Genomic DNA, 72,089 nt, shown 5'->3' on the forward strand with positions numbered 1-72,089 from the left:
ATTATTAGCAAACTTCAAATTTTATATAGGCACACCTATAAACCCCATCGATTCCGCCTTGATTGCAATCGCAAGTTGCATTGGCTATGGGTCAAACATCAATACACAGGGAAATACAAAGAAATCCGCAAAAACTAGACTTAAAATATATTTAAATCCAACCTATAATTCTTATTGGGTCGGGGTCTATCGCATGTTACATATTGCGGGTCTTTGTATTGTTTCCAGTCCACTCGCCGATCGTCGATCGCCAATATCGGCGTATCGCATATCGACCCTTCACAATGCCATGGCCCATGGTCCATTCCCATATATTGTTGCGATGTGATATTACGATGCAATCTCCCCCATTGATCTGCGATCTTCAATCCAATGAAAGACAGTCATTTCGGATGGTCCACTTGCACAGATATTACCTGCCCAAAAAAGCGATTTTCTCTCTCCTGCAGCGTGCTATGTGTCGGCTAGTTTATGGAATCGGGTAGAGCCTCCGCAATACTGCTTACCACTTGAATCCTACCCGAAATACCACTTACCATGGAACTCAAACCCTATATTGTTTTATTTCATAACTCCTTCGGGTCCACCTGTGTTAAGTCTCCTCCCTTTGGTTCCACGCGATGCGATATTGGTAGTTGATCTGGATCGTTGATCTACACGCTCAATCAATGGTTCACGTTGTTTTTCTTGTATCGCTATCACATTTCTCTTAAGGCTAAGGCCCATTAACACTGCTTGCTTTCTCCCCATGCGATTTCAATCTCGTGCGTTGACCCCGTAGATCCAACCGCTCTAGGGCATTAAGACCGTGCTTCTCCATTTTCATTTTAACTTGGGTTTTCCGCCATTGTTTCACTATTTCTCCACCATATTCTATTTTATAACTCCGTCGGGTCTTTCCTTTGTTAACATATTTTAATACTTAGACTTAGAGGTTTTATTCAAGATCCATTTTGGATCATTTAGGTTTTTTGGGTCTTCTGAATCCAATGGAGAAGGTTACAAAGCCATTGGAGCACTACAAGTGCATGTAATCAGAGAATTGACCATTAATCCAAAGAGGGCCTAGCCATTGAAGTAGGTCCAAGGAGATGTAGCCCAGGAGAGCTGAACTCCTTTATCAACTTTGTGTTATGATTTGTTTTATTTTACTTCTCCGCAATTTACTTACTATATATGTGTTTTAAACAACTAATTAACCTCATAATTTTCTCATAAAAGACACTCAACACTTGACACATAATTTCTCACATTTTGGTTAATTTGAGATAATCCTAAACACATTTTTGTTAATACTGATGAGGGAGCTTTCATAGCATTAAAATTTTTTCCCAAAATTCAGATCAACCACTAAGTGTCCTAAGAGGAAGGAGTCTGGTAAGAATCATGTAACTGCATTAGCAGAGGTAGATGCATTTTCTTCCTAGTTCAAAAAGGGTTTATCACTAATTTCTTGCATGGAAAGTTCAACAAATAGTGGTGTATGGTATAATTTGATTCAGGAGCATCCTTCAACCTCAGCAGAAATAAGAAGAATGTCATCCACTATAATGAGAAGGAAATGCAATTTTATATTGAGCTAAGAGATGATGGTCAATATGTAGCTAGTGGAGTTGGCAATATCCGTTTTCAGAGGAAATCGGGTAAGTCTCTTCATCACAGAGATGTCCTCTATGTCCCAGGCTTAAAGAAGAATATTGTTTTGATATCAAGGGTTATGATGCCATCTTTAGCAAAAGTAAGGTTTACCTGTAGCACTCAGATTTTGGATGTAATAAGCAGATAGGTGTGAGGATGAAGAATCTCTACAAGTTGCAGGTAGAGACGAGCTCAACCTTGAGCAACAAGGCAAAAAGTTATCAGAAGAGAGAAGTGATAGTTGAGCGAGAGCAGGAAAAAGATATCAAGATGGAGCCTCAGCCAGTATCTCAGTTTAAGTCTAAGCTAGTTAGCTATTGGGTTGACTAGAAGGATACTGTGGAGCATAGCCTAGGGTGAGTTGAGGTAGCCACTCAGTCAAAGACTCCCAATATAGGAAGAGTTCGAACCAAGTGGGCATAAGATTTTTTTAAGGGAAATCATGAGAGATTTCGATCTTCCAGTATCACCTTTAGTGAAAGAAAGAAGTCACAAATGTACATAGGGTATATGGCACTTATGACTGAAGTTATAGACTTGTAGAGCATGGAGGGAAAGAGCAGGTCTTCGAATCAAGTTCCATAGAAGAAAGAAGGGTAGTCTTCTAGTTTAGAGGGAGTGGCTACAACAGTGGGGAATGTGTTAGAGATAGATGAAAGTGGACGAGGTTCTTTCAGAAGAACCTTCCTCACTAAGAGGGAGTGTTGAAAATAATATCAAGTAAGGTATTACTTGACTTATTATTTAGTTAAAGAGATCACAAGAAATCCTTTAGGATGCACAAGTTCCTTTAAGCTAGGATGAATTACTAAAAGTTAGGATGAGTTCGTGAAGCAGTTTAATTCATGCGAATAGTTGGAGGCTTATTTTTTTGTCTCCTTTTCCAAGTTATAAGTCTCAATGGTTATTTGTGTCTAGGACAAGTTACATGAGTTAGTTAGACTTAGTTAACTAGTTAATCACAAGATTGGTTCCAAAAATAAACTTACTAGATTTAGATGGGTCGAATTTCTTATAAGGAGGTCAAAAGGCACAATTTTAATCATTGTTTTGTGTGAGCACAAGGTTGTGAGACAAGACAATAGTGAGCACAAGTTTTGTGTGTGAGCTAGAAGAGCGTGAAGGATTTTCCTACACGTATTGTTTTGGCAGAGGAAATTCTTGATGGTATGGGCTAAGAAATAGGAGGAAATTTCCAGGGTCAACATAATGATTTAGAAGCTAAGGAAAGGGTTCTTGCAATATTGTTTGAAGCTAATTACTAGCAAGGAGAACAAGTTTGTTCTCTAGAGAAACAATTTGCCTTCTAATAGTTCTATTTTGCTCAAACTTTGTCAATAAAATTTCTATAGCTAGCAGAGGGTTTTTCCAGTTGGGTTCCCTAGAAAATTTTGTGTTTTTGCTATTGTGTGACTATTTTATTTTTGTTCTATTCTGCTAAAAATTGGTAGAGAAATTTTGTGTCTTGGTGCAACGATTAGTTTCAGATTTGTTCGCTACATCAGTTGCAAAATTTTCAAGGAAATCCTACACTCTCCGATAATGTCACTATTACAACCTACTGCTCTATATCTTGACTCTCTCTAATGCTTTGTTTTCTACAACAAAATTCTCTTTGATGTCCTGACTAAAATTTGAATTTTATGTTTTGGCTCATGATTCATTTGCACAATTCAGGAGTTGTTCACCATCTTCATAAGTGATTTGTAATAGCCCTGGTGAAAATTCCATGTAAAAATATATAAATACCACGAATGATGGGTCACATATTCCAAGCTGAATGGTGGGAAATACATCCTAGGAGGTGTTCATTTGGTTGTTTATGGCTAAGGAAATTGGCAAAGGCAATGGCTAAGGCTTTGAAAAGGCATGAGGCAGTAATTGGCATTTTATTTATGAAAATAATGGAAATTAGGAGAAAAGGAAGGTGAAAGGTCATAGGTTGCATGTGAAGACGAAATTGAAGGAAAATAATGGAAAATGAAGAAAATAGAGGCCTCATTAATAAAAAGGCTTATGAGGATCAGTGGGCAAGACTTGGTCAGTTTAGGTTTGGAGATCTCTCATTATTCTCTCTCCCTCTCTCATACTCTTGGTTACTTAGAGTTTCCTTGGAGCACTCTTGGAGGGTGTGGCATACTTGGATTCTTGGAGCAAGAAGGCAAAGGAAGAACAGGAAGTTCAAGAAGGCATTGGCATCAGCAGCTACATCAAATTTTCTTGCAGGTACCGAGTTGTGTGTATGATTTATTCACTAGTTTTGGCATGCATGGCACATGCATGTGGTTTCTTGGTTATGATCTATCATTGGCATGGAGGATGGCCATGATTGACAGTGGATTTCCTAGCCTTTTCATTTCTTGGAGAGCCATGGTGATTGTGGGTTTACTTTCATTGTTTTGTTTTGGTTGGTTCTCATTTTTCCATAGCTTGTGTTGAGTTACTAGTCTTGGAAGCCCTGGTTGAACAAATGCTCTAGAAGCCCTGTAATATCTTGGGTTGAGTTACTAGTCCTAGAAGCCCTGGTTGGACAAACGCTCTGAAAGGCCTTGGCAGGTTGAGTTATTAGTCTTAGAAGCCTTGGTTGGACAAATGCTCTGGAAGCCCTGTATAAGCTGTGGGTTGAGTTACCCAAACAAAGTGGTATGGCCATACAGACATAAACAAACACAAAGTGGTATGGCCATACACTAGACATAAACAAAGCCACAAATCAAGCTCAACAATTCATAAAAGATGAAAAGCACAAGCTCATGAGGAGTCTCACCATACCAGGGCTCATGAGGAGTTTATGTGCTTCAATTGAAAGTGCGTGAACTTTTCTCTACATGAAAGTGCATGAAAGGAGAGATTTGTGGTACCCAACCAATGATCTAAGACCTAGATGAAGCTTTGTGCATGAGTAAGCACATCAGAAGGTAAGACTATGGCAATTGGTTGGACTGGTTGGGTCCATTATGCTAAATGGACAGTAGCAGCGTGAACACAAGAAATGTAACCAGAAAAGGTAAAGTAAATGGATCAAAGGTGCCATATGCTTTGGATATGTTGGGAACTATTTCTCTCAATGCTTGTGCATAAATAAGGAAGTTCTCTTAACCTAGACCTTATGTTTTCTGGTAATTATTTTCGATCATGATTATGTAGAAGTTTACATATATGTGTACATGTATGTATGTATGTCATTGTCTGGCAGGATCATGATTGTTTTATGCTAATGTTTATATATGTATGTATGTATCCATGTATCTATGTTACTATCTAATAGGGTTGTCAGGGATCATTCTTGTGGAGGAATGATTGCTTATGCAGGAGAAGAACATGAAGAGGTTCCTGGTCTTACGAGGAAACAATTGGGAATAATAGTCATGCCAAATATACAAGGTCAGTATCATGTGGATATGATTTGATATTGTATACTTGTATTATGCCTATGTCTATGTTATAACAGGTAATGTTGAAGGATACATCAACAAAGAGAATGCAGTGTGGTTTGTGGCATGTTAGGATAAGCATGGATGAGATACCAAAAGCAAGGTTTCTTGGTAAGGACAGTGTGGTTTTGGATGTGTGGTATTATTGTTGAGCATATGTTGTATATGTTGTACATGTTGCATCTATGATGTGTGCACTTGTGGTGTTATGTATACATATCATGTGTACATGTTATTTATGCAATGTTATGTATAGGATGGTACAAATAGGGTTGTGCGAATATTGTATTTGGGGTGTTGTATACATATTGTACCGCCTTCATGATGTATATGCGGTGTGTGTGCATATGGTGATCTGTGCATGTTGGATATGCAAGGCTGTGGATGGGTGATGTTATGTACATTCTAGATATGCAGTGATATGTACACTTGGTGTTGTGTGCATGTTGTACATATGGTGTTGTGTGCATGTTGTACATATGGTGTTGTGTGCATGATTATACAAGTGGTGTTGTGAGCATGTGGTGTTGTGTACATGTTGTACATAGGGTGCTATGAGCATGCGGTGTTGTGTACATGTAGTGCATGTGATTCTATGTACATATGGTGTTGTGTACACATCGTGCATGTGGTATTGTGTACATGTTGTACAGTGGTGTAGTGTACATGTGGCATTGTGTACACGTTGTGCAGGTGGCACCATGTACATGTGATGTTGTGCAGGTGGTGCAGTGTATAGTTGGTACTGTGTACCTGTTGTACATATGGTACTGGTGTACGTGTGTTATTGTGTGTGTGTCATCTATGTTGTGTTATGGGCATGCGGTATTATGTATATGCATCATGTAGTCATGGTATTGCGGCATGCGTACTCATTGTGTAGTACCCTGTGTAGATACATGTATTGGGTGGTATTTCACATCGGGTATAGATGGATTCATTGTATTGTATACACTAGGTGTAGGTGTATGTGTTGTAGGTGAGGTGTAGATGCATGTATTGCATGGCGTGGTATGCCATATGGTTGTATGTGTGTGATGCACACTATGTGTCTATGCACATGGTTGAGGAGAAGGCTTGGGTGTTTGTCGAGTGTAGCAACCGATCCAGAGTGCGTATGGAATAAAGACAAAGCTAGAAGCTAAGGATCAATGAAAGGATAAGTATCAGCATTTTATTTCAGTTTTATTATGCATGTGATTTATGACTATGGTAAATGATGATTATATGGGATCTATGATTTTGGTTTATGATGGTTAGATGTGATTTATTATTTTAATCTATGATGGTTGTGTTTAAGCTAACCTGATGTGATATCTTTTTATATGTTGATTCGGTCAAGTATGCTAGTTTGAATTGTTGTGACAAGAAGCGAACAAGATTGAAAATGTACCTTATTGACAAGCTACCAATGAGGTATGATGTGAATTTATTTCAATTTATTTTAAATCTAATGGAAGTTATGTGCTTGGTACAGGAATGCATGAAATGCTTGATTGGGTGGTTGAAATTGACTGCAAGTATTAGCAACAGTAGCAATGGAATTGAAACATGTTACGGTATGTTGGTAAAGAACTTTAGGAGTAGGGCCATTGTGGGACACTAGTACCCAATATTGTCCATTGATTTCCATGAGCATGCTATGTCTGGTATGATGTGTTGAGGCAGTTATATGCCTTGGTTTTTGGATCTTTTGATGCGACGAAGCCTTGCCAAGGAATTGACTGCCCAAGATGGGGGTGCTAGTGGAACTTGGAAGGTGAGTGACTACATAGAAGGGGTGAATGGATTCCCAAGGGACTGTGTAGAAAAGAAGGGAAGGTCACAGATGGATTTGTTTTGGTCATTAGAATTGCCATATGGAATCAAATCCACATTGGGAGTGTGCCCTGGAACAATGAGCTGGTAATTGTTTGTTGAGAGGACAAGTGGCATGGGATTATAGCGCTGGACATTGGATGCAGATTTGAATTTGTAGTAGATCCTGAACTTCCTGGGAATGAGGTGGATCCTAGTATTATTTTGATAGTGGAGGTGTGAGTCTCTAGATTCCCTTGTTGTGGATTCATATTATTTTATTTGTTGTTTGAGAAAATGTACATATGTGTATATGTATATGTGGTTATTGTAAATACCGTAATGAGATATGTTATAAAGCTCAAAAATGCGGTATGTTGTCCTGATGTTTTGATTTTGAGTAGATCTATCTCTGAAATACTGCAACGATATGTGTTATAAAGATCCATGGGAAGTGTGTTTTGTTTTCAGTGGCCATGTTAGTTATAGGTGTCATTGAACACCAAGGATAGTGTTCCCCCAAGTGGGAGGGTTCTGTAACAGCCCTGGTGAAAATTCCATGTAAAAATATACAAATACAATAGATGACGGGACACGTAATCCAAGCTAAATGGTGGGAAACACATTCTGGGAGGTGTTCATTTGGTTGTTTATGGCTAAGGAAATTGGCAGAGACAATGGCTAAGGCTTTGAAAAGGCATGAGGCATTAATTGGAATTTTATTTATGAAAATAATGGAAATTAGGAGAAAAGGAAGGTGAAAGGCCGTAGGTTGCATGTGAGGAGTAAATTGAAGGAAAATAATGGAAAATGAAGAAAATATAGGCCTCATTAATAAAAAGGCTTATGAGGATCAGTGGGCAAGACCTGGTCAATTTAGTTTTGGACCTCTCTCATACTCTTGGTTACTTAGAGTTTTCTTGGAGCACTCTTGGAGGGTGTGGCATACTTGGATTCTTGAAGCAAGAAGGCAAAGGAAGAGCAAGATAGCACAGGAAGGCATTGACATTAGGAGCTACATCAGATTTTCTTGCAGGTACCAAGTTGCATGTATGATTTCTTCACTGGTTTTGGCATGCATGGCACATGCATGTGGTTCCTTGGTTATGATCTGTCATTGGCATGGAGGATGGCTAGTATTGACAGTGGATTTCCTAGCCTTGCCATTTCTTGGATAGCCATTGTGATTGTGGGTTTACTTTCATTGTTTTGTTTTGCTTGGTTCTCATTTTCCCATAGCTTGTGTTGAGTTACAAGTCTTGGAATCCTTGTAGCAACTTGGGTTGAATTACTAGTCCTAGAAGCCCTAGTTGGACAAACGCTCTGGAAGCCCTTTACAGGTTGAGTTACTAGTCCTGGAAGCCTTAGTTGGACAAACACTCTGGAAGCCCTGTATAAGTTGTGGGTTGAGTTACTAGTTCTGGAAGCCTTGGTTGGACAAACACTCTGGAAGCCCTAGAAGGCTTGGATGGAGACCAATCTGATGATGGTTTTTGGTGATGTCCGACCGTGAGGTGGAATCACTATTTGATGGGTTGAGGTGGGTGGCCTCTGGAAGCCCTGGATGAGTTTTGATTGATGTGTTCTCTAAGATCCCACATTCATATTTGGAATATGGCACGGGGGTGATTGGCTGAAGAGAGACTTGGCTCAGCCAATCTATGGTTGGGTGGAATGTGGTAGTCCCATCTCCAGTTGGTTCATTGCATTTATTAATGAAAAAATTCATTCCCTTGATTTTCATGTGCAAATGTACTGATGTATATATGGATTTTGATGATTAGTATGTTTATTGTATTTCTGTTCCTGTTATTCTTTTTATATGCACATTTACCCTGAAGATTATTACATGATTAACCTTGTATTCCATCCAAGGCCTCTATATCTTCTTCCTTCCATTATATTGTTCTAAAAGTGTTGGTGTTGTTGTTACTTGACAAGCCACATAAACCTTCACTTGGATTATTATTATTCTTTAAATAATTCTCCAATCCTTTTTTCACACACTCACTTTAACATATGATAATTTTTTATCACCAATATTTTTCTTTTGTCAAACAATTTTCCTCTTATTCTCACATATACTTCTCATCAATTAAATATTTTGGTTTTTTCCATTGGTATTTTTGACATATCAACTTCACAACCATATTCCTCATAAGTAAATATTCCCCCATACAATTATCTGATTGATTTCCATTAAAAATTATTAATAGAAAAACTTCAAAGCCTGAAATAGGGCCCTCACCCACTCCGGAAACCCTACATTTCCAACATCCTTCGTTTCCCCTTTTTGTTACTTCACAAGGAAGTGCACCTGTGAGCTCAGTCTTCACCCTACTTCACATCCAGATAATTATCTACCATTCTTACCTTATAAAACAAATGATGAAAAACCTAGAAATGGCTACAAAAACTTTAGTTATAGGGTAGATCATCAAACCGGAGCTCTAGTATAGAAATCCTTACCCATATCATTCATTTTTACTGTGATAAAAAAAATTGACAAAGAAATCATTTTATTTTTCGTAGTACCTGAAGAAGAACAAGACCTACCTGTGAACAAAGTGTGCCCAAGAGTCGATCCACCATTTCTCCACCTGCTTCACCTCATTCATGTGGAATGCATTCCTCCTCAAAAAATTATCAAATACAAAAATCTTATCTCATCTTAAATTTGTTAATAATAATAATAATAATTTTTAATGTAGCCACTTGGCAGCTTCTGAAATAGTGAAATTTTCCAGGCTTCTGGAGGCATTTTTTCTTTGATAGTGGTTGAAAGTGGCATACCTATAGAACCCACCTTAGGATTAAACCCATGTTAATAAAAGTCATCCTTGAAAAAGTTTTCTAGATTTTGGATTTCATATGGTACATTTGTTAATTATCCATTTCCATTGGTAAATCCATCCCATAAAGATCCTTTTATGTATACACGAGTTCCATCAAGGTATCGGATAGGATCTTCAGAATATTCGGGCCATGTATGTGAATTCATTAAATTTGTTCTAATCTCAAGGGACTTGAAAGAAGGATAAAGATGCAAGTCATTCTTTAGAGCTGCATTGACATTATTTGGTGGGCGTTTCTCATTACCTCCAACCAATAGTGCCAAACTTGCATGGTTGCGTAAAATTTCGACTGTGTCCCTTGCACATATAAGAAAACTTATTATGATCTAATGGACTATTTTGGTTTGAAACAAGAATACCACACCCATCAACATCTCCAGTGATACATAACTATTTCCTGACTAACAAGCCATATAGATCTCAATAGTACATAATTTTGTCTGCTCTGTTAAACCCCCACCCCACCAATGAATCTTATTAAAATTCATATCAAAATGGAAATTGATATCTACTTTGTAATGCTTTTATGAAAGGCACAACAAACCATCAGCCACTATCCAGTCCCATCCATGAATGAAAACAGGTTCCCCATTCACTTGGAGTAATCTTCCACAAGTTGTAGGGTCTATGTAACTCTTAATTTTCTTAAATCCAAGTGGATGGCTCCAAGAATCTGACTCTCCATAATCTCTTACATCCATAGTGATATCCACTTTGTATAGTTTGTTTTCCCATTCCATTTGGCCACCATAAAATTTGTATTGATAACTCCTTTGTCTCCATTTTCTCTATCAAACACACCCCATCATCCAGTTCAAGAGCCACCTACACCCTTAGGTGGCATTTTGCAGCTAACAGGTCGACATTGGTAAATTTTTTGTTGTCGTAGACAAGTATACGCTCTTTAAATCATCAAAGAATGATGAAACTATATGTGGATCAGATATTTTCACTAGCATAGAAAATGTAAGTTGGTAGTAGTGTTATCACGCATTTTCTTTGTCTATGCATTGACTCATTTTCATTTTCATATTTAAACCAGTGGTGCGCAAATATGAAAATATTTTATCCTCTAAAAAATATTTTAAAATGTGAAATCAATGGAATATATTAAATATCTATAAAATTGTAATTGAAAATATGCATTATATAGCAATATTTTATATGTACATTAAAAAATATAGAGTCATAAAGGTGGGGAGTTTGGATCTCAAACACATTATAATAGTTAAAATTGGGAATATTTTTTTCTATACTAGATTAGATCCTTCTTAACTCAAGATCTACCAAGTGTTAAAAAGGATCAAATTTCTTGAGGTGCAAACTTTGTTTAGAGTGAAAAGAGATTTGAACCCTCTAGATACTTGGTAAATCCAGAGTTAAAATGGATCTAGGCTAGTTTAATATATATATATATCAAAACCTGGATCCCCAATGATAATTTGACTATTTTACCTCAATTTTATTTTAACTATTTATTTTATTTTATTTTTCTTACAAAATATTTTCCATGCTAAGTTGGAGAGCCTCCTCTCGGCACAACAATCTAGAATTATCTAGTAATGTATAAAGTTTCGAGTAACTTGTTAACAAAAAGAAAATTTACATTCGGGTACTAGATTAAATTTTTTATTTTGTCGTTGATAAGTCATTGTCCTCTCATCCTCTATTCACATGTTGAGGTATGTTATGATAGAGGAACCTCCATGTGTCCAACCCACATTTCTCATAAAGACCTCTTCTGCTTTTGGGCATGATGATGTTCTTTAAGTAATCAAACATATTTTTTTTTTTTTTGTGACTAGGTGAAGCTTAGGCCGGGGCCAACCTTCTTATTCTATTATGAAAGTACTACAAATTTTCAAATGATACCACACCTTTCGGCATGAGGTTTCCTTCAGTTTTTATAGCTGCATCTTCGAATGCCTTCTCATGCTTGTCTTCATTGATCGCTGCATCTTTGAATACATCGACGTTTTCCATAAAATGCAGTATCTATTGGTCATCATTGAAAACACGTAAATTATTAATATTATCAGGGACAAGTGACTTTTAAATAATCTCTATGGAAAAAACATCCCTAAGTAGTGATAACCAAGTGGCAGAATTTTCCAATTCATCCGCAGTTATGTTATGCAGTTTAGGAACAAAAAATAATATTAAAATCTTGGAAATGTGAAACCAAATGCCATAACTCTTGTTGGTAACTTTTGAGATGAGGTGACACACAGTGTATGGTATCACGTACTTTTTGCACAATAATTTATGAGTCACATATTGCTTTGAGAACCATAATGTTGAGGTCGACAACTCTCTGCAAACCCAATATGAGTGCTTCTTATTCTTAAGTGTTGTCCATGCACATGAATTCCAAGCAGCTAAAGATCATATGTTTTCTCTCTCGCATGTCTATTAAAACAAAACCATCTCTAGTGCCCTCCTATGTTTTGGAACAATCAAAATACAAATTCCACATATCATATCTATAAGGGCTACATACTACACTATTACTATAAATATTATTACTACTCATTGTACAACTATGATTTTCACCAGTTGGACAGTGGACTAGGAAGGAGCTTCAAATGTGTATCTGGTGGGACCAGGGATGTTTGAGCAATATAACACTCAATTTCCAAAAATCAGTTTCCAAACACAAGGTCGTGAAAGCCATTGGCTCATTCTCTCCCTTTAAGGGAGTTACCGTGTGATTCATAAATCACTCTGAGTTCACCTAGATCTAGTTGTTTCTGAACTTATATGGAAGCCACAAATGTGACCAGTTTGTTGTGAAGTACCCTTGTAACTTGTTGGACCAGTCCCTACTTAATAATACACCATATGCTTAAGGAATTTCCTTAATTACTATGTTTATACATTGGTGAACTCGATGATCATATGATAAATGAATAAGCACATTTTTGAGTTCAACAATTTCATGGACAAGAGTCTTGTTGAGCTAATTGATTTGTGCATCTGTTTTATCCCATTTTGCATTGATTTTCTTTGCATCAAATAGGGACATCACGTTTTTCGATGCACCAGAATCAACTAAGAAATTGTGTACATTATAATTGAAAATTTCAAATGTTAACAGAAACGAAGGGAAGAGTGTATTTACATCAAATGTTAGAGCATTAAGTACACACTCCAAGGAACTAGAGGACATACGAGATTCAACTCCCTTTTTTGACGAAGAATTGTTATCTGAGACAGACTGTCCAAGTGCATGTAGGAGCATGTCCCACTGGCTCATGATCTTTGTTAGTTCAAACAATGAGATATTCATGTGAACCTTCTTCATTTCATCGACTATGTTGTAATCTAGTGCAACAGAGAATTCTAAGGTGTCTGGCAAAGTTGGCTTGTCCGATACTTCTTGAGTGATGAGCTTACTATTGCTTCTTGTAGAATTACTTTTCACTGTGACTTCATTTCCAGACTTGTTCTGAGTATTCTGCATTAAGTTGACGGGCAGACTAATCTTTCTTAACAAATGTTCCTTTAACTTCTACTTCGTCAACTCTTGTGTAGGAACCGACCCTTGGCTCCTTAAGTTATATCAAGTGGTGTGCTTCTGGGTTGGGTCATTACTCAGTGCTTTTTTTCAGTATTGCTCTTTCCAGCTAGGAGTACGTAACTGAATGTGTTCACCGCATGTCTCGTGCTTAGGGTCTCTTGAGCTATAAATTTTTCTTCCTTTTGTTCTACATGCTCAGTTTTCTCCTTAGTAAGCACTATCTTAATAAAATGCACACCCAAAGCGTTCATGTTATGGTTCTGCTATGGGCATGTTTTCTCTGAATGGTATTTTTGATGAAATGAACAGTATTGATCCATGCCCATACTTTCAATATTCAGCACAACGTTTGAGCTTTGCACAAACTTGGATCACTGATTTTTGTTGGCTTGAGGGGGCTTGGACCCAGGGTTAGAGTTAGCTGCGCTAACCAACAAAACCCTACACTACTGACCCTTTTGGCAACAACCCACTTAGCGCAGGCTATAGTCTCACCCAAGGCAGTATTTGGGGATGCTAGAACCAGGTTTCTGCATCCATAAGGCTATGTGATGTGTTGGTAAGGCATTCTTCAGTTTGAGGCTTCATCTAACTTTTGTGAACCCTTTATCCTCAAACTCCCCAAAATTAAAGAAAAGTTCAATTAAACAGGGTTATGAGCTTCGCCTAAGGGTCTAGTCATGCATAACATAACATGTAACAATAGATCTAGATCTTCGCAGTGTAATTAAGACAATCTTATGGTAGATGGCATTCAACTAAGCATAAATAGAGAAAACACATAAGTATACAGTTTAGGCACATAATTGATTCAAATACTCATTATTATTCCTAATCTCCAATACATATCCTTTTCTGACCCTGTGAACATAGCTATAGGGCCCCGCGCACTTAGTTGCGGACTTACCAAGGTCTCAACGAACACAACAGAACGAACCTTCCCCTTTGCTTGAATACAAAAAAGAACAATTCAAACTCTAAGAATCAATGATAACATTCAACAAGCTTCACCTCTTAATGACTTCCTTTTATAGTGTTTACATTACATTACCATGGTCTGCGAACCATGGGCAGAGCTTAATACAAGTCATCCCTTTACAAAATAAGGGGATTTGACTTGCTTAAAAGCCCCTTTGACTCTTAACAACCTACGCTAGATGAACTCCGCTCCTCAAAATGCAGATACTTTACAATATCTAATCAAAATTTGACTTAAGGTTTAGAAAAACTGAACCCTGGGGGACCCTGTCCCAACAGGCACCCAACACAAAGATGTGACTCATCCCAAGTCACTAAGATAGTATGTCCTTAACGTGTGCTTTGAGGTCATTGACTTCTGACTTCAAGGCTTGAAGTTCTGTTATAAACTACACGGTGGCTTGCCAAACCTCTTCAACCAACTTCCTGTAAGTTGACCCTACGACTCCTAAGCCCATAGTCATGTATGTCTGCTGAAGGGCTTTCAATTTTCTCTTGACATTTTGTGATAGTTGGCTTGATTCGTCGACCCACAGATCCATGCTTACTAAAATGATAGAGGACTTTCAACGCATCTCATCGATTTGAGTCTATATGGTTTTGCCTTCTTGGAGTCTGATGAGCCTCTGCACAAGTGCTAAGGTCCATGCTGTCACCCTGATTTCATCAAAATGCAGTCACTTTTCATGGATGTCAACTTCAATTTTCTATAGATTTGGGTCCTCCTATAGCGAGGCCAACATTTCCAACGTACTCTCGAAATTTTTGCTGGACAAGAATTTCCATATTGGCTTTGATAGCAGCCTCATGTTGCTCTCAAACTTCTGGAGGGGTAATAAGTTCCAGCTTCATCTGAAGCTCTAAAATCTACAATTGCAACTCAAACCGCACCTTTCCCATCTCGACCTTAGATTATTTAACTGTGGCTACGAGCTTTTGTAATTTCATAGCCGAAGCTGCCTTTACTGGAATCTGGAGCTATGGAATCTCATTGCATACCTACGCTATCACTGCTTCCAGCTGCTGACTACACGTAATGACCTCTTCTCGTTCTTTTAGTGCATGCAACTTTTCCTCGAACATTTTTTGGTTGTTACTCTTAACTTTAGTAATAACCAGTAATGTCAGCTATTCCGAGACCCAGAGCTCATCTGATACTCCTTGATGCAGCTCATGCAAGGACTGAATGGGGAGCACCGCAAGGTTAAGGCTCAAGTTCTTCATATGCAATAGGCATGCCCTGTCCTATGAAGTTTCAACGTGCAATGATCCCTCTGGCAAATGCATTATGCGGAGGTCTATGGTAAGCCCTATGGTTGAGGCTGTCTCTTTCACTTTCTTCAGGCTCACGTGACCCGCACTCCCTCGACCCACACTCACTTGTAGAATGCTTGTTTGTACTTGTAATTCCCTAAGGCCCTATTGGGCATTCCTTAATACTCATTGGTATTGATCTTTGATGTGTCTCAAGATCTCTTTCGTTATAGATTTGGAAACATCCCTAATGTCATCAATGTCCCCTTCCATGAGGGCTAGTGTCTCAGCGCTAGTGGACTTGTGTGATTTTTTCTTCTTTCACCCACAACTATCAGTTTGCTTCTGCTGCTTTCTTATAATTAACAAAGACTTGAAGTCCTCTGTGCCCACAAAAGGGTCTGTGCCAACCTCTTCCTCCTCGACAGTTTCTCCGTTGACTATGTGCTCTGTCTTTGTCACAGTGGGTTCGTCCATTTCAATCGTGACCTTCTTGGGATCTGCATTTGTGTCTTTCTTTGGATATTTCTTTTGAGCCTTCATCTCGGTAGTAGTCTTTCTTGTATCAGCTGTTGTCGTCGTGTCGATCAGGGTGTTCCAATTGCTTGACCACTTACTGATAATAGCCAAACAATTTTCTTCTGCTACCAGATATGGTAGCACATTCCAATTTTCCATCAAATCCTTCTTTGCACACACAGACACATATAAATTGTTAGTAAATTATATATTACATAGAAATGGAACACATAAAATATTGCATAAATATAAACACATAAAACACATAAAACAAAAGAGACACATATATACATGGTTCACCCATTTTGGGCTACGTCCACGGAGAAACAGCGAGTCCTTCCTTTTATATTATCTAGCAAACTAAAGAGATACAACATATAGAAGATTCGATGTAATTCCCTCTTCGCTCTCACACAATCTCCTCTCTCTTTCTCGCTCAGAATACAGATCTTCATAGACACAATAGAATTCCTTCATATATAGCGAGGGGTTTCCTTATAGGGGAAAAAACCCTAAATTAAACATAACTTCTACCATCACATCTTTGCCTAATGAATGACCCAGATTGACTACGAAATTACAACATTTTACAAGGAAATTTTACATCTATTTTTAGCTTCGGGGGCAGTTGCCCCCCTGGACCCCCCCTGCAATGTACATTTTACGGGCAACATTTCCGCCACATTACGAACAGGGGTTCAATATGGCAATTCCTATAAATAAAGAAGATAATAAGGCTCCACACCCAACAATCTCCCACTTGGAGATTGATTATAGAAACTCCACCATTGCTTCATTTGCTAGACAATGACTCCACTTTGGACTTGGTTGTTTCTCGTCTTCTTCATCATACTTGAAGACCAATTGAAACTTAGCAGAATCTCAGTTTCTCATTGGTTACAACCTTTGTTAACATATCTGTAGAATTCTGACTAGTGTGTATCTTTTCCAGCTTCAACTGTCCATCTTCCAATGTTGACTATATGAAATGGTACTTGAGCTATATATGTTTAGTCTTGGAATGAAATGAAGAGTTCTTTACAAGATGTATGGCAGTCTAGTTGTTACTATATAACCTGCCCAACTCCTGCTTCTTACCCAATTCATCCAAAAACCTTTGTAACCAAATCATTTCTTTACTAGCCTCTATAGCAACAACATACTCTGCTCCTATTGTTGAGAGTGCAACAGCACTTTGTAGTTTTGAAACCCAACTAACAGTTATTCCACCTACAGTAAACACATACCCTATTGTGCTCCTCCTGTTATCTCTATCACCCATGATATCTGCATCAACATATCCCTATAGAGCAATGTTTGAACCACTAAAGCATAATGCTTGATTTGTGGTACCTCTCAAATACCTGAGAATCCACTTCACCGCCATCCAATGTTCCTTTCCTGGATTGTTCATGTACCTGCTTACAACTCACACTTCATGTGCAATAGCACGCCTTGTGTAGACCATTACATACATTAAGCTTCCAACTGCTGATGCATATGAAACTTTAGACATATAAGCCATTTCTTCCTGAGTCTTGGGACACACCTCCTTACTTAGTTTGAAATGGCTAGCCAAAGGTATACTAACAGGTTTTTCATTATGCATATTAAATCTTTTCAACACCTTTTCTATGTACTCACTTTGAAACAATGTTCATTTTTTATTCTTCCTATCTCTAGTTATTCTCATACTAAGGATTTGTTTAGCAGCACCCAAATCCTTCATTGCAAATGAGTTTGCCAATTTTATTTTGAGCACATTTATTTCCTGCATGTTAGAACCTGGAATAAGCATGTGATCTACATACAATAACAATATAATACAGCTGCTATCATTTTGCCTTTTGCGATAAGCACAATGATCAGAGTGACATCTAATATAACCTTTTTCATACATAAACCTATTAAATTTTAGATACCACTGCCCTAGAGCCTGTTTTAAGCCATACAAACTCTTCTTGAACCTGCACACTAGTTTCTCCTTCCCTTTTACCTCATATCCTTGTGGCTACTGCATATATATCTCTTCCTACAAATCCCCATGGAGAAAGGTTGTCTTTACATCTAACTACTCAAGATGCAAATCTTCGACTACTACTAGACTTAAAATAGTTCTAATTGAAGTCATTTTAAAAACAGGAGAAAATATATCATCAAAGTCTAGACCCTTTTTCTGTGCAAACCCTTTCACCACAAGTCTAGATTTATACCTTTTCTACCTCCATCTTCTTCCTTCAACCTATAAACCTATTTATTCTACAATTTTGTTTTACCTGTAGGCAACCTGACTAAGTCCCAAGTTTGGTTATGTGCTAAGGAGTCCATCTCTTCTTTCATGGCTTTCTCCCACTTCTTCCTGGTTTCTACCTGCACTGCTTCTTCATAACATTCTGGTTCACTAGAATCAGTCAAAAATACATAATATAATGAAGGAGAGTATCATTCAAGGGATCTAGTTACCCTGGTAGATCTTCTAACACCACTTTCAGGTGTTTGAGGTTCTTGTTGTTGTTGTTGTTTTTTTTTTGTTCTAGCTATTTATCATTACGGTTTTCAGGCACCTTCACTTTTTCTATGATCTCATCAAGCACTGTGTACTATCTATTTTATTTCTCCTATTTCTTTTCCTACATCTGATCCTTATATAAAACCTTTTCATTGAATATGACATCTCTACTCCTAATGATTTTGTGTTTTTCGTAATCATAAAAGCGATAACCAAAATATTAACACCATATCTAATAAAGGTACATTTATTTGATTTTTCTTCAAGCTTTGTTATGTTTTCTTTATTAATGTGGACAAATACTTCACAACCAAAAGTCTTTAAAAATGAGTAGTTTAGCTTTTTACCTATCCATGCCTCCTCTAGAATACCACCTGTTAGGTTCCTATAATAATAGGGTTCATAATTTTGAATTGACCATGTATATCTTGTAATATTATACATACTTTTACTTTCTGCAAAACGTTTTCCATATTAAAAAATTAAAAAATGTAAAGAGGGTATGTCCGAAAAGAATAATCAAAGGACAAAAAGAAAAAGAAAAGATCAAAAAAGTGAAAAATATGAACCCCAAACAAAAAATAAAATAGATCATGAAAGTGTGCAAATTCAAGTGCCACTAATTATTACTTTACTATGCAAAATAATGGTTGTGTGCAACTTGTCATAAATGCCACAGCCCATGATAGTCAAATAACTTAATCTTGACTAATTCATGCTTTAAATTTCATGTTTATAGATAGAGAATAAAGATCTAGCCAAACTGTTTGACCTTGGCAGATCACTAGTTAGGTAGACAATAAAAAAGTGCTCATCAGCTTAATCTGAGCTATTGGAAGTTATAAGGTTAGAATTAAATAGTTTGTGTTGGGTTGTGTTATATTCTTTCCATGACTAGCCCACATAGTTAACTGAGGGGTTAGAAGGGGGACTGAGCCCCCCCCTTCATCGCGCTGATTGCGTAGCAGGGGGAGTCACAGGGGGTTTGAGGGGTGCAGGTAACCCCACTTTATAGGGTCTGCGGTAGCGCCATGGAAAATTTTGGTTTTGGACCCTATGTTAGGTTGGGCAGACCTACCTATGGTTGTGTGCATGATTTTCGTACATGGTTTTGGACATGATAGTTTTCGGTCCATGGTTTTGGACACGATGGTTTTCGATCCATGGTATTGGATGACTCGATATGTATAAATATGTATTGTAACATTGAAAGGAATATAATGAAAAATCAAGCTGGTAGTCTCTGTTTTGGGATGTAGGGGAAAATCTTTGCGTATATCTGTTTTATATGTTATGCTCTCGCATTGTTTATTTTCTGTGTTTTATAATTTATATGCAGGTAATTTTTCTATGGGGTTAAAACCTACATTTGGTATCAAAACTGTTTTGTCTCCAATGGGATGCCTTTGTTGCTGAGGGGTTTCGCTCGGACCTGTTGTAGACCCTGTTCAGTGGGAGATCTGTGAGATCGATTCTGGTGGTGAAAGAAGATGGTGAGCAGTGGAAAGATAGAGATCGAGAAATTTAATGGTCAGAGTTTTGAGTTCTGGAAACTCAAGATGGAGGATCTGTTGGTGGATAAAGATCAGTGGATCGCGGTAGATCCAAGTACTAAACCAACGGGAGTTTCTGATGAAGAATGTAAGAAGTTGAATCAAAAGGCAAAGAGAACAATACGATTGTGTGTCTTAGATTCAGTATTGTTGAATGTATCAGGGGAACCTACGGCAAAGGCTTTGTGGGACAAGCTAGGGACTTTGTACCAATCTAAGTCTATAGCAAATAAACTGTTCCTACGGAAAAGGATGTATAACCTAAGGATGAAAGATGGAGACTTAGTGACAGAGCATATGAATGTGTTTAATACTGTGGTAAGTAAGTTATCATCTGTTGATATCAAAATTTCAGATGAAGATAAGTGCATTAGTTTGTTGTGTTCTCTACCAGATTCGTGGGATAGTCTGGTTATTGCAATAGGTAGCAATGCAACTGCCTTGCAGTTTGATGAAATAGTCTCATCCTTACTGACGGAGGAGATGAGACGGAAAAATATGGAGAGCTAGAATGGTGATGCCTTGTCTGTACGAGGATGGTCCTAGAATAAAATAAAAAATAAGTCATCGAGTGGGAGATCTAAATCTAGAGGGAGACCTAAATCTCCAAGAAAACTTGTAAAGGTGGTGTGCTGGTAATGCGGAAAGGAAGGGCACTACAAAAGGGACTGTAAATATAAATCTCCTGACAAGGGAAAGGGATCTGATGATGCTCCTTCTGCAGAGGCGAAAACCACCTCAGATGAAGGTGGGGATGTGCACTTGGCTTCTTCAAGTACACATGTAGATCATGAGGCATGGTTGATTGACTTAGGTGCATCCTTTCATTTCACTCCCCATAGAGAGTGGTTCTGCGAGTATGAGAAATACGATGGTGGTGATGTCTTCTTAGGGGATGATAGGAAGGTTAGAATCATTGGTCGCAGAAAAGTAAATTTGAAGTTGCAAGGTGGAAGGGTTAGAAAAGTTCCGGGTGTTCTACATATTCCTGCATTGGCCAGAAATCTGATCTCTATAAGCAAGTTGGATGATGCAGGTGTAAAAATAGTGTTTGAGAAGGATTGTTACACAAAATATTGTCACCCATGACTATTTGCAGTCAGTATGGGTCTATCATCATTCATACTGTCCTCCTAAGCAAGTCTCAAACCTCAGCTCTTCATGTCAAGCTTTAAAAATGAGAGAAAGACCTTAAAAATCAATAAAGCTCTGGTTCCGCACTTTCTCTCACTATTGCCTACGGTCCCGCACCCCCTGTACATGTTACCTGCAGACCTGCCCACTCTGTCTCTAAAGGAGTGGGTGCGGACCCCTGTGAAAGTAAAAAAGGTGCAAGTTTATTCTTAAAAACTCACTTTGGGTTAATTCTAGATGATTCTAGAAGGAATCTTGACGTGGATGGTTCGCTCCTAGGTGGTTCATGCATCCCAAAAGTGAAGGAGCTAATCCCTTAATGAGAGGAGCTATCCCTTTGAAGGAGGGATTTATCCCTTTGAAGGTGGACCTAGTAACTTCCATCCATTGCACTATAAATTAAGGCATTGGGATGGTTGCTAGAGAGGTTAGAAGCTGAACATTTTTTAGGGTAAATGCTGGTGGAATTGAGACTTCCTACTTAAGCTTGAGAGGAGAGATCACATACGCTTTGGCTTCATTGGGAAGAGAGTGAAACTTGTCAAAGTAGAGGAGACTTCTTGTTGGACCCTGGGAGGATCTTGTACAGCATCAAGGCACAGGTTGTAAAGTTCTTCTTTGATTTGAATTAATACAATCAGATTCATTTTTCTCAACAAATTGTCTTATGTGATTTGTTTCATGAATTCCTTGATCATCATGATAAGTATGCTTTATTATATTGTCTTTTCAGGTGCTATTTAATTTGTGTGCTTGTTTGTGTTTGCAGATTCTCTACAAGGGAGCTCATTTGGATCAACGAAGCAAGGCTTCCACAAACTTGCATTGGACCCAAGGTAGGCCTAAAACACTTGTTTGCCTTTGTTAATAAATTGCATACTTAGAGAAAGATAGGATTTTATTGGCTTGCTTGTCGCTAGATATCATTATATACTAGGGAGGTCGGTCTTGTCCGCAAGAACGACTCATTCCGTGTGACAAAATGGCGACTCCACTGGGGACTTGATTTTTTTATTTGCTTTACTTTGACTTGAGAAACTGTGCTTTTGTTTCTATTTTTGGCTTGTTGTATGTGGAATTGGGTAGATTTAGTAGATATTGGATTATTTTTTGTTTTTCATACTTTTGGGAGAGGACCGCACCCTCTACTTGTAACACAGTGCGGACCTATCCACACTTTTGCTTTACACACAGAGTGGTACCGCACCTGTGTGGACTGCGGGCCTGCGGACCCTTTCAAAATTTTGAAAAACTTAAGATTTTCTCTTAAAGTCAGCTTAGGATTTGTTTAGGTGTTTTTTTCCTCTGCCCAAACCTGCATGTGACTTGTCAAGAACTTTTCTTAGGTTAATTCCATTGGCATTAGGGTTTTAGGTGAAATTCCTAGAAGTTTTGGTTGCCGGGCTTGATTTTCATTTCGATCTTGTAGTAGCTCAGAGCTTAGAAGCCTTAGAATCCTCAGATCACCTTGGTTTTTACTGGCCTTCTTATGAGTCTGATCATTTGCAAAATTTGCCTTTGTTGATGAATCCATCTTGTTTTTTCTCTTTGCGAAACTTCAAAAGGACTTGTGATTAAAAGTTTTGGATTTCATTTTTAGAAAAGAAAACAAAAATTGGTTGTTTTTTGACTGATTTGTGATTCTGGACAAATTAGTCCTTAGTTTGCTTATAGCTAAGTAAAACATCCTTGAAAAGAAATCTTGTAAGCTTTTACTTCAAATAGTTCTTAGAATTTATAGATCTCAAGATTAGATTTTTGCATAGTGTTGAGTGTTTTATAAAAATAAAAAAAATCTCTTTTTGGAAAAAAGTTTGTTTTTGTAGTATTTGAGTGTTTGAAAGAAAAGGGAAAATTTTGTGAGCATAACTAGTTGTCTCGTTTTTTAGTGCATTGGAAAAGACAAAAAGCTCTTCTTTTGATTTGTTTGTTAAGGAAAAGATTTGTTTTTACAAGCATTTGCATTCTCAACTCTTTCCTAGCTAGAAATTCATTGAAGGGAAAAGATTGCTTATCATCTTAAGTGCATTTTTTAGTGATTTCAAGTCGAGTCTTCACACCATAAGTTTCATCTCCACACCTCTTGACTTAAAGAAAAACTAATAAAAATAACGCTTAAAGTAAAATCTATCTAGTAATCTTTTATTTTCTAGGGCTCTATATCACCAACATAGTTTAGGCTAGTATCTTGGAGTAGGGAGTAATCAACTATCCAAGATAGTAAAACAAACAAGTAGTTGTATCTTGCGGTAGGAGATAAAATCCAATTGTTACATCTATGCTCTGGGAAAGCTCCTCTTAAAGGAGAAGCATGAGATCATATCTGTACTAGTGTGGGAATCAATCCTTCCTCATTGGGAACGATAGAAGATATTCATGTATTAAAAACGGTAAACCTTGGATTAACCATTGCCGAGGAGCCTGGGGTCACTTGTTGGTAAACCTTGGATTATGTCAAGGAGCCTTCAAGGGGATTGAGCTTGTTACTCTGCCCTTGCGTGCGTATCAGATCGTAGACTGTTCCCCCAGGTATATTTGTTTCTGTTGGTAACCATAGTGACGATATTCTATAGGATTCTTTCCTAAGGTGACGGTGGAGGGAAGATCCCACTGTACCTAGAGCAGACGTCAGCTAGACTCACTTGGATTTTCTGGGGGGTTCTCTTCACATGAGACGGTTTAGTGGAGAAACTTGTGCCAGTCTATTCATTAAGCAGGTTGCCGGGGTAACTGTTCCAACCGCCATTTTTGTATTGAACTCTGCAACATTGGATTTCATCACCAACTAGTGTTTTCAGTACGGAAAGTTACTGTTTGTGTGTGGTTTGATCTCCTAGATTCTTTAGGCGTGTGATTCAAAATTGTTTGGTTCTTTAGAGGCTTTAGGTGGTTTTCATTGAGATTTTTCTTTGTTTGCATGTGAAGTAGTTAAAATATTTAATCGTGGCTGAATTACCGAGGAATTCCCGTAGACTTTGGGGCCAACCTCCTGAGTTTTCACCTAGCCAGCCTGAAGGGCTACGAGTCCTTGTAACTCCTAGAGACAGTAGAGTTGGGTCACCTGAAGAAGGAGAGTTTTCTTTAGTGGTACATCCTGATTATCAAGCTCTAGTAGCATATTATAATCCACAATCTGTTTCTGTTTCTGAAGTTACTGGCAGTATTTCATCTACTAGTGATTTAGGTGAGGAACCTGAAATATTTGAACCTTGAAACTGAATTTGCTGCTATGCCAACATTGGAATTTGCCTCTCCAACTTCTAGTGGTCCTGGTTCACCCAGGGTAGAAAGAATAATTACCGAAAATCTTCCTTCTGGACTTATAGCTATTGAAGAACTTGCTACTCCGGAAGAAGAAGGTATCCCTATCCCTAAAAATCAACCAGTTATAGAACTTAGGGAGCGTGAATCAATATTTTACAGTCCACATAGGAGCAACGCTTGGTATCTTTCATTGACCAATTTTTTGGAAAACCCGGGGCTAAGTTTTTCACCACCTCGCATTCCTTTTCACCCAACACCTAGGGGTTATTATCCTCCGTTAAATATCTCAAGATAGTCATCCTTCTGTTCCCTCTCGGTATCAGTCACTTACTGGTACTTTTTCGAGAGCGTCTCCTCAACCTATTGAACAAGGGTTATTAACTGGAAATAATGGAACTAAGCCGTTGAGTGTAGAAGATATTCTCATGATGTCAGGGACTATTCCTAATCCTCAACCTCAAGGTGGCTAGTTACCGCCTGGGGGGCAGCCTCAAAGTCCTCAAGTATCGCCTAGGGGGCAACCTCAAGGTACCCAATTTCCGACTGGGGGGCAACCTCAAGGATAGTACATACCTACGGGACAGTATGTTCCTCAAGGTCAACCCCAGACTCAATATGTACCTCAAGGTCAACCCCAGTATCAATATGCACCTCAAGGTCAACCCCAGTATCAGTACGTGCCTCAAGGTTATCAGCCTCAAGGTAAGTACCCAACCCAAGGTTTCCAACCACCTTCTGGTCAATCATTCGTCCAAGGAGCTAGAAATGTACCTTTGAATTATCAACCCTACCCTCAACCTGGTTATGGTCCTCAATATTCTCAACCTGTTATGGGTCCATACCCCAGAATGAACTTAGTGTGGGATCCATCTCAATCTCAACAGATCTTGCAACTGAATGTACAATTGTCATCTCATACTGGACAACCCTTGGTTTCTGGTTCACCCCAGCAACCTGTCCAGTCTACTATTCAAACTTCTGCACCTTCTGTAGTTTCTCAGTCTAGGCCTAGTACGCCTCGTACTCTGCCTCAAATGACTATTGCGACTGCTGCAACATCTATTCAATCTACCCCACCTACTTCTGAAGTATCGACAGCTCCGGTTTCTACTATCCCTGTATCAACTCCTCAGACATCTTTACCTCAGTCTGGATCCACAATTCAGACTTCGGTTCAAATGCCTGTAGGACAACCTAGTCCAAGTACGACTGTCACAAGTCAACCTCAATTTACTTATCAACCGTACCAGGGACAGTACGAATTCGGTCCTGCTGTGCAGCAGCCAGTTTATCAGTATCAACCGTACGCTAGGTATACATATCAACAACCTCAACAACCCCAGTACGATCCAGTTAATCCTAGTTTTCCAGGAGGATATAATATCCCAAATGAAATTCCAATTCCTACTTATCTTGGATATCCTCCTCCTGGGGCTGGTCTCATGACCCAGGGTTTCAGGGACCCTAATAGTCAGTTACTGTTTATTGCAACTTTGGACTTTCCTGACTTGTCGCGCCTTACGAACGATCCAATTAACTATCTTCTGTTTTGGCCGCCAATGCCGAATAAGTTGCCTAGTGATATTCCTAAGTTTGAAGGTAAATCAGGAGAGTACCCGTCGAACCATGTGATGACTTATCACCTCTGGTGTGCGTCTAACTCCATTTCATATGATTCAATCCGTTTAAGGCTTTTCCAGCGTACTCTAATTGGTCTTGCGGCCAAGTGGTACATTGAGTTACCGTGAGCCACTTTTTATAACTTTAGTCAGTTAGCTACTTTGTTTTTAACTCATTTTCAGTTGCTAGTCAGATATGATAATGGCACGGAATTATTAACTTCATTAAAGCAGTCAATGTCCTCTTACATTTCAGATGACATTCATGAATGGAGACGTCGATGGCGTTTAGTGAAAGTTTTTATTCCGGATCAAATCTTAGGTGAATGGTTTGTAAAATCTTTATTACCGAAGATCACTGAGGATGTAGCTAAGGCCAGAGTCATTACTGAAGAGCAAGTAATTGCTCAAGCTCAGTACCTTGACTTAGTTTATACGCAGTCAAGTACGTTACACGAGAAAATCCCCGATCTTCCTAAACAAAATCAAATAACTGCAGCTCCTTCAAGGTCTCATGCTGCTGATGGTATGATTGGTACGGTTAATACCAAAAGTAAGAAGAAATCTTCTAAGAATTCTTCTCCTATCATAACTTTACCAGATTCCCCAACAGGAGATTCTTGCGCGGAAATTTCCACCGATATTCATGTTGTAGAGTCATCTACAGCCAAATCAAAATCCGGTGGTAAGAAGAAATTGAAGAAGAAAAATAAAACAGATAAAAATTCGAAAGAGAAACTAGAAAAAGCGGAATCAACTGATGAGAAACGCAAACCTCGTTATCCTTGTCTCATTTGTGATGAAGAGCATTTTACAAGAGACTGCCCTCATCGTGCAAAGGTTGTGAAAATTGTCAAAGGTTCCCAAACGCCTGCTGTTTTGAAGGATCCTTTTCCTATTCAAGACAGTAAGATGATATGTTCTTCCTCAAATGCCTCTGAAGAACCCATAATGATGATGTCCCATGTCAGGATTGCGACTCGATCACATGATTATGGAAATAAAAGTCCTGTTGATGGTAAAGAAGCAGAATCTTCTCATTCGAACCCATCAACTTCAACTCCCGGTTCCGATCCACTACAGATCGAGAAACATAACCCAGACTTAGTAATCATTCCGCCCGCCAAGGGTATACTTCGAAAGTTAGCTTTCAATCCACATGCGAGAGCAGCTCAGAACTATAACATTGTTGAATATTTGGCTATTTCACCTTCAGCAATGCCAGCTTTGGAAGTGCTACAATCATGTCCAGCACAGCATAAATTGCTATTGTCGGCTATAGGAGCTGTTGACATTCAGGACTCGAACCTTATAATTTTTTATCTATAAAATAGTACACCACGCTTACCTCATCAAATGGCTTTCCAGATCCCAGTGTTAGTAAAAAACAGACCTTGTTATAGGACTGTGATTGATGAGGGAGCCTCAACGTGTATTATGTCGAACAGTGTTGGAGATCGCTTGGTTCTCCTACACTAAATCAATCCCCGATGATTATAAAGGCCTTTGATGGCCGTGGGTTTCATCCTTTTGGCATTCTATATGATTTACCTATAGGGGTTGAAGGAAAAACTGTTAATCTAGATGTGGAGGTGGTTGATGCCCCTCTAGATTACAACCTTCTCTTGGGTCGTAGTTGGTCTTACGCTATGACAGCTGTCGTTTCATCGATCTTTCGGCTTATAAAGTTCCCTCATAATGGAAAGATCGTAACTATAGACCAACTGACTTACTTTTCATCCGACCCAGCCTCTTCTGAAAGTATTCAACATGTCGGCAAAACAACTATCCCGTATAAGGATGTTGGAGTAGGACTAGTTAAAGATTCTGGTTTACTAGGAACTTTTCCTTTTCCTCCTATCAACGCATCGTCTTCTACTACAACCATTCATATGATTTCGTCAGACACTATTGTTTATGATGATCCTTGGATCGTACCTTCTGAATCTGAGATAGACTCATTTGGTGATGTTATGCCTTTGAGTCCATATGAAATTGTGTATCGGGCCGTGCAGTCGTTTTCCGACCTTTCTTCAACCAAAATTGACTTAATGAATGTGGTCCATGAGGAATCACTTTCAACATCAAACTCAGATTCAACAACATTTTCCGAACTTGTTCACACTTATGAGCAAATTCGTGAAATCCTATGTGTCGATGATTTACCATGGGAAGATTTTCATCATAGATCTTCGTTTTTACCTGAGATTGATCGTTTTGAAAATGATTTTTCATCTATTTTTATGACTGAATATGTCAAGGAACCTCAGAATCCAATGAAAAATCCTGATTCAGAGTCAAATTTGGGAAACATTTCTCGAACTATTCCTATTGATATTTCGGTTAAGCCTGGAATTGTTGAAAACATTCATATAGATGCCTCATGTACGGACGATGAAATTCAAACATATAAGGCCCTATTTCAATAATTTTGCGACGTGTTTGCCTGGTCATATGAGGAAATGCTAGGAATTGACCCATCAATTGTTGTTCATGAAATCAAAACTTACCCGAATGCTAAACTCGTCCGGCAACGTTTGCATCAGATCCACCCGCGAAAAGCTGCTGCTATTAAAGTAGAAGTTGAAAAATTACTCAAAGTAGGTTTCATTTATCAAATTCCGTTAACAAATTGGGTATCGAATATTGTTCCTGTTAACAAAAAGCAAGGGACAATAAGAATATGTATTGATTATAGGGATATTAATCGAGCCTGTCCAAAAGACAATTACCCAACTCCCTATATCAATCAAATCATTGATGATTGCGCTGGGAGTGAAATATTCTCCTTCATGGATGGCTTTTCCGGATACAATCAAATCAATATTCTACCTGCTGATCAACCAAAAACGACTTTCATTTGTCCATGGGGGACATTTTCTTATTGCAAATTACCTGTTGGGCTCAAGAACGCCGGGGCAACATTTCAAAGGGCCATGTCTCAAGCATTTCATGACATCAAGCACATTGTGCAACCCTATCTCGATGATTTACCTGCTCATTCATTACATCGAGCTGATCATCTCATCCATTTACGAGTAATCTTTATGAGGTGTAGGCATTATCGAATTAGGTTGAATCCACACAAGTGTGTTTTCTGTATAGAAACGGGTTGGTTACTGGGTTTTGTTGTTTCAAAAGCCGGCATTCGTGTTGATCCCTCGAAGGTTGAAGCTATTGTCAAATTGCCTCCTCCTTCGAGTCTTCACCAACTCCAAAGTTTGCAAGGGAAAGAAAACTTTTTACGTCGATTCATTCCTAACTACGCCGAGATCACAAAGGGTTTTACCCGGTTGTTGAAACAGAATACTCCATTCTTTTGGGATGAGATAGCTGACAAATATTTTGATGCACTAAAACACGCGTTGACCCATGCACCGTTATTGCATCCTCCCAACTACAACTAGGACTACTTCTTGTATCTCGCCGCCTCCCATTCCACCATCGGAATGGTGTTAGCTCAGGAAGATGAATTCAGTACTGAACATGTGATATATTACCTTAGTCAAACTTTAAATCCAACTGAGCTAAAATACTCACATGTGGAGAAATTGGCATTGGCAGCTGTTCAAGCTGTCCAACGTTTTCGTCATTACATTTCACTTCGTAAAACTACAGTAATTTCTGATTGCAACCCTATGATCTATATTTTGACCAAACAATTTCTAGGGGGCAAGTACTCCAAATGGATTGTGATCCTGCAAGAGTTCGACTTGGAATTTGAAAAGTCTAAGTCGAAGAAATCTTTAGTTTTTGCGGAGTTAATGTGTGACTTCCTGCGTGATGACACGGAAACTGTGCTGGAGGAGCCCATTGCGGACGAATACTTGTTTCTAATCAGCACTTTAGATCCATGGTATAGGGATATCATCATTTATCTCCAAACCCAATCCTTTCAGCCAGAAATTTCAAGGTCAGAACGTTGAAAAATATGATTCCAGTCCCAACAATTCAAAATTATTGGAGATACACTTTATCGTCGTGGGGCGGACTCTGTTTTTCGACGTTTTTTAACTCATGAGGAAGCAGAAAGGGTTCTAAATGAATGTCACTCTAGAGCGTGTGGTGGTCATATGTCTGGGTTTGCCACAGCCCAAAAGATATTGTGCGCTGGCTATTTCTGGCCATCTTTGTTTAAATATTGTATTAACGCGGTCCGAAAGAGCCACAACTGCCAAATTTTTGATCGAAATATGCACGCTCCACCTGCTCCTCTCCACCCTATAATTTCCGTCGGTCCTTTTGCGAAATGGGGTATCAATTTTATTACATGTAACCCTCACTCGGCCGGGGGGCATGCGTATATCATCCTTGCGGTAGATTATTTTACCAAGTGGGCCGAGGCAATGCCTACATTTGAGGCAGATGACAAAACTGCTGTGATTTTCATGTTCAATCATATAATTGCTAGGTTTGGTGTTCCACAAGCGATTATCACTGATCATGGGCATAATTTTCGAAACATTATGATGACTGAACTTATAGACCAACTTGGCTTACGTCATGACAGTTCAACTCCATATTATCCATAGGCTAATGGTCTGGTTGAAGCCATCAACAAAGTTCTTTTCATCATGATCTGACAAATCATTGGGATTCATAGGTTGAATTGGCATAACATGCTATTTTCAGTGCTTTGGGCGTATCGAACCTCAGTAAAAACGTCAACTGGTTTCACTCCTTTCCAACTAGTTTATGGTCTGGAAGCTGTGTTACCCATTGAATGTGAAATGCTGTCATTGCAAATGGCCATCGAATTACTTCCAGATACTTCCGAAGAGGAAACCATTTGCTATACTTGGCTCAGCTAGATGAGAATCGACGTGATGTTGCATTAGCGATCGAAACTCATGCCAAACGTATTAAAGCTCAGTATGATCGAAATGTTACCCCTTGAAATTTTTCGAAAGGAGACCTAGTCTTATTGTACATTCAAGAAAATGATAAATTAGGCGCTGGAAAATTCGTATCCATGTGGCACGGTCCTTATGTTGTTAAGCGAAAGCTAGCAAAAGGGGCCTATTAATTGGTAGACTTTGACGGGGTCTCCTTAGGTAAACCTAGAAATGGTCTTTACCTGAAGAGGTATTATGCTTAAATCTGGGTATGGAGATTTTTAGTTAGGTTAGTTTTCTTTCTAGCTGGTGTGTTTTAGATTAAAAAGTGTGCTTAGCTTAGAGAGTGTTTTTCGTTATTATTCCTACTTATCTTGGTTTTACTCTTGATATTGCAGATGTCGACGCCTCTCCAAACATACATTGGTTTTGCTGATGGTGCTTGTCATAATACACGGAACATTTCTTTCGCAGCTTGGGCTATCTATTTTCCCTCTGACGAGTTGGTATCAATGCATGGGGTAAGCCTCGATCAAACAACGAACAACATTGCCGAGTATAGTGCAGTGATCGAGTTATTATCTGAATCTATTACATTTGGGATTCAGAGTTTGATAGTGAGGTTAGATTCTAAACTCGTTGTATTACAGCTTAATAGAGTATATGCCATTAGAAATCCAGTGTTATTGAGATTATTTTTGAGAGTTTGTCTCTTGGAACATGAATTTGACTATATTGAATATCAACATATTCCAAGATATTTAAATACATTAGTAGATGCAATTGCTTCTCGAATGTTTAGTAGACATTTGCAATAATCATACATGTAAATTTAAAAAACATTCCATAACATGTTTTACAAGATAAGCCGGTAATAGTGATATAGTATAACATAGGAGTGTGTCAAATATACATCGTCTTCGATCATAAGTTGAAAAAGACCTTATGATTGGCAAAAATGATAGTAAAACAAGCAAAAAATGTCATATGTGTCTACAACAAGCAATCATCCTATCACTGGTGATGATCTCGATAAGAAACCATTGTACGGGCCACCCTGCAAAGGAACCTCCTAAAAGGTCCTGGGACTCCAATCACTTAGCGCTATAGCCTAAGAGGAATGTCATCTATGCTGGTCTCCGGAATGTCTGCTGTCAAACGCTCTAGATGACTCTCCAATTCGGCCAAGGTCTCTACTGATTCGTCTTGTGGGATTGGTGCTGCTGTAGCTGGTTGTTTCCTCTCATAGGGCCGGAGAGCGGCTGGTCACCGTGGACCTACATCTGCATTTGAAACTTTTACTATCAATTTTGGGACGAGATAAAAAAAAATAAAAAAAAAATTAATTAATTAATTAATTAGAAAATGATGAAAATGATTTTACCTGAATCATCCCATTGCTCTCCTGGTGGAAGAGCCATGTCTGGGTCACCACGAAAATCTACCCCAGCGTAAGGAAAGTCCTGAATAGCAAAAACTTGGTTCTCCAACCAGTGGAAATACTCAGGAGTGAACCGAACGACTTTTGTCCCCTCCTCAAGATGATGGGCCATAACTGCAACCCATCGCATCAGTTTGGGCTCTCGGGGAAGTCCAGCTCCAACAGTGAGATGCTGTGGGACCAACATTGGGAACCTCTCCAGACCAAAGCTCATGACTAAAGCACCATATCCAAAGGTCTTCAGTTGTCCGTTCTTTGCTCTAGTCAGTTGGCCTTTTATATTAGCCAACACAGCATCGCACCAGTTGAAGATAGTGCCTCGAAAGTAGTCTACTGCCATCCGCATTCTGGATCCAATGGCTATATGTAGTGTTACGCTCCTGCAGAGCCTGGTAACAGTAAACACAATCACTTTGAGCTCAGAAAGGGTTATGGTTTTGATATCTATCCCTTTGTCTCTAGTCTGGGCATTGCAAAACTCTAGCCGGAGGCTATCAACAGACTGGCCACCTGGCCTAGTCCCGAATAGAGTCAAGTGTTCACCTCTCTTAAGCAAACCAGTCAAAAAGTAAATGTCTGCCGACTCCATTTCGAGCTGGTGACCACCAATGAAGAAGCACTGGTCCTGTATGCTCCACCTGTCTACCAGCCACTGCAAAAAGTCCACCTGAGCCCTCATGCCAGGTATGGCCCATAATTTGTATAAGTCGCATGCCTTCAATGCATCAATCGAAGGTTGATGATTTATCACGGCGAGATCTACATCCTCGTGCTCCCGTTCTTGCCAATCAAGCATGATGTATATCCTACATTCAATAAAAAGGCGAATTAGAATATCTAAAAGCAACGTTTTTGGGTGAATTTTGAGAAATTTAGGTTTAAAAACCCTTGCTCCGGGGACCGCACCCTCTCTGTTAGAGACAGTGCGTGGGTCCACACTTTGCCTTCACGGCAGGTGCAGACCCCTGACTTTTTTCCTTTTATGAAAAGGTCGGGGTCCGCAGGTTACCTGTGCTATGCCTGCGGACCCCCGCATGCGGGTTTTGAACCTAAAAATCCCTTAACAAATGAAATTAAAACCTAAAAACAACTTTGAAATGGATGAAATTAAAGAGTAGGATGATGTAGATTACCTGGAGGAGACGGCGTTCGATTCCAACGGATGGATTTTCCGCAATCTTCACGGGAAGTTTCTGACCAAAAGCTCTATTTTCTCACCCAGAACTCATACGGTAAAAATGAATTTACAAAATCCCTTTTTATAATTTTTTTGAATAAATGAGTTTTTAATTTGTATATGTTTCACTTAAAAGAGGTAACTTTTGCAGCATTTTTATCTATTTTAAACAAGTATGAGTAATGTTTGAGTTTTTGTTCAGGATAACGAATTTTTCAGGCAAAATCGGTCATTTTCGACGAAAAAACATTAGAGTCACCTTTAAGCTCTTTTCTGACTCCTAAAACATGAAAATATCGCCGAGTTTTTCTTTTTAAACTCGTTAAAATGGAACTAAAAAGATGGTCCACTTACAGCTCTTTTCTGACCATAAAAACATGAAAAGATTGCTGTATTTTTGTCGTTTCAAATTCGATATTGGTTATAAAACGACGTGTCATTGGTCGCTTTTTTACTTTTTCGGATTAGAGGAACTAACTATGAAAAGTACTCCTTGGTCGTAATGATCAAGCGGTTCTCTCAAGTATTATTTTATACTTTTTCGGGCTTGGGAGACACAAATTTACGAAAAAGGACAACCATGGAGTCTACTTAAGTTTTTTCAAACTCTCTAAAATTGAAAAACGCTGAGTTTCTCCTATACTGGACTCGTTAAAATTTAACAGTAAAAGACCTGTTAAATTACAAACAGGAACAGACCACTCCTTCTTAGGGTTCGAATTTAAACTAAGTTGGACTCATCCGAAGGATGAGCTTATAATCAAGCAAATGTTATCCTCCTCAAGCTTGTCAAAAACAAAGAGGTACTTGCCAGAAATGGTGGGGGAAAAGAGAGAAAAATGAGCTTGTTTGTCATACTTTGTAACCACTCTTGAACATGACACTTTTATTCACCTGGGTTGGGAAATCCTTTGCCTAACAGTTGATCAAACCATATTGAAATTCTTCAGCCTGTTTCTGGGTATTAACTTTGGGTCAATTGTCACCAAACCATCTGTTGTGTCATTAAGTGTTCAAGAGGTCAGTGCAAATAAGCCATTCATCTGCAAAATATCTGTCATCCATCTTGACCATCCCTGAGTCAGTCCTTGCAACTAAATTTCTTCAAACTTGATCTATGATTTCGTGTTGTGGGCTTGCCTATGACGGATCTCTTTCTATCGACTTCAGCTCATTATCTAGAAAGATGATCTAGAAATCGTTAGTACCTTGGGATCTGCATGCCTCAGTGGCAGGTTTCTCGCCTTCGATGATAGGTTGCATCATTGACCTTCGATCAAAGGATTCCGTGACATGTTCGACATCAACACATCTATTCACATCTCATGGATTGTACTGAGTACTTTGAGAGCCATTGACATTACTGGTGGTTTCTCTCACACTTGTTAACAGTTTACATCATTGACTATGAATCAAGTGGTTTCTACCATGTTCAACTTCAACACATTCATTCGCATGGATAGAATCGTACTATTTCGGGAAGTAGAAATGAAGACCCTGGATTCAAAAAAACTCAAACATTACTCATACTTGTTTAAAATAGATAAAAGTGCTGCAAAAGTTACCTCTTTAAAGTGAAACATATACAAATTAAAAACTCATTTATTCAAAAAAATTATAAAAAGGGCTTTTGTAGATTCATTTTTACCTTCCTTTTCTCCTTCAATTTACTCCTCACATGCAACCTACGGCCTTTCACCTTCTAATGATTCTAGTATTAGCAACAGTAGCAAAGGAATTGAAACATGTTACAGTATGCTGGTAAAGCACTTTAGGAGTAGGGCCATTGTGGGACACTAGTACCCAATATTGTCCATTGATTTCCATGAGCATGCTATGTCTGGTATGATGTGTTGAGGCAGTTATATGCCTTGGTTTTTGGATCTTTTGATGCGACGAAGCCTTGCCAAGGAATTGACTGCCCAAGATGGGGGTGCTAGTGGAACTTGGAAGGTGAGTGACTACATAGAAGGGGTGACTGGATTCCCAAGGGACTGTGTAGAAAAGAAGGGAAGGTCACAGATGGATTTGTTTTGGTCATTAGAATTGCCATATGGAATCAAATCCACATTGGGAGTGTGCCCTGGAACAATGAGCTGGTAATTGTTTGTTGAGAGGACAAGTGGCGTGGGATTATAGCGCTGGACATTGGATGCAAATTTGAATTTGTAGTAAATTCTGAACTTCCTGGGAAGGAGGTGGATCCTAGTATTATTTTGACGGTGGAGGTGTGAGCCTCTAGATTCCCTTGTTGTGGATTCATATTATTTTATTTGTTGTTTGAGAAAATGTACATATGTGTATATGTATATGTGGTTATTGTAAATATCGTAATGAGATATGTTATACAGCTAAAAAATGAGGTATGTTGTCCTGATGTTTTGATTTTGAGTAGATCTATCTCTAAAATACTGCAACGATATGTGTTATAAAGATCCATGGGAAGTGTGTTTTGTTTTCAGTGACCATGTTAGTTATAGGTGTCATTGAACACCAAGGATAGTGTTCCCCCAAGTGGGAGGGTTCTGTAACAGCCTTGGTGAAAATTCCATGTAAAAATATACAAATACAATAGATGATGGGACACGTAATCCAAGCTAAATGGTGGGAAACACATTCTGGGAGGTGTTCATTTGGTTGTTTATGGCTAAGCAAATTGGCAGAGGCAATGACTAAGGCTTTGAAAAGGCATGAGGCATTAATTGGCATTTTATTTATGAAAATAATGGAAATTAGGAGAAAAGGAAGGTGAAAGGCCGTAGGTTGCATGTGAGGAGTAAATTGAAGGAAAATAATGGAAAATGAATAAAATATAGGCCTCATTAATAAAAAGGCTTATGAGGATCAGTGGGCAAGACCTGGTCAGTTTAGTTTTGGACCTCTCTCATACTCTTGGTTACTTAGAGTTTTCTTGGAGCACTCTTAGAGGGTGTGGCATACTTGGATTCTTGAAGCAAGAAGGCAAAGGAAGAGCAAGATAGCACAAGAAGGCATTGACATTAGGAGCTACATCAGATTTTCTTGCAGGTACCAAGTTGCATGTATGATTTCTTCACTGGTTTTGGCATGCATGGCACATGCATGTGGTTCCTTGGTTATGATCTGTCATTGGCATGGAGGATGGCTGGTATTGAAAGTGGATTTCCTAGCCTTGCCATTTCTTGGATAGCCATTGTGATTGTGGGTTTACTTTCATTGTTTTGTTTTGGTTGGTTCTCATTTTCCCATAGCTTGTGTTGAGTTACAAGTCTTGGAAGCCTTGTAACAACTTGGGTTGAATTACTAGTCCTAGAAGCCCTAGTTGGACAAACGCTCTGGAAGCCCTTTACAGGTTGAGTTACTAGTCTTGGAAACCTTAGTTGGACAAACACTCTGGAAGCCCTGTATAAGTTGTGGGTTGAGTTACTAGTTCTGGAAGCCTTGGTTGGACAAACACTCTAGAAGCCCTAGAAGGCTTGGTTGGAGATCGATCTGATGATGGTTTTTGGTGATGTCCGACCGTGAGGTGGAATCACTATTTGATGGGTTGAGGTGGGTGGCCTCTGGAAGCCCTGGATGAGCTTTCATTGATGTGTTCTCTAAGATCCCACATTCATGCTTGGAATATGGCACGGGGGCGATTGGCTGAAGAGAGACTTGACTCAGCCAATCTATGGTTGGGTGGAATGTGGTAGTCCCATCTCCAGTTGGTTCATTGCATTTATTAATGAAAAAATTCATTCCCTTGATTTTCATGTGCAAATGTACTGATGTATATATGGATTTTGATGATTAGTATGTTTATTGTATTTCTGTTCCTGTTATTCTTTTTATATGCACATTTACCCTAAAGATTATTACATGATTAACCTTGTATTCCATCCAAGGCCTCTATATCTTCTTCCTTCCATTATATTGTTCTAAAAGTGTTGGTGTTGTTGTTACTTGACAAGCCACATAAACCTTCACTTGGATTATTATTATTCTTTAAATAATTCTCCAATCCTTTTTTCACACACTCACTTTAACATATGATAATTTTTTTATCACCAATATTGTTCTTTTGTCAAACAATTTTCCTCTTATTCTCATATATACTTCTCATCAATTAAATCTTTTGGTTTTTTCCACTGGTATTTTTGACATATCAACTTCACAACCATATTCCTCATAAGTAAATATTCCCCCATACAATTATCTGATTGATTTCCATTAAAAATTATTAATAGAAAAACTTCAAAGCCTGAAATAGGGCCCTCACCCACTCCGGAAACCCTACATTTCCAACATCCTTCGTTTACCCTTTTTGTTACTTCACAAGGAAGTGCACCTGTGAGCTCGGTCTTCACCCTACTTCACATCCAGATAATTATCTACCATTCTTACCTTATAAAACAAATGATGAAAACCCTAGAAATGGCTACAACAACTTCAGTTATAGGGTAGATCATCAAACCAGAGCTCTAGTATAGAAATCCTTACCCATATCATTCATTTTTACTGTGATAAAAAAATTGACAAAGAAATCATTTTATTTTTCGTAGTACCTGAAGAAGAACAAGACCTACCTGTGAACAAAGTGTGCCCAAGAGTCGATCCACCATTTCTCCACCTGCTTCACCTCATTCATGTGGAATGCATTCCTCCTCAAAAAATTATCAAATACAAAAATCTTATCTCATCTTAAATTTATTAATAATAATAATAATTTTTAATGTAGCCACTTGGGAGCTTCTGAAATAGTGAAATTTTCCAAGCTTCTGGAGGCATTGTTTCTCTGATAGTGGTTGCAAGTGGCATACCTATAGAACCCACCTCAGGATTAAACCCATGTTTATAAAAGTCATCCTTGAAAAAGTCTTCTAGATTTTGGATTTCATATGGGCCATTTGTTAATTATCCATTTCCATTGGCAAATCCATCCCATAAAGATCCTTTTATGTATACACGGGTTCCATCAAGGTATCGGCTAGGATCTTCAGAAGATTTGGGCCATGTATGTGAATTCATTAAATTTGTTCCAATCTCAGGGGACTTGAAAGAAGGATGAAGCTGCAAGTCATTCTTTAGAGCTGCATTGATGTTATTTGGTGGGTGTTTCTCATTACCTCCAACCCATAGTGCCAAGCTTGCATGGTTGCGTAAAATTTCGACTGTGTCCCTTGCACATATAAGAAAACTTATTATGATCTAATGGACTATTTTGGTTTGAAACAAGAATACCACACCCATCAACATCTCCAGTGATACATAACTATTTCCTGACTAACAAGCCATATAGATCTCAATAGTACAGAATTTTGTCTGCTCTGTTAAACCCCCACCCCACCAATGAATCTTATTAAAATTCATATCAAAATGGAAATTGATATCTACTTTGTAATGCTTTTATGAAAGGCACAACAAACCATCAGGCACTATCCAGTCCCATCCATGAATGAAAACAGGTTCCCCATTCACTTTGAGTAATCTTCCACAAGTTGCAGGGTCTATGTAACTCTTAATTTTATTAAATCCAAGTGGATGGCTCCAAGAATCTGACTCTCCATAATCTCTTACATCCATAGTGATATCCACTTTGTATAGTTTTTTTTCCCATTCCATTTGGCCACCATAAAATTTGTATTGATAACTCCTTTGTCTCCATTTTCTCTATCAAACACACCCCATCATCCAGTTCAAGAGCCACCTACACCCTTAGGGGGCGTTTTGCAGCTAACAGGTCGACATTGGTGATTTTTTGTTGTCGTAGACAAGTATACGCTCTTTAAATCATCAAAGAATGATGAAACTATATGTGGATCAGATATTTTCACTAGCATAGAAAATGTAAGCTGGTAGTAGTGTTATCACGCATTTTCTTTGTCTATGCATTGACTCATTTTCATTTTCATATTTAAACCAGTGGTGTGCAAATATGAAAATATTTTATCCTCTAAAAAATATTCTAAAATGTGAAATCAATGGAATATATTAAATATCTATAAAATTTTAATTGAAAATATGCATTATATAGCAATATTTTATATGTACATTAAAAATTATAGAGACATAAAGGTGGGGAGTTTGGATCTCAAACACATTATAATAGTTAAAAGTGGGAATATGTTTTTTGTGTACTAGATTAGATCCTTCTTAACTAAAGATCTACCAAGTATTAAAAATGATCAATTTTTTTGAGGTGCAAACTTTGTTTAGAGTGAAAAGAGATTTGAACCCTCGAGAAACTTGGTAAACCCAGAGTTAAAATGGATCTAGGCTAGTTTAATATATATATATATATATATATATATATACATATATATATATATATATATATATATATATATATATATATCTATATATATATATATATATATATATATATATATATATATATCAAAACCTGGATCCCCAATGATAATTTGACTATTTTACCTCAATTTTATTTTAATTATTTATTTTATTTTATTTTTCTTCCAAAATATTTTCCATGCTAAGTTGGAGAGCCTCCTCTTGGCACAACAATCTAGAATTATCTAGTAATGTATAAAGTTTCAAGTAACTTGTTAACAAAAAGAAAATTTACATTCGGGTACTAGATTAAATTTTTTATTTTGTCGTTGATAAGTCATTGTCCTCTCATGCTCTATTCACATGTTGAGGTCTGTTATGATAGAGGAACCTTCATGTGTCCAACCCACATTTCTCATAAAGACCTCTTCTACTTTTGGGCATGATGATGTTCTTTAAGTAATCAAACATATTTTTATTTTTTTTGTGACTAGGCGAAGCCTAGGCCGGGGCCAACCTTATTCTATTATGAAAGTCATACAAATTTTCAAATGATACCACACCTTTCGGCATGAGGTTTCCTTCAGTTTTTATAGCTGCATCTTCGAATGCCTTCTCATGCTTGTCTTCATTGATCGCTGCATCTTTGAATACATCGACATTTTCCATAAAATGCAGTATCTATTGGTCATCATTGAAAACATGTAAATTATTAATATTATCAGGGACAAGTGACTTTTAAATAATCTCTATAGAAAAACCATCCCTAAGTAGTGATAACCAAGTCGCAGAATTTTCCAATTCATCCGCAGTTACGTTATGCAATTTAGGAACAAAAAATAATATTAAAAGCTTGGAAATGTGAAACCAAATGCCGTACCTGTTGTTGGTAACTTTTGAGATGAGGTGACACACAGTGTATGGTATCACATACTTTTTGTACAATAATTTATGAGTCACATATTGCTTTGAGAACCATAATATTGAGGTCGACAACTCTCTGCAAACCCAATATGAGTGCTTCTTATTCTTCAGTGTTGTCCATGCACACAAATTCCAAGTAGCTAAAGATCATATGTTTTCTCTCTCGCATGTCTATTAAAACAAAACCATCTCTAGAGCCCTCCTATGTTTTGGAACAATCAAAATACAAATTCCACATATCATATGTACAAGGGCTACATACTACACTATTACTATAAATATTATTACTACTAATTGTACAACTATCATTTTCACCAATTGGACAGTGGACTAGGAAGGAGCTTCAAATGTGTATCTGGTGGGACCAGGGATGTCTGAGCAATATAACACTCAATTTCCAAAAATCAGTTTCCAAACACAAGGTCGTGAAAGGCATTGGCTCATTCTCTCCCTTTAAGGGAGTTACCGTGTGATTCATAAATCACTCTGAGTTCACCTAGATCTAGTTGTTTCTGAACTTATATGGAAGCCACAAATGTGACCAGTTTGTTGTGAAGTACCCTTGTAACTTGTTGGACCAGTCCCTGCTTAATAATACACCATATGCTTAAGGAATGTCCATAATTACTATGTTTATACATTGGTGAACTCGATGATCATATGATAAATGAATAAGCACATTTTTGAGTTCAACAATTTCATGGACAAGAGTCTTGTTGAGCTAATTGATTTGTGCATCTATTTTATCCCATTTTGCATTGATTTTCTTTGCATCAAATAGGGACATCACGTTTTTCGATGCACCAAAATCAACTAAGAAATTGTGTACATTATAATTGAAAATTTCAAATGTTAACAGAAACGAAGGGAAGAGTGTATTTACATCAAATGTTAGAGCATTAAGTACACACTCCAAGGAACTAGAGGACATACAAGATTCAACTCCCTTTTTTGAAGAAGAATTGTTACCTGAGACAGACTGTCCAAGTGCATGTAGGAGCATGTCCCACTGGCTCATGATCTTTGTTAATTCAAACAATGAGATATTAATGTGAACCTTCTTCATTTCATCGACTATGTTGTAATCTAGTGCAATAGAGAATTCTAAGGTGTCTCGCAAAGTTGGCTTGTCCGATACTTCTTGAGTGATGAGCTTACTATTGCTTCTTGTAGAATTACTTTTCACTGTGACTTCATTTCCAGACTTGTTCTGAGTATTCTGCATTAAGTTGAGGGAAGACTAATCTTTCTTAACAAATGTTCCTTTAACTTCTACTTCGTCAACTCTTGTGTAGGAACCGACCCTTGGCTCCATAAGTTATATCAAGTGGTGTGCTTCTGGGTTGGGTCATTACTCAGTGCTTTTTTTTCAGTATTGCTCTTTCCAACTAGGAGTACGTAACTGAATGTGTTCACCACATGTCTCGTGCTTAGGGTCTCTTGAGCTATAAATTTTTCTTCCTTTTGTTCTACATGCTCAATTTTCTCCTCAGTAAGCACTATGTTAATAAAATGCACACCCAGAGCGTTCATGTTATGGTTCTGCTATGGGCATGTTTTCTCTGAATGGTATTTTTGATGAAATGAACAGTATTGATCCATGCCCATACTTTCAATATTTAGCACAATGTTTGAGCTTTGCACAAACTTGGATCACTGATTTTTGTTGGCCTGAGGGGGCTTGGACCCAGGGTTACAGTATCTGCGCTAACCAAAAAAACCCTACACTACTGACCCCTTTGGCAACAACCCACTTAGCGCAGGCTATAGTCTCACCCAAGGCAGTATTGGGGGATGCTAGAACCAGGTTTTTGCATCCATAAGGCTATGTGATGTGTTGGTAAGGTATTCTTCAGTTTGAGGCTTCATCTAACTTTTGTGAACCCTTTATCCTCAAACTCCCCAAAATTAAAGAAAATTTCAATTAAATAGGGTTATGAGCTTCGCCTAAGGGTCTAGTCATGCATAACATAACATGTAACAATAGATCTAGATCTTCGCAGTGTAATTAAGACAATCTTATGGTAGATGGCATTCAACTAAGCATAAATAGAGAAAACACATAAGTATACAGTTTAGGCACATAATTGATTCAAATACTCATTATTATTCCTAATCTCCAATACATATCCTTTTCTGACCCTATGAACATAGCTATAGGGCCCCGCGCACTTAGTTGCGGACTTACCAAGGTCTCAACGAACACAACAACACGAACCTTCCCCTTTGCTTGAATACAAAAAAGAATAGTTCAAATTCTAAGAATCAATGATAACATTCAACAAGCTTCACCTCTTAATGACTTCCTTTTATAGTGTTTACATTACATTACCATGGTCTGTGAACCATGGACGGAGCTTAATACAAGTCATCCCTTTACAAAATAAGGGGATTTGACTTGCTTAAAAGCCCCTTTGACTCTTAACAACCTACGCTAGACGAACTCCGCTCCTCAAAATGTGGATACTTTACAATATCTAATCAAAATTTGACTTAAGGTTTAGAAAAAACTGAACCCTGGGGGACCCTGTCCCAACAGGAACCCAACACAAAGATGTGACTCATCCCAAGTCACTCAGATAGTATGTCCTTAACATGTGCTTTGAGGTCATTGACTTCTGACTTCAAGGCTTGAAGTTCTATTATAAACTACACGGTGGCTTGCCAAACCTCTTCAACCAACTTCCTGTAAGTTGGTCCTACGACTGCTAAGCCCATAGTCATGTATGTCTGCTGAAGGGCTTTCAATTTTCTCTTGACATTTTGTGACAGTTGGCTTGATTCGTCGACCCACAGATCCATGCTTACTAAAATGATAGAGGCCTTTCAACGCATCTCATCGATTTGAGTCTATATGGTTTTGCCTTCATGGAGTCTGATGAGCCTCTGCACAAGTGCTAAGGTCCATGCTGTCACCCTGATTTCATCAAAATGCAGTCACTTTTCATGGATGTCAACTTCAATTTTCTATAGTTTTGGGTCCTCCTACAGCGAGGCCAACATTTCCAACGTACTCTCGAAATTTTTTCTGGACAAGAATTTCCATATTGGCTTTGATAGCAGCCTCATGTTGCTCTCGAACTTCTAGAGGGGTAATAAGTTCCAGCTTCATCTGAAGCTCTAAAATCTACAATTGCAACTCAAACCGCACCTTTCCCATCTCAACCTTAGATTATTTAACTCTGGCCACGAGCTTTTGTAATTTCATGGCCGAAGCTGCCTTTGATGGAATCTGGAGCTATGGAATCTCATTGCATACCTACGCTATCACTGCTTCCAGCTACTGACTACACGTAATGACATCTTCTCGTTCTTTTAGTGCATGCAACTTTTCCTCGAACATTTTTTGGTTGTTACTCTTAAATTTAGTAATAACCAGTAATGTCAGCTGTTCCGAGACCCAGAGCTCATCTGATACTCCTTGATGTAGCTCATGCAAGGACTGAATGGGGAGCACCGCAAGGTTAAGGCTCAAGTTCTTCATATGCAATAGGCATGCCCTGTCCTATGAAGTTTCAATGCGCAATGATCCCTCTGGCAAATGCATTGTGTGGAGGTCTATGGTAAGCCCTATGGTTGAGGCTATCTCTTTCACTTTCTTCAGGCTCATGTGACCCGCACTCCCTCGACCCACACTCACTTGTAGAATGCTTGTTTGTACTTGTAATTCCTTAAGGCCCTATTGGGCATTCCTTAATACTCATTGGTATTGATCTTTGATGTGTCCCAAGATCTCTTTCGTTATAGATCTGGCAACATCCCTAATGTCATCAATGTCCCCCTCCATGAGGGCCAGTGTCTCAACGCTATTGGACTTGTGTGATTTTTGCTTCTTTCACCCACAACTATCAGTCTGCTTTTGCTGCTTTCTGATAATTAACAAAGACTTGAAGTCCTCTGTGCCCACAAAAGGGTCTGTGCCAACCTCTTCCTCCTCGACACTTTCTGCGTTGACTATGTGCTTTGTCTTTGGCACAGTGGGTTCGTCCATGTCAATCGTGACCTTCTTGGGATCTGCATTTGTGTCTTTCTTTGGATATTTCTTTTGAGCCTTCATCTCGGTAGTAGTCTTTCTTGTATCAGCTGTTGTCGTCGTGTCGATCAGGGTGATCCAATTTCTTGACCACTTACTGATAATAGCCAAACAATTTTCTTCTGCTACCAGATATGGTAGCACATCCCAATTTTCCATCAAATCCTTCTTTGCACACACACACACATATAAATTGTTAGTAAATTATATATTACATAGAAATGGAACACATAAAATATTTCATAAATATAAACACATAAAACAAAAGAGACACAGATATACATGGTTCACCCATTTTGGGCTACGTCCACGGAGAAACAGCGAGTCCTTCCTTTTATATTATCTAGCAAACTAAAGAGATACAACCTATAGAAGATTCGATGTAATTCCCTCTTCGCTCTCACACAATCTCCTCTCTCTTTCTTGCTCAGAATACAGATCTTCATAGACACAATATTGTTCCTTCATATATAGCGAGGGGTTGCCTTATAGGGCAAAAAACCCTAAATTAAACATAACTTCTACCATCACATCTCCGCCTAATGAACGACCCAAATTGACTACGAAATTACAACATTTTACAAGGAAATTTTACATTTGTTTTTAGCTTCGGGGGCAGTTGCCCCCCCCTGGACCCCCCCTGCAATGTACATTTTATGGGCAGCATTTCCGCCACATTACGAACAGGGGTTCAATATGGAAATGCCTATAAATAAAGAAGATAATCAGGCTCCACACCCAACAATCTCCCACTTGGAGATTGATTATAGAAACTCCACCGTTGCTTCATTTGCTAGACAATGACTCCACTTTGGACCTGGTTGTTTCTCGTCTTCTTCATCATACTTGAAGACCAATTGAAACTTAGCAGAATCTCAGTTTCTCATTGGTTACAACCTTTGTTAACATATCTGTAGAATTCTGACTAGTGTGTATCTTTTCCAGCTTCAATTGTCCATCTTCCAATGTTGACTGTATGAAATGGTACTTGAGATATATATGTTTAGTCTTGGAATGAAATGAAGAGTTCTTTGCAAGATGTATGGCAGTCTAGTTGTTATTATATAACCTGCCCAACTCCTGCTTCTTACCCAATTCATCCAAAAACCTTTGTAACCAAATCATTTCTTTACTAGCCTCTATAGCAACAACATACTCTGCTTCTATTGTTGAGAGTGCAACAACACTTTGTAGTTTTGAAACCCAATTGACATTTATTCCACCTACAGTAAACACATACCCTATTGTGCTCCTCCTATTATCTCTATCACCCATGATATCTGCATCAACATATCCCTATAGAGCAATGTTTGAACCACCAAAGCATAATGCTTGATTTGTGGTACCTCTCAAATACCTGAGAATCCACTTCACCGCCATCCAATGTTCCTTTCCTGGATTGTTCATGTACCTACTTACAACTCCCACTTCATGTGCAATATCACGCCTTGTGTAGACCATTACATATATTAAGCTTCCAACTACTGATGCATATGAAACTTTAGACATATAAGCGATTTCTTCCTGAGTCTTGGGACACACCTCCTTACTTAGTTTGAAATGGCTAGCCAAAGGTATACTAACTAGTTTTTCATTATGCATATTAAATCTTTTCAACACCTTTTCTATGTACTCACTTTGAAACAATGTTCATTTTTTATTCTTCCTATCTCTAGTTATTCTCATACTAAGGATTTGTTTAGCAGCACCCAAATCCTTCATTGCAAATGAGTTTGCCAATTTTATTTTGAGCACATTTATTTCCTGCATGTTAGAACTTGGAATAAGCATGTGATCTACATACAATAACAATATAATACATCTGCTATCATTTTGCCTTTTGCGATAAGCACAATGATCCGAGTGACATCTAATATAGTTGGAAATAATTAATTCCTACTTGTCTATGGTTGTAATTTCCTAATTGAGGAGTTTGTTCCTACATAATAGGAATAAGCTAGAATATAGTTTCTCCTAGTTTAGTGTGTGGTTGAGAGAATCTCTCAACCACACTACTATATGTCTAAGATAGCATTCCTATCTTGAGACCATTGATTGTATAAATATGTGTGTAATTTTCTTCATTCAGACATAATAGAAAATATATTGATTGTTTATCTTGGTATCAGAGCCTGTGAGGGCCTGGCCCCTCCTGGGCTTGGCCCTCCTGGGCTGAGGGAAAATAAAGAGAGTATAATTTGTTTTAGTTTGTCCATCTGTCGAATAGGCTGTGAATGTGCCAGCGGACCTTCCCTCGCTTGAATTTTTTTCGTTTAGCAGTTGAGTCTGAGTCCGATTTGGAAGAACGCCGAGGAGGATGGCAGTCGCAAATCCTGGTCAGCTGAATCTGCAGGAGGCGCCCTCATGAGGTTCTCGCAGCGTCAATTGCTTTGAAAAGCTTGAACAGACTGGCGAAGGCACATATGAGCAAGTTTACATGGCCAAGGAGATCGAGACTGGGAAATTGTTGCCCTGAAGAAAATTCGTATGGACAATGAAAGAGAACGGGATTTTTCTCGTGGGTTCTGTGTAATGTTTCCATTCTAGATTAATGTTTTGACAACGATTGTTTAACTGGTGCAACAAATGCAATCATCACTGGAAGGGCGGATCCGGCCTCCGAATTGCGCGCTACAGCGGTAGTGAGTTTATTATACTCAGATCCACAGCTCCAAGTCTGTCTGGTGGATCAATTTCCAGATTTGTAGATTCGATTTTGCTGATCGATCCTGAAGGCAGCTGTTGGAGGGTGTTGATGGAGGCGGAGGAGCCCAGATCAGAGCTGCGTGCTCGTATGGAGGCCAAGCAGAAAAGGAGCCCAGATCGGGCGGAAGTTTCTGCGGGTTTAGATCCGCTGCAATCTGTTGGAGAAAGGAGGCAGACGTGCCGGAGTGGAGGTCGAGGCTGCTGCGTACATTCCACAAGAGGAAAGCTCCTGACACATTGTGTGTTGGGCCTGAGTATGCAGATCGGGAGGAAGATTTTTTCATTCTTCTTCATGTTATGTTGGCTGAGATGCCTGAAGTTACAGAGCTGAATCGTGTTCCAGATGCTCATGTACCTGTTATGAAATTTAAGTTCAGAGGGGGTGGTCATGGAATAGCCTGTGTGGGAGGTCGCTTGGAGAAAGACCGCATGGGTGTGTGGCGCAGTAAGATTGACCCTGTTGCCGTCAAAGGTCCATCGGCGGCTGCGTATTTTGTCCTCTGTGGTGTGCTATCGTTTGGTTAGCTTTGGTGCTTTGCAGTCCAAGAGGAGGTTGTCGTCTCAGAGAAAGCCGCAAGGAGGAGGCCGAGGATTCTTGACTTGCCCGGAGGCCGAATTCTGCTCTTTGTTTGCTGGTTGTGAAGAGATCAGGAGTGGTGGAAAAGAAACTGCCATTGAGACCGCAGGAGACATGGAGGAGATTGCCATCCTCGATGCAGCGTGAGGTTCTCATCCATCTGGTGAGAAGGTGTGAGCACCGACTGGTTTGAGGATCTGCGATCTGCGCTCCGATGGTGTTTTTTTTAGGCTCGAAAAGCTTCTGAGAAGTATCACGTCCTCTATTTATTTCTTTCCATGTAGAATCGGGGCTCGCAGGGCTTGAAAAAGGCCTCGACTTTGGCCGAGATTGAATCCGAGTGGAGGTCTTTGAATAATGGTAAGTTGTCCTGGAACCACTGGACTCTCCCCTTCCGGGTCATGTAAATGGGGGTGTACTGTAAACTCGGAACTCTTTTCACGAATTTCGATCGTGAGCTGCCAACGACAGGTACTTGAGGGTCATGTCCAATTTTTTTCTCGAAGAGTGTTGGGTTCTGCGTTTAGCATTGATTGGGAGGCTAGCTGTGATCGTGGACAGCAGCATTCTGTATCCACAAGGAGGCGGGCAACCTGCAGACAGTTGGTGCGCATGCCGATTTCTGAAGCATCGTAGACCAGACATTTATGGCAAAAGCTCGTCGACAACTCCAGAAACCATCTCCTTCCTACGACAATTGCTCGTGGAGATCAATAACATTATTAAGCCTGCTGACTGATCCGTAAGAAAAGAAAGTTTGAGGTGCTGGTAGGGTTTTTCCAGCTCTTGTGCGATCCTCCGTTATGTTTGCCAGAAGAATGCGCAGCGCCTCTGCTTGGCCTATGATATGGATGCCATGTTCTCCGCGGCGTTCTCCGGAGATCGGATGCCTTACAACCCTGCACAATTCCTCTACAGTTGGTGGCAGCATGCGGCAAATCTTGCTAGTTATGAGCAGCAGGACGCTCATGAATTCGATCCATCCAGATTCGAAGGAGCTGGACGTCGTCCCTACACGTTTGTTCCATTTGGAGGTGGGCGCCGAATGTGCCCTGGCATCGACTTTGCCAGAATGGAAATACTTATTTTTTCTACATAACATTGTGAAGAATTTCAAGTGGGATCTCCTGGATCCAAACGAGAAGGTGGTCGTCGACCCGATTCCTATCCCTGTCAGTGGCCTGCCTGTTAAACTTCTTCCACACAAATAAGGTTCCGGCTTCTCAAGGTTTCTGGTTTATTTCAATATAATTCTCTCAGTAAAAAATGGCCGAGCAGGCTTGAACATCTTTAATTTTATTAGTATGGTGTTGGATTTGAGCTATTAATGACAGATTCATAGCCTTGGATTCGTGGCTAAATTATCTTTAATGTGATTTGTCAGAAAAGGTTTCAACACAGGTTGAAGTTTTCTTTAGTGTGACAGATTCATGGCCTTGGATTCGTGGTGGTCAGAAAAGATTTCAACAGGAGACACTCCAATTGTAGGTGCAGGTAACTATGCGAACCATATATGTGCTGTCTCTGCTACAGGTAGAGGAGAATATATAATACGAGCTACTGTGGCACGAGATGTAGCTGCACTAATGGAGAAAAACGAAGGACTTCAGATCTGTGGCACAAATTCTTGCCTCGGGTCCAGATCCTGCACAACTGATTGTCTGCAATTGGATGCTCGGCGACTCCATCCTCATTTGATGGTTGACCTCACATAAAGAAATAGATCTATAGTATTGGATGGCTGGACACTAGGGAAGCGTGGTTGCGTTGAGCCTGGAAAGTGGTCAGTGTTGGAGCAACACTTTTCCTGTTTCAGCAACTTGCTGGCATAAATGCGGTTGTTTATTACTCCACTAATGTGTTTCGGAGTCTCGGTATTGCTTCTGATGTTGCAGCAAGTGCTCTTGTGGGGGCTTCAAAAGCCGTTGGGCAGCTGCGGCACAAGAATCTGGTGTCGCTCAAGGGCTGGTGCTTTGAAGAACAAGAAAGTTAATTTTTTTATTATTTATTTCTTGGAATTATGCATAAAATTATTATGCCTTATTGAGCTTAGCTAACTCAATTTAGGTAAAGTTATTTTGTTAGAATTCATGACTCTAACAAATGACAGGATAAGCATGGAGTTCCAAGAAGTTATTTGAACAGATAAGGATGCCCACGATGTAGAAGAAGGGGAGGTAATGAAGCAGCAACAACAGTTATGGTGGACAACAAAGTAGATTTTTTTTTAGTGTGGTTTGTGGAATAGACTCCCTAGCATATTATTGTAATAGTCATTGTATGTACCAGAAACTCCAAATGTTGAATGTAAGCCTTGTAAAGGCATTTGAAAGTTCATGGTGATCTCAAAACCACTTTGTAATGGTTTGTGGTCAGCCTGAAACCATCTTTTGTAACTGTAATGTGATGGTTGGTGGTGAGCCAGAAACCATCTATAGAGCCTTAGTGGCTACACGAGTTGCCCGGTGGTGGCACGTGGAGATGCTCGGTGGTAGCAGATTTGATTTGCCCATTGGTGGGGAATAGAGGATCCTTGATCAGCTCAGTGGAAGCAGATCAGATCTGCCCGGTGGTGGCGAAGTGAGGATCCTTGATCAGCTTGGTGGAAGCAGATCGGATCTTCCCGGTGGTGGTGAAGTGAGGTTCCGTGATCCGCTCAGTGGTAGCAGATCGGACCTGCCCGGTGGTGGCGAATCAGAGCTCTGTGATCTGTTCAGTGGAAGCAGATCGTTTTTTTCCCGATGGTGGCATAGTGAAGTCCTTGATCTGTTTGGAGACAACAGATCGGACTTGCCCGGTGGTGGCAGATTGCCTTTGTGGCTGTGTGTACACAGGAGCTTTGTGCTCGTAGGAGCAGGTGGACTGCAGTAACACCTGGCTCAGACTCAGATGATTTTCTCTGAGTAGAAGGGGATTGGCGTTTTTCGCGCTAACAGCAATGCCAGGAAGGCCAACTGGCGCGTCTGTTAGGCCATTAATCGCGCCAATGGGTGCGGGTTTTTCGTTCAGGATCGCGCCAATTCACCTTCAAGGGGATCCGTGGGATCGGAGAAGTTGTGGATCTATCCAAGGGCGGCAGAGTGTGTTTTTGGAGGTTTTGTACATGCAATTCGCCATGACAAGTAGTCATTAAGGGGGGGAGTTGGAAATAATTAATTCCTACTTGTCTATGGTTGTAATTTCCTAATTGAGGAGTTTGTTCTTTCATAATAGGAATAAGCTAGAATATAGTTTCTCCTAGTTTAGTGTGTGGTTGAGAGAATCTCTCAACCACACTACTGTACGTCTAAGATAGCATTCCTATCTTGAGACCATTGATTGTATAAATATGTGTGTAATTTTCTTCATTCAGACATAATAGAAAATATATTGATTGTTTATCTAATATAACCTTTTTCATACATAAACCTATTAAATTTTAGATACCACTGCCCTGGAGCCTGTTTTAAGCCATACAAACTCTTCTTGAACCTGCACACTCGTTTCTCCTTCCCTTTTACCTCATATCCTTGTGGCTACTGCATATATATCTCTTCCTCCAAATCCCCATGGAGAAAGGTTGTCTTTACATCTAACTACTCAAGATGCAAATCTTTGACTACTACTAGACTTAAAATAGTTCTAATTGAAGTCATTTTAACAACAGGAGAAAATATATCATCAAAGTCTAGACCCTTTTTCTGTGCAAACCCTTTCACCACAAGTCTAGATTTATACCTTTTCTACCTCCATCTTCTTCCTTCAACCTATAAACCTATTTATTCTACAATTTTGTTTTACCTGTAGGCAACCTGACTAAGTCCCAAGTTTGGTTATGTGCTAAGGAGTCAATCTCTTATTTCATGGCTTTCTCCCACTTCTTCCTGGTTTCTACCTGCACTACTTCTTCATAACATTCTGGTTCACTAGAATCAGTCAACAATACATAATATAATGAAGGAGAGTATCATTCAAGGGATCTAGTTATCCTGGTAGATCTTCTAACACCACTTTCAGGTGTTTGAGGTTCTTGTTGTTGTTGTTGTTGTTGTTTTTTTTGTTCTAGCTATTTATCATTACGGTTTTCAGGCACCTTCACTTTTTCTATGATCTCATCAAGAACTATGTACTATTTATTTTCTTTCTCCTATTTCTTTTCCTACATCTGATCCTTATACAAAACCTTTTCATTGAATATGACATCTCTACTCCTAATGATTTTGTGTTTTTCGTAATCATAAAAGCGATAACCAAAATATTAACACCATATCTAATAAAGGTACATTTATTTGATTTTTCTTCAAGCTTTGTTATGTTTTCTTTATTAATGTGGACAAATACTTCACAATCAAAAGTCTTTAAAAATGAGTAGTTTAGCTTTTTACCTATCCATGCCTCCTCTAGAATACCACTTGTTAGGTTCCTATAATAATAGGGTTCATAATTTTGAATTGACCATGTATATCTTGTAATATTGTACATACTTTTACTTTCTGCAAAACGTTTTCCATATTAAAAAATTAAAAAATGTAAAGAGGGTATGTCCTAAAAGAATAATCAAAGGACAAAAAGAAAAAGAAAAGATCAAAAAAGTGAAAAATATGAACCCCAAACAAAAAATAAAATAGATCATGAAAGTGTGCAAATTCAAGTGCCACTAATTGTTACTTTACTATGCAAAATAATGGTTGTGTACAACTTGTCATAAATGCCATAGCCCATGATAGTCAAATAACTTAATCTTGACTAATTCATGCTTTAAATTTCATGTTTATAGATAGAGAATAAAGATCTAGCCAAACTGTTTGACCTTGGTAGATCACTAGTTAGGTAGACAATAAAAAAGTGCTCATCGGCTTAATCTGAGCTATTGGAAGTTATAAGGTTAGAATTAAATAGTTTGTGTTGGGTTGTGTTATATTCTTTCCATGACTAGCCCACATAGTTAACTGAGGGGTTAGAAGGGGGACTGAGCCCCCCCCCCTTCATTGCGCCGATTGCGTAGCAGGGGGAGTCACAGGGGGTTTGAGGGGTGCAGGTAACCCCACTTTATAGGGTCTGGGGTAGTGCCCCGGAAAATTTTGGTCTTGGACCCTATGTTAGGTTGGGCAGACCTACCTATGGTTGTGTGCATGATTTTCGTACATGGTTTTGGACATGATAGTTTTCGGTCCATGGTTTTGGACACGATGGTTTTCGATCCATGGTATTGGATGATTCGACATGTATAAATATGTATTGTAACATTGAAAGGAATATAATGAAAAATCAAGCTGGTAGTCCCCATTTTGGGATGTAGGGGAAAATCTTTGTGTATATCTGTTTTATATGTTATGCTCTCGCATTGTTTATTTTCTGTGTTTTAGAATTTATATGCAAGTAATTTTTGTATGGGGTTAAAACCTACATTTGGTATCAGAACTGTTTTGTCTCCAATGGGATGCCTTTGTTGCTGAGGGGTTTCGCTTGGACCTGTGGTAGACCCTGTTCAATGGGAGATCTGTGAGATCGATTCTGGTGGTGAAAGAAGATGGTGAGCAGTGGAAAGATAGAGATCGAGAAATTTAATGGTCAGAGTTTTGAGTTATGGAAACTCAAGATGGAGGATCTGTTGGTGGATAAAGATCAGTGGATCGCGGTAGATCCAAGTAATAAACCAACAGGAGTTTCTGATGAAGAATGTAAGAAGTTGAATCAAAAGGCAAAGAGAACAATACGATTGTGTGTCTTAGATTCAGTATTGTTGAATGTATCAGGGGAAGCTACGACAAAGGCTTTGTGGGACAAGCTAGGGACTTTGTACCAATCTAAGTCTATAGCGAATAAACTGTTCCTACGGAAAAGGATGTATAACGTAAGGATGAAAGATGGAGACTTAGTGACAGAGCATCTGAATGTGTTTAATACTGTGCTAAGTCAGTTATCATCTGTTGATATCAAAATTTCAGATGAAGATAAGTGCATTAGTTTGTTGTATTCTCTACCAGATTCGTGGGATAGTATGGTTATTGCAATAGGTAGCAATGCAACTGCCTTGCAGTTTGATGAAATAGTCTCATCCTTGCTGACGGAGGAGATGAGACGGAAAAATATGGAGAGCTAGAATGGTGATACCTTGTCTGTACAAGGATGGTCCTAGAATAAAATCAAAAATAAGTCATAGAGTGGGAGATCTAAATCTAGAGGGGGACCTAAATCTCCAGGAAAACCTGTAAAGGTGGTGTGATGGTAATGCGAAAAGGAAGGGCACTACAAAAGGGACTGTAAATATAAATCTCCTGACAAGGGAAAGGGATCTGATGATGCTCCCTCTGCAGAGGCGAAAACCACCTCAGATGAAGGTGGGGATGTGTACTTGGCTTCTTCAAGTACACATGTAGATCATGAGGCATGGTTGATTGACTTAGGTGCATCCTTTCATTTCACTCCCCATAGAGAGTGGTTCTGCGAGTATGAGAAATACGATGGTGGTGATGTCTTCTTAGGGGATGATAGGAAGGTTAGAATCATTGCTCCCAGAAAAGTAAAGTTGAAGTTGCAAGGTGGAAGGGTTAGAAAACTTCCGGGTGTTCTACATATTCTTGCATTGGCCAGGAATCTAATTTCTGTAAGCAAGTTGGATGATGCAGATATAAAAATAGTGTTTGAGAAGGATTGTTACACAAAATATTGTCACCCATGACTATTTGCAGTCAGTATGGGTCTATCATCATTCATACTGTCCTCCTAAGCAAGTCTCAAACCTCAGCTCTTCATGTCAAGCTTTAAAAATGAGAGAAAGACCTTAAAAATCAATAAAGCTCTGGTTCCACACTTTCTCTTACTATTGCCTGTGGTCCTGCACCCCCTGTACATGTTACCTGCAGACCTGCCCACTCTGTCTCTAAAGGAGTGGGTGCGGACCCCTGTGAAAGTAAAAATGGCGCAAGTTTATTCTTAAAAACTCACTTTGGGTTAATTCTAGATGATTCTAGAAGGAATCTTGATGTGGATGGTTCGCTCCTAGGTGGTTCATGCATCCCAAAAGTGAGGGAGCTAATCCCTTGATGAGAGGAGCCATCCCTTTGAAGGAGGGTTTTATCCCTTTGAAGGTGGACCTAGTAACTTCCCTCCATTGGACTATAAATTAAGGCATTGGGCTGGTTGCTAGAGAGGTTAGAAGCTGAACATTTTTGAGGGTTAATGCTGGTGGAATTGAGACTTCCTACTTAAGCTTGAGAGGAGAGATCACATACCTTTTGGCTTCATTGGGAAGAGAGTGAAACTTGTCAAAGTAGAGGAGACTTCTTGTTGGACCCTAGGAGGATCTTATACAGCACCAAGGCACAGGTTGTAAAGTTCTTCTTTGATTTGAATTAATACTATCAGATTCATTTTTCTCAACAAATTGTCTTATGTGATTTGTTTCATGAATTCCTTGATCATCATGATAAGTATGCTTTATTATATTGTCTTTTCAGGTGCTATTTAATTTGTGTGCTTGTTTGTGTTTGCAGATTCTCTACAAGGGAGCTCATTTGGATCAACGGAGCGAGGCTTCCACAAACTTGCATTGGACCCAAGGTAGGCCTAAAACACTTGTTTGCCTTTGTTAATAAATTTCATACTTAGAGAAAGATAAGATTTTATTGGCTTGCTTGTTGCTAGTTATCATTAGATACTAGGGAGGTCGGTCTTGTCCGCAAGAACGACTCATTCCGTGTGACAAAATGGCGACTCCACTGGGGACTTCATTTTTTTATTTGCTTTACTTTGACTCGAGAAACTGTGCTTTTGTTTCTATTTTTGGCTTGTTGTATGTGGAATTGGGTAGATTTAGTAGATATTGGATTATTTTTTGTTTTTCATACTTTTGGGAGAGGACTGCACCCTCTACTTGTAACACAGTGCGGACCTATCCACACTTTTGCTTTACACACAGAGCGGTACCGTACCTATGTGGACTGTGGGCCCGCGGACCCTTTCAAAATTTTGAAAAACTTAAGATTTTCTCTTAAAGTCAGCTTAGGATTTGTTTAGGTGTTTTTTTCCTCTGCCCAGACCTGCATGTGACTTGTCAAGAACTTTTCTTAGGTTAATTCCATTGGCATTAGGGTTTTAGGTGAAATTCCTAGAAGTTTTGGTTGCCGGGCTTGATTTTCATTTCGATCTTGTATTAGCTCAGAGCTTAGAAGCCTTAGAAGCCTCAGATCACCTTGGTTTTTACTGGCCTTCTTATGAGTCTGATCGTTTGCAAAATTTGCCTTTGTTGAGGAATCCATCTTGTTTTTTCTCTTTGCGAAACTTCAAAAGGACTTGTGATTAAAAGTTTTGGATTTCATTTTTAGAAAAGAAAACAAAAATTGGTTGTTTTTTGACCGATTTCTGATTCTGGACAAATTAGTCCTTAGTTTGCTTATAGCTAAGTAAAACATCCTTGAAAAGAAATCTTGTAAGATTTTACTTGAAATAGTTCTTAGAATTTATAGATCTCAAGATTAGATTTTTGCATAGTGTTGAGTGTTTTATAAAAATAAAAAAAATCTCTTTTTGGAAAAAAGTTTGTTTTTGTAGTATTTGAGTGTTTGAAAGAAAAGGGAAATTTTTGTGAGCATAACTAGTTGTCTCGTTTTTTAGTGCATTGGAAAAGACAAAAATCTCTTCTTTTGATTTGTTTGTTAAGGAAAAGATTTGTTTTTACAAGCATTTGCATTCTTAACTCTTTCCTAGCTAGAAATTCATTGAGGGGAAAAGATTGCTTATCATCTTAAGTGCATTTTTTAGTGATTCTGAGTCGAGTCTTCACACCATAAGTTTCATCTCCGCACCTCTTGACTTAAAGAAAAACTAATAAAAATAACGCTTAAAGTAAAATCTATCTAGTAATCTTTTATTTTCTAGGGCTCTATATCACCAACATAGCTTAGGCTAGTATCTTGGAGTAGGGAGTAATTAACTCTCCAAGATAGTAAAACAGACAAGTAGTTGTATCTTGCAGTAGGAGATAAAATCCAATTGTTACATCTATGCTCTGGGAAAGCTCCTCTTAAAGGAGAAGCATGAGATCATATCTGAACTAGTGTGGGAATCAATCCTTCCTCATTGGGAACGATAGAAGATATTCATGTATTAAAAACGGTAAACCTTGGATTAACCATTGTCGAGGAGCCTGGGGTCACTTGTTGGTAAACCTTGGATTATGTCAAGGAGCCTTCAAGGGGATTGATCTTGTTACTCTTCCCTTGCGTGCGTATCAGATCGTAGACTGTTCCCCCAGGTATATTTGTTTCCGTTGGTAACCATAGTGACCATATTCTATAGGATTCTTTCCTAAGGTGACGGTGGAGGGAAGATCCCACTGTACCTGGAGCAGACGTCGACTAGACTCGCTTGGATTTTCTGGGGGGTTCTCTTCACTTGAGATGATTTAGTGGAGAAATTTGTGCCAGTCTATTCATTAAGCAGGTTGCCGGGGTAACTGTTCCAACCGCCATTTCTGTATTGAACTCTGCAACGTTGGATTTAATCACCAACTAGTGTTTTCAGTACGGAAAGTTACTGTTTGTGTGTGGTTTGATCTCCTAGATTCTTTAAGTGTGTGATTCAAAATTGTTTGGTTCTTTAGAGGCTTTAGGTGGTTTTCATTGAGATTTTTCTTTGTTTGCTTGTGAAGTAGTTAAAATATTTAATCGTGGCTGAATTACCGAGGAAGTCCTGTAGACTTTGGGGCCAACCTCCTGAGTTTTCACCTAGCCAGCCTGAAGGGCTACGAGTCCTTGTAACTCCTAGAGACAGTAGAGTTGGGTCACCTGATGAAGGAGAGTTTTCTTTAGTGGTACATCCTGATTATCAATCTCTAGTAGCAGATTATAATCCACAATCTGTTTCTGTTTCCGAAGTTACTGGTAGTATTTCATCTACTAGTGATTTAAGTGAGGAACCTGAAATATTTGAACCTTGAAACTGAATTTTCTGCTATGCCAACATCGGGATTTACCTCTCCAGCTTCTAGTGGTCCTGGTTCACCCAGGGTAGAAAGAATAATTACCGAAAATCTTCCTTCTGGACTTATAGCTATTGAAGAACTTGCTACCCTGGAAGAAGAAGGTATCCCTATCCCTGAAAATCAACCAATTATAGAACTTAGGGAGCGTGAATCAATATTTTACAGTCCACCTAGGAGCAACGCTTGGTATCTTTCATTGACCAATTTTTTGGAAAACTCGGGACTAAGTTTTTCACCACCTCACATTCCTTTTCATCCAACACCTAGGGGTTATTATCCTCCATTAAATATGTCAAGATAGTCAACCATGTTTTCTCAATCTCCAGAAACTTTTTTATACGGCGGTCCTTCTGTTCCCTCTGGGTATCAGTCACTTACTGGTACTTTTTCGGGAGCATCTCCTCAACCTATTGAACATGGGTTATTAACTGGAAATAATGGAACTAAGCCGTTGAGTGTAGAAGATATTCTCATGATGTCAGGTACTATTCCTAATCCTCAACCTCAAGGTGGCTAGTTACCGCATGGGGGGCAGCCTCAAAGTCCTCAAGTATCGCCTAGGGGGAAACCTCAAGGTACCCAATTTCTGTCTGGGGGGCAACCTCAAGGATAGTACATACCTACGGGACAGTACATTCCTCAAGGTCAACCCCAGACTCAATATGTACCTCAAGGTCAACCCCAGTATCAATATGCACCTCAAGGTCAACCCCAGTATCAGTACGTGCCTCAAGGTTATCAGCCTCAAGGTCAGTACCCAACCCAAGGTTTCCAACCACCTTCTGGTCAATCATTCGTCCAAGGAGCTGGAAATGTACCTTTGAATTATCAACCCTACCCTCAACCCGGTTATGGTCCTCAATATTCTCAACCTGTTATGGGTCCATACCCCAGAATGAACTTAGTGTGGGATCCATCTCAATCTCAACAGATCTTGCAACCGAATGTACAGTTGTCATCTCATACTAGACAACCCTTGGTTTCTGGTTCACCCCAGCAACCTGTCCAGTCTACTATTCAAACGTTTGCACCTTCTGTAGTTTCTCAGTCTGGGCCTAGTACGCCTCGTACTCCGCCTCAAACGATTGCTGCGACTGCCGCCACATCTGTTCAATCTACCCCACCTACTTCTGGAGTATCGACAGCTCCGGTTTCTATTGTCCCTGTATCAACTCCTCAGACATCTTTACCTTAGTCTGGATCCACAATTCAGACTTCGGTTCAAATGCCTGTAGGACAACCTGGTCTAAGTACGGCTGTCACAAGTCAACCTCAATTTACTTATCAACCGTACCAGGGACAGTACAAATTCGGTCCTGCTGTGCAGCAGCTAGTCTATCAGTATCAACCGTACCCTAGGTATACATATCAACAACCTCAACAACCCCAGTACGATCCGGTTAATCCTGGTTTTCCAGGAGGATATAATATCCCAAATGCAATTCCAATTCCTACTTATCTTGGATATCCTCCTCCTGGGGCTGGTCTCATGACCCAGGGTTTCAGGGACCCTAATAGTCAGTTACTGTTTATTGTAACTTTGGACTTTCCTGACTTGTCGTGCCTTACGAACGATCCAATTAACTATCTTCTGTTTTGGCCGCCAATGCCGAATAAGTTGCCTAGTGATATTCCTAAGTTTGAAGGTAAATCAGGAGAGGACTCGTCGAACCATGTGATGAGTTATCACCTATGGTGTACGTCTAACTCCATTTCAGATGATTCAATCCGTTTAAGGCTTTTCCAGCGTACTCTAATTGGTCTTGCGGCCAAGTGGTACATTGAGTTACCGCGAGCCACTTTTTATAACTTTAGTCAGTTAGCTACTTTGTTTTTAACTAATTTTTAGTTGCTAGTCAGATATGACAATGGAACGGAATTATTAACTTCATTAAAGCAGTCAACGTCCTCTTACATTTCAGATCACATTCATGAATGGAGACGTCGATGGCGTTTAGTGAAAGTTTTTATTCTGGATCAAATCTTAGGTGAATGGTTTGTAAAATCTTTATTACCGAAGATCACTGAGGATGTAGCTAAGGCCGAAGTCGTTACTGAAGAGCAAGTAATTGCTCAAGCACAGTACCTTGACTTAGTTTATACGCAGTCAAGTACGTTACACGAGAAAATCCCCGATCTTCCTAAACAAAATCAAATAACTGCAGCTCCTTCAAGGTCTCATGCCGCTGATGGTATGATTGGTACGGTTAATACCAAAAGTAAGAAGAAATCTTCTAAGAATTCTTCTCCTATCATAACTTTACCAGATTCCCCAACAGGAGATTCTTGCACGGAAATTTCCACCGATATTCATGTTGTAGAGTCATCTACAGCCAAATCAAAATCCGGCGGTAAGAAGAAATTGAAGAAGAAAAATAAAACAGATAAAAATTCGAAAGAGAAACCAGAAAAAGCGGAATCAACTGATGAGAAACGCAAACCTCGTTATCCTTGTCTCATTTGTGATGAAGAGCATTTTACAAGGGACTGCCCTCATCGTGCAGAGGTTGTGAAAATTGTCAAAGGTTCCCAAACGCCTGCTGTTTTGAAGGATCCTTTTCCTAGTCAAGACAGTAAGATGATATGTTCTTCCTCAAATGCCTCTGAAGAACCCATAATGATGATGTCCCATGTCAGGATTGCGACTCGATCACATGATTATGGAAATAAAAGTCTTGTTGATGGTAAAGAAGCAGAATATTCTCATTCGAACCCATCAACTTCAACTCCCGGTTCTGATCGACTACAGATCGAGAAACCTAACCCAGACTTAGTAATCAATCCGCCCGCCAAGGGTATACTTCGAAAGTTAGCTTTCAATACACATGCGAGAGCGGCTCAGAACTATAACATTGTTGAAGATTTGGCTATTTCACCTTCAGCAATGCCGGCTTTGGAAGTGCTACAATCATGTCCAGCACAGTGTAAATTGCTATTGTCGGCTATAGGAGCTGTTGACATTCAGGACTCGAACCTTATAATTTTTTATCTATAAAATAGTACACCACGCTTACCTCATCAAATGGCTTTCTAGATCCCAGTGTTAGTAAAAAACAGACCTTGTTATAGGACTGTGATTGATGAGGGAGCCTCAACGTGTATTATGTCGATACAGTGTTGGAGATCGCTTGGTTCTCCTACGCTAAATCAATCCCCGATGATTCTAAAGGCCTTTGATGGCCGTGGGTTTCATCCTTTTGGCATTCTATAGGATTTACCTATAGGGGTTGAAGGCAAAACTGTTAATCTAGATGTGGATGTGGTTGATGCCCCTCTAGATTACAACCTTCTCTTGGGTCGTAGTTGGTCTTACGCTATGACAACTGTCGTTTCATCGGTCTTTCGGTTTATAAAGTTCCCTCATAATGGAAAGATCGTAACTATAGACCAACTGACTTACTTTTCATCTAACCCAGCCTCTTCTAAAAGTATTCAGCATGTCGGCAAAACAACTATCCTGTATAAGGATGTTGGAGTAGGACTAGTTAAAGATTCTGGTTTACTAGGAACTTTTCCTTTTCCTCCTATCAACGCATCGTCTTCTACTGCAACCATTCATATGATTTCGTCAGACACTATTGTTTATGATGATCCTTGGATCGTACCTTCTGAATCTGAGATAGACTCATTTGGTGATGTTATGCCTTTGAGTCCATATGAAATTGCGTATCAGGCTGTGCAGTCGTTTTCCGACCTTTCTTCAACCAAAATTGACTTAATGAATGTGGTCCACGAGGAATCACTTTCAACATCAAACTCAAATTCAACAACATTTTCCGAACTTGTTCACACTGATAAGCAAATTCGTGAAATCCTATGTGTCGATGATTTACCATGGGAAGATCTTCATCATAGATCTTCGTTTTTACTTGAGATTGATCGTTTTGAAAATGATTTTTCATCTATTTTTATGACTGAATATGTCAAGGAACCTCAGAATCCAATGAAAAATCCTGATTCAGAGTTAAATTTGGGAAACATTTCTCGAACTATTCCTATTGATATTCTGGTTAAGCCTGGAATTGTTGAAAACATTCATATAGATGCCTCTTGTAGGGACGATGAAATTCAAACATATAAGGCCCTATTTCAATAATTCCGCGACGTGTTTGCCTGGTCATATGAGGAAATGCCAGGAATTGACCCATTAATTTTTGTTCATGAAATCAAAACTTACCCGGATGCTAAACCCGTCCGGCAACGTTTGCATCAGATCCATCCGCGAAAAGCTGCTGCTATTAAAGTAGAAGTTGAAAAATTACTCAAAGCAAGTTTCATTTATCAAATTCCGTTAACGGATTGGGTATTGAATATTGTTCCTGTTAACAAAAAGCAAGGGACAATAAGAATATGTATCGATTATAGGGATATTAATCGAGCCTGTCCAAAAGACAATTACCCAACTCCCTATATCAATCAAATCATTGATGATTGCGCTGGCAGTGAAATATTCTCCTTCACGGATGGCTTTTACGGATACAATCAAATCAATATTCTACCTGCTGATCAACCAAAAACGACTTTCATTTGTCCATGGGGGACATTTGCTTATTTCAAATTACCTTTTGGGCTCAAGAACGCCGGGGCAACTTTTCAAAGGGCCATGTCTTACGCGTTTCATGACATCAAGCACATTGTGCAACCCTATCTCGATGATTTACCTGCTCATTCATTACATCGAGCTGATCATCTCATCCATTTACGAGTAATCTTTATGAGGTGTAGGCATTATCGAATTAGGTTGAATCCACACAAGTGTGTTTTCTGTATAGAAACGGGTTGGCTATTGGGGTTTGTTGTTTCAAAAGCCAGCATTCGTGTTGATCCCTCGAAGGTTGAAGCTATTGTCAAATTGCCTCCTCCTTCGAGTCTTTACCAACTCCAAAGTTTGCAAGGGAAAGAAAACTTTTTACGTCGATTCATTCCTAACTACACCGAGATCAGAAAGGGTTTTACCTGGTTGTTGAAACAGAATACTCCATTCTTTTGGGATGAGATAGCTGACAAATATTTTGATGCACTAAAACACGCGTTGACCCATGCACCGTTATTGCATCCTCCCAACTACAACTAGGACTAATTCTTGTATCTCGCTGCCTCCCATTCCACCATCGGAATGGTGTTAGCTCAGGAAGATGAATTCAGTACTGAACATGTGATATATTACCTTAGTCGAACTTTAAATCCAACTGAGCTAAAATACTCACATGTGGAGAAATTGGCATTGGCAGCTGTTGAAGCTGTCAAACGTTTTCGTCATTACATTTCACTTCGTAAAACTACAGTAATTTCTGATTGCAACCCTATGATCTATATTTTGACCAAACAATTTCTAGGGGGAAAGTACTCCAAATGGATTGTGATCCTGCAGGAGTTTGACTTGGAATTTGAAAAGTCTAAGTCGAAGAAATCCTTAGTTTTTGCAGAGTTAATGTGTGACTTCCCGCGTGATGACACGGAAACTGTGGCAGAGGAGCCCATTGCGGATGAATCCTTGTTTCTACTCAGCACTTTAGATCCATGGTATAGGGATATCATCGTTTATCTCCAGACCCAATCCTTTCAGCCAGAAATTTCAAGGTCAGAACGTCGAAAAATATGATTCCAGTCCCAACAATTCAAAATTATTGGAGATACACTTTATCGTCGTGGGGCGGACTCTATTTTTCGACGTTGTTTAACTCATGAGGAAGCAGAAAGGGTTCTAAATGAATGTCACTCTAGAGCGTGTGGCGGTCATATGTCTGGGTTTGCCACAGCCCGAAAGATATTGCGCACTGACTATTTCTGGCCGTCTTTGTTTAAATATTGTATTAACGCGGTCCGAAAGAGCCACAACTACCAAATTTTTGATCGAAATATGCGCGCTCCACCTGCTCCTCTCCACCCTATAATTTCCGTCGGTCCTTTTGCGAAATGGGTATCAATTTTATTACATGTAACCCTCACTCGGCCGGGGGGCATGCATATATCATCCTTGCGGTAGATTATTTTACCAAGTGGGCCAAGGCAATGCCTACATTTGAGGCAGACGACAAAACTGCTGCGATTTTCGTGTTCAATCATATAATTGCTAGGTTTGGTGTTCCACAAGTGATTATCATTGATCATGGGCGTCATTTTCGAAACATTATGATGACTGAACTTACAGACCAACTTGGCTTACGTCATGACAGTTCAACTCCATATTATCCACAGGCTAATGGTCTGGTTGAAGCCATCAACAAAGTTCTAGTCATCATGATCCGACAAATCATTGGGATTCATAGGTTGAATTGGCATAACATGCTATTTTCAGTGCTTTGGGCGTATCGAACCTCAATAAAAACGTCAACTGGTTTCACTCCTTTCCAACTAGTTTATGGTCTGGAAGCTGTGTTACCCATTGAATGCGAAATGTCGTCATTGCAAATGGCCATCGAATTACTTCCAGATACTTTCGAAGAGGAAAAACGTTTGTTATACTTGGCTCAGCTAGATGAGAATCGACGTGATGTTGCATTAGCGATCGAAACTCATGCCAAACGTATTAAAGCTCAGTATGATCGAAATGTTACCCCTTGAAATTTTTCGGAAGGAGACCTAGTCTTATTGTACATTCAAGAAAATGATAAATTAGGCGCTGAAAAATTCGTATCCATGTCGCATGGTCCTTATGTTTTTAAGCGAAAGCTAGCAAAAGGGGCCTATTAATTGGTAGACTTTGACGGGGTCTCTTTAGGTAAACCTAGAAATGGTCTTTACCTGAAGAGGTATTATGCTTAAATCTGGGTGTGGAGATTTTTAGTTAGGTTAGTTTTCTTTCTAGTTGGTGTGTTTTAGATTAAAAAGTGTGCTTATCTTAGAGAGTGTTTTTCGTTATTATTCCTACTTATCTTGGTTTTACTCTTGATATTGCAGATGTCGACGCCTCTCCAAACATACATTGGTTTTGCTGATGGTGCTTGTCATAATACACAGAACATTTCTTCCGCAGCTTGGGCTATCTATTTTCCCTCTGACGAGTTGGTATCTATGCATGGGGTAAGCCTCGGTTAAACAACGAACAACATTGCCGAGTATAGTGCAGTGATCGAGTTATTATCTGAATCTATTTCATTTGGGATTCGGAGTTTGATAGTGAGGTTAGATTCTAAACTCGTTGTATTACAGCTTAATAGAGTATATGCCATTAGAAATCCAGTGTTATTGAGATTATTTTTGAGAGTTTGTCTCTTGGAACGTGAATTTGACTATATTGAATATCAACATATTCCAAGATATTTAAATACATTAGCAGATGCAATTGCTTCTCGAATGTTTAGTAGACATTTGCAATAATCATACATGTAAATTTAAAAAACATTCCATAACATGTTTTACAAGATAAGCCGGTAATAGTGATATAGTATAACATAGGAGTGTGTCAAATATACATCGTCTTCGATCATAAGTTGAAAAAGACCTTATGATCGGAAAAAATGATAGTAAAACAAGCAAAAAATGTCATATGTGTCTACAACAAGCGATCATCCTATCACTGGTGATGATCTCGATAAGAAACCACTGTACGGGCCACCCTGTAAAGGAACCTCCTGAAAGGTCCTGGGACCCCAATCACATAGCGCTGTAGCCTAAGAGGAATGTCATCTATGCTGGTCTCCGGAATGTCTGTTGTCAAACGCTCTAGATGACTCTCCAATTCGGCCAAGGTCTCTGCTGATTCGTCTTGTGGGATTGGTGCTGCTGCAGCTGGTTGTTTCCTCTCATAGGGCCAGAGAGCGGTTGGTCACCGTGGACCTACATCTGCATTTGAAACTTTTACTATCAATTTTGGGACGAGATAAAAAAAAATAAAAAATAAATTAATTAATTAATTAATTAATTAATTAATTAGAAAATTATGAAAATGATTTTACCTGAATCATCCCATTCCACTCCTAGTGGAAGAGCCATGTCTGGGTCACCACGAAAATCTACCCCAGCGTAAGGAAAGTCCTGAATAGCAAAAACTTGGTTCTCCAACCAGTGGAAATACTCAGGAGTGAACCGAACGACTTCTGTCCCCTCCTCAGGATGACGGGCCATAACTGCAACCCATCGCATCAGTTTGGGCTCTCGGGGAAGTCCAGCTCCAACAGTGAGATGCTGTGGGACCAACATTGGGAACCTCTCCAGACCAAAGCTCATGACTAAAGCACCATATCCAAAGGTCTTCAGTTGTCCATTCTTTGCTCTAGTCAGTTGGCGTTTTATATTAGCCAACACAGCATCGCACCGGTTGAAGATAGTGCCTCGAAAGTAGTCTACTTCCATCCGCATTTGGGATCCAATGGCTATATGTAGTGTTACGCTCCCGCAGAGCCTGGTAACAGTAAACACAATCACTTTGAGCTCAGGAAGGGTTATGGTTTTGATATCTATCCCTTTGTCTCTAGTCTGGGCATTGCAAAACTCTAGCCAGAGGCTATCAACAGACTGGCCACCTGGGCTAGTCCCGAATAGAGTCAAGTGTTCACCTCTCTTAAGCAAACTAGTCAAAAAGTAAATGTCTGCCGACTCCATTTCGAGCTGGTGACCACCAATGAAGAAGCACTGGTCCTGTATGCTCCACCTGTCTACCAGCCACTGCAAAAAGTCCACCTGGGCCCTCATGCCAGGTATGGCCTAGAATTTGTATAAGTCGCATGCTTTCAATGCATCAATCGAAGGTTGATGATTTATCACGGCGAGATCTACATCCTCGTGCTCCCGTTCTTGCCAATCAAGCATGATGTATATCCTACATTCAATAAAAATGCGAATTAGAATATCTAAAAGCAACGTTTTTGGGTGAATTTTGAGAAATTTAGGTTTAAAAACCCTTGCTCCGAGGACCGCACCCTCTCTGTTAGAGACAGTGCGTGGGTCCGCACCTTGCCTTCACGGCAGGTGCAGACCCCTAACTTTTTTCCTTTTACGAAAAAGTCGGGGTCCGCAGGTTACCTGTGCTATGCCTGCGGACCCCCGCGTGCGGGTTTTGAACCTAAAAATCCCTTAAAAAATGAAATTAAAACCTAAAAACAACTTTTAAATGGATGAAATTAAAGAGTAGGATGATGTAGATTACCTGGAGGAGACGGCGTTCGATTCCAGCGGATGGATTTTCCGCAATCTTCACGGGAAGTTTCTGACCAAAAGCTCTATTTTCTCACCCATAACTCAAATGGTAAAAATGAATTTACAAAAGCCCTTTTTTTAATTTTTTTGAATAAATGAGTTTTTAATTTGTATATGTTTCACTTTAAAGAGGTAACGTTTGCAGCATTTTTATCTGTTTTAAACAAGTATGAGTAATGTTTGAGTTTTTATTCAGGATAATGAATTTTTTAGGCAAAATCGGTCATTTTCGACGAAAAAACATTAGAGTCACCTTTAAGCTCTTTTCTTACTCCTAAAACATGAAAATATCGCCGAGTTTTTCTTTTTAAACTCGTTAAAATGGAACTAAAAAGACGGTCCACTTACAGCTCTTTTCTGACCATAAAAACATGAAAATATTTCCGGATTTTTGTCGTTTCAAATTCGATATTGGTTATAAAACGACGTGTCATTGGTCGCTTTTTTACTTTTTCGGATTAGAGGAACTAACTATGAAAAGTACTCCTTGGTCGTAATGATCAAGCGGTTCTCTCAAGTATTATTTTATACTTTTTCGGGCTTGGGAGACACAAATTTACGAAAAAGGACAACCATGGAGTCTTCTTAAGTTTTTTCAGACTCTCTAAAATTGAAAAACACCGAGTTTCTCCTATACTGGACTCGTTAAAATTTAACAGTAAAAGACCTGTTAAATTACAAACAGGAACAGACCACTCCTTCTTAGGGTTCGAATTTAAACTAAGTTGGACTCATCCGAAGGATGAGCTTATAATCAAGCAAATGTTACCCTCCTCAAGCTTGTCAAAAACAAAGAGGTACTTGCCAGAAATGGTGGGGGAAAAGTGAGAAAAATGAGCCTGTTTGTCATACTTTGTAACCACTCTTGAACATGACACTTTTATTCACCTGGGTTGGGAAATCCTTTTCCTAACAGTTGATCAAACCATATTGAAAGTCTTCAGCCTATTTCTGGGTATTAACTTTGGGTCAATTGTCACCAAACCATCTGCTGTGTCATTAAGTGTTCAGGAGGTCGGTGCAAATAAGCCATTCATCTACAAAATATCTGTCATCCATCTTGACCATCCCTGAGTCAGTCCTTGCAAATAAATTTCTTCAAACTTGATCTATGATTTCGTGTTGTGGGCTTGCCTATGACGAATCGCTTTCTATCAACTTCAGCTCATTATCTAGAAAGATGATCTAGAAATCGTCAGTACCTTGGGATCTGCATGCCTTAGTGGCAGGTTTCTCGCCTTCGATGATAGGTTGCATCATTGACCTTCGATCAAAGGATTCCTTGACATGTTCGACATCAACACATCTATTCACATCTCATGGATTGTACTGAGTACGTTGAGAGCCATTGACATTACTGGTGGTTTCTCTCACACTTGTTAATAGTTTACATCATTGACTGTGAATCAAGTGGTTTCTACCATGTTCGACTTCAACACATTCATTCGCATGGATAGAATCGTAATATTTCGGGAAGTAGAAATGAAGACCCTGGATCTAGTTTCCACCATCTAGGCTGCGAGGAATTTTGTATTCATTATACAGTGGACTATTCATAAACAGATGGCTGCATCCATACTGTTTCTACATGTGTCTATACTTGTGATGTATTACAAGATCATTCCTATATCAGAGTAGTAGTTAGTTTTCTAGTCAGTTTTGATTTGAGTATGGGAATGCCTACCTCAGCGATGATATGATCTCATATATATATATTTTGCATTGAAAATTTTTACAGGTTCCAACCAGGCTCTCCACAAGATGATCCTCGAAATGATAAAGTACTTCACTCTTCCTAGATGATAAATAAAATCCTCATCTACTACAGAATTCACACTTTAGGGGGCAATCTGTTACACAAAATATTGCCACCATGACTATTTGCAGTCATTATGGGTCTATCATCATTCATACTATCCTCCTAAGCAAGTCTCAAACCTCAGCTCTTCATGTCAAGCTTTGAAAATGAGAGAAAGACCTTAAAAAACAATAAAGCTCTGGTTCCGCACTTTCTCTCACTATTGCCCGTGGTCTGACACCCCCTGTATATGTTACCTGCGGACCTGCCCGCTCTGTCTCTAAAGGAGTGGGTGCGGACCCCTGTGAAAGTAAAAAAAGCGCAAGTTTATTCTTAAAAACTCACTTTGGGTTAATTCTAGATGATTCTAGAAGGAATCTTGACGTGGATGGTTCGCTCCTAGGTGGTTCATGCATTCCAAAAGTGAAGGAGCTAATCCCTTGATGAGAGGAGCTATCCCTTTGAAGGATGGCTTTATCCCTTTGAAGGTGGACCTAGTAACTTCCCTCCATTGCACTATAAATTAAGGCATTGGGCTGGTTGCTAGAGAGTTTAGAAGCTAAACATTTTTTAGGGTAAATACTGGTGGAATTGAGACTTCCTAGTTAAGCTTGAGAGGAGAGATCACATACCTTTTGGCTTCATTGGGAAGAGAGTGAAACTTGTCAAAGTAGAGGAGACTTCTTGTTGGACCCTGGGAGGATCTTGTACAACATCAAGGCACAGGTTGTAAAGTTCTTCTTTGATTTGAATTAATACAATCAGATTCATTTTTCTCAACAAATTGTCTTATGTGATTTGTTTCATGAATTCCTTGATCATCATGATAAGTATGCTTTATTATAGTGGCTTTTCAGGTGCTATTTAGTTTGTGTGCTTGTTTGTGTTTGAAGATTCTCTACAAGGGAGCTCATTTGGATCGACGGAGCGAGGCTTCCACAAACTTGCATTGGACCCAAGGTAGGCCTAAAACACTTGTTTGAATTTGTTAATAAATTGCATACTTAGAGAAAGATAGGATTTTATTGGCTTGCTTGTCGCTAGATATCATTAGATACTAGGGAGGCCGGTCTTGTCCGCAAGAACAACTCATTCCGTGTGACAAGGATACCTGCAAGATGGTTTGGGGAGCACTGGTATTGATGCGAGGAGTTCGGATTGGAACTTTGTACAAGCTACAAGGTAGCACTGTTGTTGATGGGTGCAACAGTTTTGTGATTCGTGAAAGTGGAGCAGAAAATCTAGTGGTCTCTGGAGAGAAGACCATGTTGTGGCATGAAAGGCTTGGACATATTAGAGAGAAGGGCCTTCGAATACTTTATGGTAAAGGTATGGTAGAAGGTGATGAGCCCCAAAAATGGGTAACTTATTGGGCTCATTTTGGTTATTATTCTCCATAAATCCACCATTCTCCATAATTTATACATGCTTTTGAGTATATTTATGTTAATTGGATGAATGAGAATAATCACTTGACCATGACGGCTAATACGTGTTTATTGCAGATTTTTGGACAACTTTTGGACCAAGGTCAAGCACTTATGAGCCATTTGACAGCCAAATACGAGGGAACAAGGCTGAGGATTCATAGGAAGGGTGTCTCTTGCACTAAATGGCCCTTCTTCGAGTTATCCACCATTAGCTCGGAGTTCAGCAGCCCACGAAAGTTGATTCCAAGGGCAGCCGAGCAACTTTTGTGAAGTGGATGAGTACTTGCAGTTTTGAGCAACCAAGCCCCTTGAGTTATGGAGGACTGTTGGAGGTCCTCGTAGGGCATAAGTAGAAGGCTTCTAGCCTTTGTAATTTACTTTTTGAACATTTTGTATTTTGCACTTTAGTGCTGCTCTTCTTTTTAGCTCATTTTGGAGCTTCTGCTGTAAAACATTTTTTTTGTGACATGGTTCTTTTCTTACTAATGGAAATCAGTTTAAGTTCACATCAGCTCTGAGCTTCTTCTTAGGAGCCTGTAGCACTTGGGGTTGGGCCCAACCCAAGTGCTAGGTCTTCCTTTGTGTACTGTTATATGCTTTTGTTGTCTTCATAAAATAATTTCTGCCAGTAGATTAAACTCATGCTTGGTTACCTAGGTCATTTTTGATGATTGAAAAAGCTTTTCATTTTTCAGAGTGATTTGATAGGTTGGTAATAGAAAAAATCTTCGAAAAAGGCCATCAAGCAACCCTGGATCTCACCTCTCCCTCCTCAGGACCATGAGCTGAGACCAAGGTGTCCTTGCTGCCACAAAAACACTATTCTTGCTTCTTCATGCAAGTGCTAGTGTTAGTTTCTCAGTTGAAAAAGTTGATACCAGATGCGATTACATGCTTAGATCCATTCTTGCTTGGTTTTCATAGTTATTTTACATGATTTTCTACCAATGAATTTCTGTTCATCATGGTTGCTGGTTCCTAGGTCAAAGTAGGTTAGAATAGCTAGATATTTGGTTTGCATGGTCTTTGTTTGGTCAGTTTCAAGAAATAGTGTGTAGCACACCTATGATACCTCCCTGCCTACCCTTCCTCCATCAGTGCAACCTGCTCCATCCCTTAACTCAGATTTTTTCCCTTCGTTTGCCACATTTTCTCACTTTGACCTAATTTCCATATTTTTGTGCAACATTGCTCTATCCATCCTTGAACAAATTCAACCATTCTCATCACTTCTCAGCTTCATTTTCTAGGTCCTAGACCCCTCCACATCCTCATCCAACCTCCATCTCCACTTTTCCACCTTTCTTCCACCATCAACCCTTCAAAATCCCCTTTCAGAACATCTTGTAGAACCCCTACAGACTTCCTGTAGAAGATCACGTGAGTGGTTTTTCGAGGTCTGAACATTGTGAAACTATCTAGAAGGGTGTTAGGGACCCCTTAGGCCCTCTTCTTACCTTCCCAACCTCCTGCAAGCACCTACCCCATTTCCTTTCGCCAACCAACCTCTGCACAGTTAAAAGTAGTTAAAGCACATGCACATATGATTTTTACAAAATTACTCAAAAATACAAAAAGATGTTCCTTTTCAGATTTCACTGCAGAATTAGCTTAGACACATGAACTTTACCTCCCCAAGAGTCAATGGCATCCCTTTCTGTAGTTTCATCCTCTTTTATGCACTAGTAAGGGTAGTCAGTAAAACTCTGGTTTGCTAGGGTTTGCATTTCCTTTCAGCTT

The 72,089-nt window shown here is 39.2% G+C and overlaps 2 pseudogenes; both read right to left on the minus strand.

Moving 5' to 3' along the window:
* Positions 1-9,549: 9,549 nt before the first annotated feature.
* Positions 9,550-13,187, minus strand: LOC149146720 (mannosylglycoprotein endo-beta-mannosidase pseudogene; annotated as a pseudogene).
* A 25,011-nt stretch (positions 13,188-38,198) lies between these two features.
* Positions 38,199-43,505, minus strand: LOC149146721 (mannosylglycoprotein endo-beta-mannosidase pseudogene; annotated as a pseudogene).
* Between the last annotated feature and the right edge of the window lie 28,584 nt (positions 43,506-72,089).

Source organism: Pinus tabuliformis, chromosome X, assembly GCF_031772625.1.
Source record: "Pinus tabuliformis cultivar Carrire ecotype Pingquan chromosome X, CPIR1, whole genome shotgun sequence".
Classification (NCBI taxonomy): Eukaryota; Viridiplantae; Streptophyta; class Pinopsida; order Pinales; family Pinaceae; genus Pinus; species Pinus tabuliformis.